This window comes from Ceratotherium simum, chromosome 40 (assembly GCF_057802395.1).
Source record: "Ceratotherium simum simum isolate JZ-2026a chromosome 40, ASM5780239v1, whole genome shotgun sequence".
NCBI lineage: Eukaryota > Metazoa > Chordata > Mammalia > Perissodactyla > Rhinocerotidae > Ceratotherium > Ceratotherium simum.
Genome location: NC_141939.1, coordinates 8860219 through 8932307, shown reverse-complemented (window position 1 = coordinate 8932307; position 72089 = coordinate 8860219). Strand labels below are relative to the sequence as shown.

Below are 72089 nucleotides of genomic sequence, written 5' to 3'. Positions count from 1 at the left end.
AGACTTGTATTTTTTTAAGTTTATCCTTGAAGGAGAGAAAGGAGCATGGATTCATATAGATGAACTATGCATGAGTTTATTTTTACAAAATAAGTAAAGTTTATTTTTACAAAAACACCAACAAGTAAATTTGGGTCAAGACAAAAAAAGACCCAAAAATACATTTTTAAAGAAAAGTCAACCCTGATGGTATAAAAAAAAAAAGCGCACTTGCAAATTAAAATACTTCCCAGTAGCAGCAAAATACCGTGACTTTGTGGCTTTAAGAATCTTTGGTGAATATCACAAGGACACGATTGGATTTTGTGTTTATTTTAGATTACATTTGTCTCAAGTTTAAGAAAAAAGTGTAGATTGTGTGACACGTCATTGCTCCAGAGTTGAGCACAGAGACAAGAATAATTGTGAGTGTGTGTGTGTCTGCTGGGGAGGAAGGAGAAGATGGGGAGGAGGGCAGAGAAGCCAAGGAATCACGCCTAACCAGCTGAATTAGCAACTGTGACCAATGGCTGCTTCCAGTTACCACTTTACAAGAAAAAGTGATTGTAGCACCTTTTTTTCTGAGAAAGGAAACTTTCTCAGAAGGGAAAGAAAGGTTTCTTGCTTTGTTATTGACTGCTCTCAGGAGATACACCGCTTGTGGTTTTGAAAGTCTGAATCGCCTGTCACTAAACCTACCTTACCACTCGCGCTGGTGAAATGAAGAGTTATTTCTTTAGTACTCATCAGTCAATGAGCGACTCTGCAAATGAGCACCCCCTACACGGCCGCGAGCTGTACCAGGCATGGCCTCATCCCTAAGGGCCTAGAACACAGACGGGGGAGGGAGGGGAGTCTCCCTTTCGTGGAGCATCTCACGCTCCAGACAAGCTTCTCACTTCACTTAATCTGCCCGTAGGAGACAATCAGAGAACAGCACCTTCCTGGGAGACTTTCTGCTGCTTGGTACAATTAAGCCAAAGGAAAGAGTAACAGTGTTGGGACAAAACAGAGCACCTTCATTCAGGAGATGATCTTGCCCTGTTCTAGGACAGTTACGTTAAACCTTCTGGTTTATTCTGCCCTATTTCCACAGGGCATATCAGAATCAGAGCCACACCTGGAGGAAACTCCCCAGGTGGTTCTGAGGCCCCTCCTACCCTCTCCACCTAGGGCAGGCTTTCTCGACCTCAGCACGATGGCATTTGTGCCTGGCAACTCTGTGTTGGGGGCGCTGTCGTCTGCATGGTAGGATGTTCAACAGCATCCCTGATCTCTACTTCTGTGACAAGCAATAGAACTAACGATAAACAGTGGAATTTTGAACAAAATAAGGTACATGGGGTCACATTAGAAAGGGCCTAGATGACCAGGATGAGAAATTGGGTTTTTTAAATGCAAGTGACATTCTTACTACTTTTGGACACCTTTTCATAGGCAGTGGGATATTAGCTTAGAGCAAAAATGGAAATTTTAGGAGAAGAATCTTAAGGGACAATTAAGAAGGCATAGACAATATTAAAGGGGAATAGAGTAACAGAAAAACAACTAGTTATGGTCCAATGAGCACCTTAAAGGTATAAATATGATATTTTGTTAGTGATCTCTACATAGAAAAGAGAAAATAGAAATTCAGGGAATAATTCTTTTTTCTTAAGAGTGGCTTTACCAGATGGACACCCAACCAAAAATTAAACTTGGGTATATATGCAGGGAATGGTCCTCTTAAATGAGAGAAGTTTCCACTATGACATAATGTAAGTGAGGGTAAGAAATCACTTGGGATTCCCTGAGAGGCCATCCTCACTTAGAAAGTCACGTCACCTGTGAATTGCTGACAGTGTCTTCCCTTAGAAGGGCAGGTGCAGGGAAAAGGAGGAAAGAGCAGCACTTGTCTTGGGGGGAGGGAAAGAGTGACCCCACATAGGAGAATGGGCTATGGCCAGAGAGGCCAGGGCAGATGGTGGCTCTCGCCTATGATGTGGCGTGTGCTAGAAGGACACCTGACTCAGTGCCCACCGTAGCTGCCAGGACAGTGAATGTGGCCTCTCCTGAAGCTTTGCTTATTTAGGTGGCACCTCACCTCCCTTTAACCCTCTCTCTGTCACTTCCACCAAGGAGACTGACCCAGCTGGTGGTCCCAGCCACCTTGTACTTAAAACAGAGCCCAAAGGGCTGATCTTCTGTAGCCAGACCTCCACCATCTCGTGCCGCTGAGGTGACAGCACCCTTACCAGTCCCCGAGCAGTGAGGGGCATGGGGTGACAGAGGTTAGGGGTGAGGGTCCCGTTCACATTTGCCCTCTGGCAACAGGTGTGCTAACTGCACTGTGAATGGTGTCCCCATTCTGCTCAGCTGAGGTAGTATTGTAGACTTAACAGTGGTGAGGCAAGTGGTTTGAGAACTTGCGGACCGGGCGCCAAAGTAGTAGAAGGAAAATGTTCATCTTGCTTCTAATGCAGTGCAATTACAACGCCATGTGCCAAGGGATTATTTAACATTATATTATGAATGGTAAAGAATACATTTTCTGGCCATGATACCCAGGAAAACTAAGTAAAATTCCCAGAAATGGCCCAAGCCACCACTTTAAATACCATCTTCAGCTAAAGAAAAAAGATGTTGGGGGTGGGGGGAGGCCAGTTGTGGGAGGTTATCAGAAAAAGCACAGTAATCAAGGGTGAGGGTGTTAGATTGAAGTCCCTGCTTTCGCATTGATGAGTTTCTTGTGATTTAGAGTCATCCTTCTCTTCCTGGTACAAAGAGGGAAACATACAAATGGAGATTTTCCCTATAAATGTAAATATCCCCTATGAAGAGTAACTTCTACTCTGTTTTCAGAGCTTCTCCTACATCTGCTGTTTCTTAAAAGTAATTATTTCAAAATATCCTTATGCCAAAGGGGCATATTGTGCGGGGGCATATTCTGTTCCCCTCTAATCCTTAAACCAGTTTATTGACCTCAACTCAAAATACCTTTTAAACACAAATTTGCTATATTACTAGGGATATTTATAGTTCTGTTCTTCAGTGAGATTTCAATAGTCTGTTTGAAAATAGGCATAAAGAAACTTAAAATACAGAGATTTTTTAAATGTCTTCATAAGGAAGCCGCCTGTTGAGATCTCTAAGGCAGAATGGTTCCCATAGCGGCCTTCACTAAATTTTCTTGTTTTATTGTTCAAAGTACTCTGTGACCCTGTCTGCTCTGCTTATCTCTAGCATCAGTCATCCAAATCTCTTCCTGACCTTTCTGATCTTCAACGGTTTCCTTTTGACCTCCCCCAGTGGATTCCTCGTGATTCTCCTTTCTCCTCTACAATATTTGCTTGTTGGTTTTATTTTTTGTTTTCGTTTTTTAAAGGAAGGCATCTTATTAATGAGACCAGCCAAGAGAGTGAAAAAAAAAAAATTAACTCTCTTGTTCAGAAATGACCACGAGTAAACAAACTTGCCTTTTTACATGTGAATTCACACATGGTAATGGTGGTAAGCAAATCAGGGCTTCCTGGCCAGAAGAAACAACACATATTATCAGCAGAATTTTTTTTATGTTTCTACAGTATATCTTGTATATCTTAGGCAGCAATGTCAAGAAAGAAAGAGAGAGAGAGAAAGAAATGAAAGAAAGAAGGGAGGGAAGGAAGGAAGGAAGGGAGGGAGGGAAGGAAGGAGGGAGGAAGGAAAGCAAATCTTGCACTGGTCACCATGCACTGGTAATTCTAGCTCAGGATCCCAGCTAAAATAAAAGGCACAATTCTTATAGCTGTCCCACAAGACCACTCCCATAAGTGTCCCTGCTTTGAACAACCAGAGCAAAACCCAGCACACCAGGTCACTAAAATAATCAGAATTTGACTCGTTATGGAAAGGTGTTGTTGCATAATGCCTTAGCTAAATCCATCTATGTGGTGTGATTTTAATAGTCTTTACATCAGGCATGGGAAAAAAAGAGAAAAAGAAAGAGGCCTCTCTTCTTATTTCCGCATATCAGGTATAAATAGGAAAACACTTAGGCATCCCAAGTGCCCCTGTTGGTACCAAGATGGTCTTCGCTCACGATCGGGCATCCATCCTCAGGCCAGACGAGGCGGAGAGGCATGTGATGCAATCATCCCCTGTACACCAAAGCGTGCCTGGGCTCAGCTCCCATTTTTGTGGCTGATTGGCTTGTTCGTATGAGAAAATTGTTGTGTCTTACAGTGTCATTTGAACAACCAGGTGTGCCAGTGGCAACCCCATTCCCCACCTGGGTGTGGTCTCCCTTACTCACCCACCGGGCGCCCAGAAGAGACCCGCTGATAACTAGCCTGTCTGCTCCAAGCTGCTACATTAGAAGGAGGGAACAGCCCTCATTCATTCACTTATTCCTAAGACTTGTGGGGAGAGAGGGGTAGTCAGAGAGGGGTAGGGAAACATGCCATTATTGGTTCAACTTCAATTTCATTTTATTGACTATCAAAAGCATTTATTTGGCTGGGTTACACCAAATAGAAACATAAAAAGTTGCATCTGAGCCATTTCATAATTAAAACCAAAATACACTCATCATAGGAGCCTCACCTAATATGGCTCTTTTATCTCTTTTCCAAGGGGTGAAACTTACAACGTTATTCTGAAGAAAAATTCGCATTGCTTATGGTTGATATCAATCGGAATGAAAATCTAAAGGGAAAGACTAAAATATTGAGGAGGCTTATATTTGTCAGAATTCGTTCAATTGCAAGAAACAGAAACCCAACTAAAGCAGAAATGAGGAAAATTTACCCCTGAACTTGAGAATTCCAAGGGAATTCAGGCACGACAGGATTCAGGGTCTCCAACAATATCATAGGGCTTGCTTGCTCTTTCTAGCTCTCTCTCCGGCTCTGATTGTGCTTATCTCTGTAGCTCTTTGTTTTCAGCATGATTCTTACTTAATTCTGACAATTTCTATGCTTGAGAGAAGAAAGATTGCTACTGGCAAACCTACTTCCAAGAGAGAAAGACAGAGACAGAGAGAAAGAAAATGAGAGAGGCAGCCGTTTTCTCCACTTACTCTGGCTGAAAAGAGTCTTTGAGGATTCTGGCTCACCCATCCTGGGTCACAAGGCTATCTTCAGACCGTGTGCAGACCATACCGTGTTAGGATTGACCAAGCCTGGGTTATGAACCATCGAATCCATGTGCGTGCATACAAGAAGAAGTTTCCTAATGGAATCCAAAGAAGGATAGGAAAATGTGTGGGTCAGACTCAAAGTGTAGTCTACCACAAACCTGTACTTTGTCTAGGAATCAGCTAAAATAGGAAGAAAACTATCACTTAGGGGTGTCATGGCATAGTGGATTTTGGAGTCAGCTAACCCTGGGTTCAAATACTATTGTGTATTTGGGAAAGGTGTTTCAAGTCTCTGAAGCTTGACTTATGCATCTGCAAAATGTACCGCAGAAGGGTGGTGTGAGGATCTGTCTGGTCAGTGCCTGGCACGCAGTAAATGCTCCGTGAAACGTTCATCTCCACAGTCATCAGAAGCACCACTTGAAGATACCGGGTTTAGTTCCCTGTGACGTGTTTGTGTTTGTACAAAACACCTATATTCATTCAACCGTGTCCTACTTTCTCCCGGTTACAAAGAATATACTCTGCCCCCAGTGTGGTACCCACTTACACCCTCTCCCCACAATAGCCCATCCTGGGTGTCAGTTCTTCGTTCCTTTCCTGTAACAAAGCTTCCATTCTAGATCTCCACTCCATCTCAGCTAGCCATCGCGTTGTAACACAGTCAACTAAATTTACCCCTGCACATGTGGGAACGAGGGACATCATTTTAAGAAACTACTCTTGGTGATATTGCATACACTTACTATTTTTTCATTTAATTCTAGAAATGTATGTATTAGTAGAATGATGGAGACTTTTTGGAGCCACATAGCGTTCTGGAATCCCTAAAATGTTATTAGGTAACTAACCAGCTATGTAGAAAGCCAGATCTAACTGAGACACAAGATCAAGTAACAGGTACCAAAGACCATCCAAGTCAATAACAAGTTTTTATTTGGGACATAGAATCAAAGGTATTTGGTGTTCAGTGACATGCTGTTCCCAAAAGCTTGAGCCCAGAATGGTATGTGATAATCAAAAGATCCTACGTGAGAGCTGGAGGTGAATAACATGAGGATAAACTCACAATTAAGATGACCCCTTGTTTTATTTCATTAACGTGGTATAGGAATTCAAGGGCCACACAGAATCAGATCAATTTCAATTTTTCTTAATTATGCTAAAATATATATGACGTAAAATTTACCATTTTTAAGTGTACTGTTCTGTGGCACTAAGTACATTCACATTATTGTGCAACCATCACCACCATCCACCTCCAGAACTTGTTCATCTTCCCCAATGGAAACTCTGTACCCATTCAAATTTGGTTTCATAATAAAATGTTTTATGCCTGTAAAAAAATACAGCGAATGATATCATGAACACACATGTACCTACCACTCAGCCTCCCCAAATTACAGTTTGTAACATTTGCTTCAGATCATCTCAGTCTCCTTGTTTTCTTTTTTAAGAAATGAAACAGTTATTGATGCAATTCACTGTCCCTTTCACTGTCTTCCACCTCTAAGGTAGCCACTATGTTCATCATTTTATAACTTCTGTGCATATCCAAAAATAATATGTGGTACTGTTTTGTATGTTATTATATTTTTACAATACATAACTAGTATAAATATTGTGTATATTCTTCTGAGACTTTTCATCAATAATACTTTGAAGTTTACTCATGTTAATACACCTAGCTTGAATTCATTCTTTTTAAACTGCAAATAATAGTTGATTGAGGGGATATACCATAGCCTATCTGTTCTCCTATCCGTGGATACACTTAGTTTGCTTCTAAATTTTCACTATTACAAACAGCACATCAGTAAGTATTCTTACACAGGTCTCCTTGTTCACATCTGCAAGAATTTCTTTAGGCCACACCTACAACAGCTGTGAACATCGTTTATTACGCCAGCTATTGTAAAATGCTCTCCACAGTGACTTTACCAACTTGCAGTATCATCAGCAGCGGAGGAGAGTTCCCCTCACCCCAGGACCTGAAACTTTGCTAATCTGCTGGGTATAAAACAATATATCATTGTTTGATGGCACTTCCCTCTGTGCTGGTGAGATGGAACTTTGCTGTTTGTCTGGATCATTTGGTTTCCTGACCTGTTTTGGTTTTCCTGTTTATATCATTTGCCCGTTTTTCTATTTGTCTTTTTTGTCTCCCTGATATTTAGAAGTTCTTTACATATTTCAGATATCTATCCTCTGTTGTTATGTGTATCTTGTTTCAGTCTGCAGCCGGGATTTTCAGGTTTTATATTGCCTTTGGAGAAAAAATTTTTCATCTTAGGATAGTTAAATTTATCAAGATGTCTCATTTAGAAGGCTTCCTCCTGATCAGTTTTTTTTTTTAGTATAAAAATAGGACTTTGAGGAATCCTTTATGAAAATCAGCTTTTCCTTTTGATGATATTATGAAGATTAATAACACCTTTTGTTGAGTATCTTCTGTCAGATAATTCACGTATATTAAATCTAATCTTCACAGCAACACTGTAATGTAAGTAATTTGTCCCCTGTTGCAGATGAGGAAACCAATGCTCGGTCCCGCTGAATGATTTGTCCAAGGTCACCAAACTGCTAAGTGATGACCCAGGAGGAGATCTGAGTCTAGTGCTTCTGTAACTGGAAGATTGGGTTCCTTTCGTTCACAGCCTTTCCACTCTGTCTCTTAAGAGGTGCTCCCCCCTCAGAGGCTGTTCCAGTTAACGTCAGGACCCCCACAAACCAGGGGCCTTTCCTCCATCCTCTCCATCTCTTTTCTTTCCCAAGGCTGATTCTTAGGTTGTAGGGTCAGAGCTGGGTGAACAGTGGGGAAGGAGGCTGTCTCGAGCTCTGTGCCTCACTGGGTGACACCCCAAAGAACGCCCGATCAAGGGCCTAACTCCCAGGTCACATAGCACCAACCGTGTTACCTTCTGTTCTTCCTCAACTGAAAAACTGTGAGAAAGGAAACCAAGCAAGATTTTTTTCCTGTCCCTGATTTTCAGTTGAGCCTGTGGCTGAGGAGAAATGTGCTTAGTTTCCCATAACCCAAGTGCAGACAGCTCCAGCAAAGGTCCGCAGAGAGGGACACTGCAGAGGAAGTGGTCCTACCCGCTCACCACACCAGCACCCCCACCCCACCCCAACAGACAACCACTCCGCATTGGAGAGAGGTCAGGGGTCGCCCTTGGAAGGAGGAGTGTTTGGTTCAGGAGAAGAGCCTATTTCCTCTCCACCCTCCTGAGGTGGGGGGACGGCGAGAGAACGGATCCTACAACTTGGAGTGCCAGCAAGAAAGAGGGACTAGATCTCAGCTCCTGCTGTGCGCCTGCTGGGCTGGTAGATTTAATGACCGCCCTGTGTCCCAGAACTAGAGGAAAGTGGACTTGAGAAGAGGCGGCTCAGAGGGCACTCCCATGTGTGCACACACCACCAGAGGGTCTGGTTTCCAAGAAGTAAGAAAGATGCATCCTGCGTGGACTTGCAGGCCTGAGAGCACACCACGGCAAGAAGCTGAGCTGAGAGCCTCAGGTACAAAAAATAAGATGGCTCAGACACGTGGGTGAGGCCCCTGCTGCATATGTCAGCCTGAAGGGATAGCCAGGTCTCTCCAGGACCACCACTGCCAGGGGGCTCTGCTTAGGTGTGAGCAGGGTGTCACCATCCAGCCACCTGAGGCCTGTGGGCAATCAGCTGGGACAGCTGTTGAGATGCCCTTGGGAGGAGACTGCCCCCATGTGCGGTCAAGGAGGTAGACGTTTTTCTTTTCCGTCTCTCACTGCTCCAACTAGGGCAGGAGAGAGGGAGCAAGAAGATGGGTGCATGACAGCACCCCACACCCACCTTCACTCCAGCCACTAGAGGCTCAGCTCCCGTCTCCCCTGAGAGGGGAAGAGGCGACAAAAAGCTTTGAACCAAATGATCGAAGGGATCATATGGACCGGAGCAGTGTCCTATAAACCCCAAATGACTCTTCCAAGCACTGAAAGTGACTACAAAGCTGTGAAATCTAGCCAGAATCTCATAAAGGGAGCTTCTCCCTGTGGGAAAGGGGCTCAGCACTGGGGAAAAGTCGTGTTTGTACCACCCTCGTTGGGCTCAATTGCCTGCCTCCACCTGTCCTCCACGCATGGCAACAGTCCTGTGGAACCGTTGGGATGATAAACAGAGATTTCACATTACACTTTTTCTACCTTGATGCACATCTCTAGAAAAGTCCACAGCAAAACACTTGCCCATCCAATCAGGTAAGAAGCCTAAGGTCATGTGTTGCGTCTTTAAGGGATCATTTTTTGGGGGTTTCTGAGGCAAGAAGGAGGAAGGTAGAATGAATGTGCCAGTCTGTTCTCAGCTGTGTGTTATTCGTCAGCCTACATTTTTATTGCTTTGTGTCAAATCTTTTCAGAAGCCCTTTGAAATGGAAGAAAATACCAGGCTGCCCCCTGCAGGACACCTGTAGCAATCGCAGGAGCTGCTTGGGAGGCCTGTGACCCCGTTGGGTTTATGGGTTTGTGACACCCCCGCTGCTCATCTGCAGGGAGTTGTTGTTGTTGTTTTGTGTGTGTGAGTAAGACCAGCCCTGAGTGAACATCCGATGCCAATCCTCCTCTTTTTGCTGAGGAAGATTGGCCCTGGGCTAACATCCGTGCCCATCTTCCTCTACTTTATATGTGGGACACCACCACAGCATGGCTTGATAAGCAGTACATAGGTCGGTGCCTTGCACCAGGCCTCAAAACCCAGGCCGCTGAAGCAGAGCGTGTGCACTTAACCACTACGCCACCGGGCTGGCCCCTGCAGGGAGTTTTAAAGTCCTGCTTGTCGCAAATGGCAAGATTTCAATTTTTTTACGGCTGAGTAATATTCCATGTATATATACCACATCTTCTTTATCCATTCATCCATCAATGGACACTTAGGTTGTTTCCATATCTTGGCTACCGTGAATAATGCTGCAATGAACATAGAGGTGCGTATCTTTTCAAATTCGTGTTTTCATATTCTTAGGATAAATCCCCAGCAGTGGAATAGCTGGGTCATATGGTAGTTCGAGTCTTAATTTTTTGAAGAATCTCCATACTGTTTTCCAGGAGGGACCTAGAGGGTATTATGCTAAGTGAACTAAGTCAGACAGAGAAAGACAAATACCGTATAATTTCACTCGTGTGTGGATTATAAGTAAATAAATAAATGAACAAACAAAATAAAACAAAAACAAACTCACAGATACTGAGAGCAGATTAGCAGTTACCGGAGGGAAAGTGGGTTGCGGGTGGGAGAAAGGGGTCAGGGGAGTCAATTGTGTGGTGATAGATGGTAACCAGACTTGTCGTGGTGAGCACTTTGTAGTGTATACAGATGCTGAATTATAATGCTGTACACCTGAAACTTATATAATAATAAAAATGAAGAAATGAAGTCCCATTCTTGTCACTGAAGTTAAACTAGTAGATAGCTCCCAGGAGAACCGGCGGGGTTCACAGTGTGGTGGCGGGTGGAACAGCTAACTGCCAGCAGTGATTTGGGGCGGGGTAGGGGCTGGGGCTGCTCTGGGGCTGACTGAGGAGGCACCAGCAGTCCTGAGGACAAGCCGTCCTTCTCCAGATTGCTCCGTCATCGGCAAAGCAGAGCCCTCCCTGCTCCAGCACCGCCAGCACCGCTCCCCCACAGGTGACCCAGGGACCCCCACACCCGCTCTCTGTATTCACTTGAGGCTGATTTCCCCCTGGTGACAACTGCCCCGAGTACTGAGAGGAAACCAGTCTAAATGATTTATTCTGCATACTCCCAAACAGCCTCCAAAACGGACGTGCCTAGTGGAGGGCCTAGCCTTGGGTTGAATTTAAACCAACCAGCTCAGCAGCCACCACAACCCTGTTCCAAGATTCCAGGCGGCCTCTGGCCACAGCTCTTTCCCCAGCTCAGGCCTAACGGCAGTGGGGAGCCAAACCATCAGCAGGGTGCCCTCAGTCAAAAACAGCTGGTGGCTGCAGCCTCTTCATTTATCGAGGTCACACTGCGGTCAGCCACATCCTCTTGTGACTATTGTTGCATTTAAAGTAAATATAGGGACCAGCCCGGTGGCATAGCAGTTAGGTTCTCGCACTCCGCTTCGTCAGCCCGGGGTTCACCAGTTCTGATCCTGGGCGCAGACCTACACACTGCTCATCAAGCCATGCTGAGACGGCGTCCCACATAGAGCAACTAGAAGGATGTACAACTGTGACATGCAACTATCTACTGGGGCTTTGGGGAGAAAAAAGAAAAAAAGGAGGAAGATTGGCAACAGATGTCAGCTCAGGGCCAAGCTTCCTGAAAAAATAAACAAATAAATAAATAAATGAAAATTAAAAAGATAAGAATATATAGATGATATAGATGCAGACACAGCTATGGGTACAGACATATAGATATATGACCTCCAATCCCTTTATTTTCTCTTCCATGACTTTTTGTTCTTACCTCTGTCTGCTCTGCATGCCCTCTGTCCACTCCACTCACCTTCGCTCCCCTTTCTTGTGCTTCCTCATCCATGCCCCAGCTTGTGCAGACCATCAGGGCAGAGACCTTGGTGTTTTGTTCATCTCTGTATCCACTCAGGAGGCCCATTTGCTGAACGAATGAGTGGCAGAAGACAACAGTAATTCTCCAAAAGGCCAGTGTGGAGCATTTGTCACAGCATCGCTAAATGGCTGCACGGTGCTCTCTCACGGCCTCCTGAAGTGTCTACAGAACAGGATCCTCACAGTGGGTTTGGAAGACAAAGGTGGGGCAGGTGTATGTGTAGGGGGAGAGTTTCCAGGAACCAGGCAAAACAAGTCTTGGATTCTCTGGCTCAGGCCACACCCTTGAGAGCTGGGACAGGGACAGCCCCAGGGAGGGCGCCCGCCCAAGGCAGGGCTGCCCACTCCGTCTCCTGGGAACTGCTTTTGGCAAAGTCATGAAGGGAGACCCGGCGGGGCAGCAACAAAACAGAAATATGCCACCCACAGGAGTAAATTCAAGCCCCAATCTCAGATTACAGGTACAAATAAAATCAGACCAGACTGTTCTTCCTTTGCTTGGAAGCCGTCGTGCAGATTCACTAGTCAGCCTTGGGCAGGGGGGAGACCATGAGCACATCTCACCCATGCTCCTGTGCGCCACACCCCGTTGGTCACGCATTCGGCAGACCTCTGCAGAGGGCCAGGAGGTGCCCACTGGGGGGCCCCCAACTCCAGACAAGACCACGGCTGTACCTCCTGGGGCACACACTGCCTAGTGTAAGGGTTTAGAGATGCCGACACTTTATTTTTACCCAGAATAAGATAGACAGAGCCTGTCTATCGTTCAGTCAGTCTTTTGTGGGGCTTTTCAAAAGAGCTGGTATTGCTTGAAACAGAAAAGTTGGAAAACAGAAGGAAATCGATTTTCAAGCACAGAGACCAGGAGTAAATTACCTCCTTTTGTCCACACACTCCCAATAAAGTATTTGGTTTTGTTGATTTATTCCAACAAACAGTTATTGAGTGCCTACTAAGAAGACCTAGAGCCTTCTCAAGGTCCCAAGCATCTCTTCTCAAGAATATCTGTGCGCCATCGACTGTGGTATGTGAAATGACGCCAGAGAGGGTGACATCAAAGCAGAGCCAGGAACACCCTAAAATTCCAAACTTCCTCTTAGTTTCAAGGGATCTCAACCTCCTCATGGGGAGCAGCTCCCCCTGCAGCCTGCCTGACTCAGTCCCTCCTTCCTCCCTCTTCCTCTCCTTAGTCTTCCCCACGGGGCCCTAAATACAACAGACCCCAACACACAACATCGGCTCTTTTGCCTTGGGTAGGGTGGGGGAGATAACACAGTCAGGTTCCGTCATTGCTGCTGCGTAAGTAACTTCCTCTACCAGCGTGGTTAGTGGGGAGGCTAGATGTTTCTCCCCTTCCGTTTGGAGCCCCGGGCTTTTCCTCATCCCTGTTTTATATACAGCCTATCAAGGTTTTAGGATGCACCCAACTGGATGGAGCAGTGGCAGAGCCTGAACACACTGGAGTGCCCCAGCCTGCGTGGTGAAGCCCTGTGTGAGACCATGCCCTGCTAGGAGTCACCGGCAGCCCAGTACGTACAATCCGACAGGTGCACAAGACAGGGAGACAGGCCTGGGAATTACACAGCCACACCCAGGATGGAGAAGTGTGTTACTGGGTCCTTCAAAACCAAAAACATCCCATCTCATCTTGTTGATCATTTTTTTTTTGAAATGTACAAAAACATATAAAACAGGAAATTTCCCATTGGCATCACCAAAATAAGAACTCAAACATGAGCGTGAAATTCTTCACTGGGACACCGTAGAAGACTTCACCTTCTGGCATCTCCAACCAACCTGAAGTGAGTCACAACTGGTTCCAGCTGTCTGGAGGGGAACTTGGAAGGATGTATCAGATGTCTTAACCTGGAAATTCTGTTTCCAGTCATTTATCCAAGGCAAGTCATCAGATGAATGCACCACATTTGCAAAAGTAACAAACTGGAAACAACTGAAACATCCATAAATCAAAGACTGGTTAAATAAATTATAATACATCCACCCAATGGAATGCTATGCAACCATTAAATGATGTGTGGTGACTACAGTTAATAATACTATCTTACATATTTGAATGTTGCTAAGAGAGTAGATCTTCAAAGTTCTCACCATAAGAAAAAAAAATTTATAACCATGTATGGTGACAGATGATAACTAGATTTATTGTGGTGATCATTTCACAATATATACAAATATCTAATCATGTACACCTGAAATTAATATAATGTTATATGTCAATTATACCTCAATCTAAAAAAGATACATTTCTATGTTTATTGATTTGTAATTATGTCCATGATGTATTGGTATGTTGATATGTTAGTAGTTTATTGAGGAACAATTAAGTGTGTGTTGCAAGATCAAATCTATGTAAGTATTCATATAATGCCAAAAAGCTGATAAATATTGTTTTTTTAATAATTTCCCGTTTTTATGAATTTTTCCAATGAGCAGAGAATCAGGAAAAGAAAAAGCTGTTTCTATTTTGAAAACAAAAGAAAACAAAATGCCTCCTTCCCTGGCTTCACCCCACTCTTCAGGGCATCAGTCTTTCTGTTTTCATAGGCAAAGCTACTCAAGTGTCGAGAGTTGGGTTTTTTAAAAAAAAATCTTCTTTTTAGCTACTTTATTTTTCAAACTTATTTGGGAGCAAATTTCAAACATATAGAGAAAATCGTATGATGGACCCCCACGAACCTCATTCTGGTTTCAGTATATCACCCCTAAAACACAAGGACTATGTTGGAAACATAACAATGCTACTCCTATCATACCAAAAAATGTAACAGTAATGCTGTAACAACATGAAACACCCAGCCAGTGATCAATTTCCCTAGGGCCATGTCTTATAACTGCGTTACCCCTGGAGGGTTAATCTCTAATCTCTTACATCCTTAATTTCTCCATTTTTAAAATGGAGAAAGTATACGATCATTGAGAGTATTAAATGAGATAATACACTTCAAGAGGTCAGCATAGAGTCCGGCACATTGTAAACGTCCTAAACATCGGATGCCTCTCTGACCCACTAGGTATTTGTATGAATTAGTCTATGTTTTGTAAATTTCCTGTTCATAGTCTTTGGCCCTTTTTTCAGTGGGCATTAAGAACATCAACCCTTATCTTTCACACTTTTGCCCATATTTTTTCAGTTTATTCTATGCTTTTTATTTTACTTATGATTATACAGTAAATTTGTCAATCTTTCCTTTGTTCTGATCCAATTCAATAGACATCTGTATTTTCCAGTGTTCTGCGTTTTCAAGGTCTTCTTGTTTAGTTCATGTAAACTTTGAGAATCACTCTGTAAATGAGCCTGATAATCTATTCTTTCATTAAAAGAGCAAAAATGTAATCACTTTCTAAAATCATGAGCTTATATTTTTTACGGAATCAGGTTTCTTAAGGTGGAACTGCTCTATAAATTAACTCAGTTATATAAGGTATACGTGGGCTTACCATATGCACAGTAATACCAACGACCAGTTTTTGTATAGGGCTTAAAGTGCTTTTCACATACCACATTTAATACTTACAACCTCCCTACCCAGGACGTATTTTTCTCACCTGGATTCTAGAAATGGAACATGTGGCTGATGGAACAGACTGATTAGACACCTTGAACCCAGGTTCTCTGCCTCCGAGGCCTGCTCTAGCCCCATGCCACGCCTCTCTCTCCTCACCTGCAAAGTAGAAATCCTTAGCTCACCTGCCTCATGGAGCTGGTAATGAATTAACACATGTAAACCATGTAGAAAAATATCTGAAATGTGTAAATGCTCTGTAAATGTTAGCTATCATCATCATTATCACTAAGGCAGTAAAAAAAATAATAAGTGCAAAATAATAATTACAGTAAAAATGACTATGGTAAAAATAATAATTATTACACTATAATTATATTAAGAGCCAATGTCCATTGAGGTCTTACTACGCGCCAATAAGCATTTCACTTGTTAGTTATCCTAAAATGTAGGTACTTTCATTAAGCCCTTTTTACAGATGAAGAAACTGAGACACAGAGTTTGCGACCTGCCTGAGGGTTTAAGAAATCACCAGTTCAGCAGGCGTACTCAATTAGTAGCTGGTGGCGCTGTGGCTGGAGTCCAGGAAGTCTGACGTCAGGGCCACCTTTTTTGGAACCACTAAGCTTAGACCCCTGTCTTGCGGGTACACAAGAAGTAGGGGCTCCTGGTTCCCACTCACCACTCTGGGACAGATTGCTGCAGTCTCAAGGGGGCACAGTGACCAACTTAGAAAATGGCACTAGCTCAACCTTTTCCACAGCCTAAGAAGAAGAAAGCTATTCTTGGCCTTAAGTTAGAGACCCCCGGGAGGCTGACGTGTGTACCCCTGCGTCCGTGCCTGTACGGATCCTTTCTCTGCCCAGGTAGGTTCCAGCCTCCGGCCACCGCGGGCGGAGACCCGCTCTGCGAGGGGCGAGAGGGAGAGCATCGCCCAGTGGCCAGCAGAGGGCGCAATGCGCCGTGCGGAGGCACCCCAGTCTCTATTTTTTGCAAAGTTAAGGCGTGAGCCTCAGTTTCTCCTGTCTCGTGAGAGGAAATGCCTTTCTCTTTCTCAAGGTTCTTCACCCACGGGGCTGCTTTCTTTTGTTTAATGTCATCCTTTTACATAAGCAGGAAATTATGTTCACTTAAAACTGCGGTTGGAAAGACCAGCTGCTCTGTGGTCACTTAAAATAACAGACAAAGCTAATTGACCCGGAAGTTAGATAAGAAGAGTCATAAGTGCTTGATAAATCCTTGTTGATTGAAGAGAGCAGAATATCATCATCGACCAGGTAACCAGCAGGCTGGAAAGCCGTGTTTTTCTAATTGGAGTCACATTAGTTGGTGAGCGACCAGCATTTTGAAAAATTGAACCAGATTAAAACAAAACAGAATAGAACAAATAACGTGGAACAGAACTTTTTTCCTTCTGTGTGTATGTGTATACTGAGTTGCAGTGTAAAATGTATTTAATCCTATAGTTTGCAGTTTAAAAAGTAGGAAAGCCGTTAGTAGCAGATGCCAGCATTTCAGCTAAAACCTGGGAGTCTAGGTTCCGCACCCCTGGTCTGTCTTGCACGTGGCTGTGTCTGGGATGGAGAGAGAATGATGGTGTGGTCTGCAGGCTGGCCACGTTTGATAGATGTATTGAAAAATCATCCAGCCCCTGCCCAAGGCTGGCTCCTTATAAATGTTTTTATCTTCCAGAAAGATGCTAACTGGAGTGGCGGTGGTGGTGGGGGTTGAGAGAAGAGCAAGTTAACCCTCTGATAACACGGAGGAGGGAGGGAAAGAGCGAGAAGTGAGGGTCAGAGGGTCTGTGGGACCACAACACCCAGCACGATGTGAACCTGAGGTCTCCGGGGCCCCCCGGGGTAGTTAAGGGACAACATGAAGAAATCAATAAAACAGTGGGTGCCAGGTACTCAGCCTGAGAAACAGTACGTCCACCGAGTAAGGAAAAAGAAAAAGCTATTGCACGTGATCCTCACATTTTTCTATAACTACAAGCACAGTTTTGGTTTTGCCCAATTTTTCAATTGACACCACTGCCAGCATAGTGTAATTAAAGTGTAAATGTTGAATTGTAACGCACTGGTTACATGGTTGTGGCAGAAATAGGTTTTTATTTTCTAGATTTGTAAAACATTTTTGTGATTTTCATACAGGCGCTAAACAAACAAGACTGTGATTTATTTTCAAAATTGAGAATGAAATTTATTTCAGGGACTTCTGATATTTCTGACAGTTACAGCTTAATTTTTCCTCGAGGACAGAGATGGGAAAGGGCGGCACCGGCTTCCTTGTAGGATTCAGCCCACCGGGGCCCATGGTGAAGCCCCCAGCTGTCACCCCATCCAGCTCTCCTCTATGACCGAGCTCCACTGGGTATCTAGAATCCCAGCCCCAGCCCCACGCTGCAGCCAGAAGTTGGTAGCGTGTGGGAAGGAGACAGAGCAAGCCACAGCATGCTCCAGCAAAACATTCTAGTGCGGCGTGTTTCCGCCGGGTGTGAGAGCGCGCTCCTGTCTCCCTGGATCCCATTCTGGGCCTGAAATCAGAAAAGATGTGCTGTCTCTTCTTCTGAGGCGGTGGAAGGTGGAGGCTAAGCAGCCTCCTGCTGAAGACAAGAAAATCTCCGTCTTGTCTCCAAACCATCTGATGCTACAGCCCTGTGGCTTCCACTCTCTTCTGTTATCCCTTCTCCTTCTGCACAATCCTTTGGGTCCTTGCGATGTCAGGTGTGCTCCTAGGAATTGGTCAAGGGTGGTTAGGCCAGAGCATCAAAGGTGGGAAGGTGGGTGGCAACTGTCATTGATGAGGGAGCCTCAGAGGAAAGGTGAGGGCAGGACGGGAGCCAGGACCACAAGGTCTCATTTCCCTTCCCAAGTGGAGACTGTGTCCCTCAGAGGACTAGGCTTTAACTCTATTAAGGCAAATGGCAGCATCCCTTAGCAGCTGCCTGGGTCTGGGAGGGGAGGGGGGGTAGCACACGGAGTTCCCTCCACCAGGGGCCCCAGAAGAGTGCCACTGGAGATGTGTGGCTCTGAGAGCCAGGCTCCCCCCCCACTGCCGCTTATTCCAGATGTCATGGATTTGTCATCTGTAGCATAGTCTCTATTCTAAAAGGGAAACCAGGGCGGAATTTTCCACTTTCTTAATTTTCCAGATACAGCCCTGGATAAATCAACCAGACAAGCATGTGTTGGTGGAAAGTTTATAAACATGAAGCAGGATTGAGAGCTGAGGAAAGGTCAACTGACCAGAACACAGCAGGAAGCCCTCTGAGTCACTGTGGGGTCCGGGCAGGGGTGGAAGGTACGGAGGGGCCGTGGACTCTAGTCCCCGTGGCCCACGTTGTTCAGACAGCTGCTTGTAGTGCTGTGGAATGTGCCAAGCACTTTCACATGCGTATCTGCATCTCAGTTGATCTTCTGGGAAAACACCAGACCTTCCTGGACCCTTTATTTGATGTGACTCAGTCTTCACCCAGGACTTTCTCACAGGCAGACTCACGGTATTTGAGGGGAGAGACCAAGGGAAGTGGGTTTTGTGGCTGACTCAGTCATTATAAGAAGGTGAACCAAAAGGTAACTGAGGGGCTCGACACCTGCACTTCATCTTTTCTCTGACCCGTTCACCTCTCATCCCAACTCCAGGTCAGTCCCTGGACCCTGAGGTTATCCCAGGAGGACTGGGGACAAGGCCCCATTCACCTCACCAAGCCCAGCTGGTGAAACATGAGAGAATTAGAGGTGGCCTTCAGCTTTCAGATAAACTGCCTTTTTGTCCATTATCCACTGACACCTAAAACTTCTTTCTTATGCAAATTTGGACATAAGTTCATCCTCTGACAAATGACTATCTTGAGCCTTCGCTTGCCAACCTACATTTCAGTAGCAAAGCCAGGCTGATTCATTTGTATTTTTACCACCTTTTATCCCCATTCTTTCATTAAAAACCAGTGGAAATTAAAAATGAAAGTGCTGAAATTAGTGATAATAAAATCGAGAATGAGATAAGAATCACTAAGTGTTCAGAATGGCAAATATTTAGTATGAGGTTTACACTTCTTGATCTTCAGCATCTTAATTATGTGTTCGATTGCTGAGATAAAATATTAAAGAACATGTACAAAACAGTGGAAATGCAAACTATAAGGACTGCACTGTGGGTACGATTGAGGAACCTCAGTGGTTAGGTGGGAGGAATTCTAGCAAATCTTCCCTCGAATCTCTGTTAGGACTCAGCCCATTCTCTGCGTGAGTCCTTAATGGTTTCTCCATCGCAGGTGAAGGGCTCTCTATACAAAGGCAGCTTCAAGCCCTTCTCTCCCACATCCCCAACCAAAGAGCGCCTCTGATCCCCTGCTGCAGCAATCCCGCAGGGCTGCGAGTGAAGCAGAGTCTTCGGGAAACCATCAAGTTTCATTTCAGGGGTGCTGGATGACGTGGGTGGCCAGAAGTGGACGAGCTCCAGGACCTGCACAGGTTGTTGGGGGTCATAGCCGCTGAGTGTCTGAGCGAGAGGAGAACGAGGTCTGAGAGGTGGCAGGACGGGCTGGAGGCTGGAGGAGGGGGACGCGGCGCCGTCCTCTGGAGGCCCAGGATGGGGACATAGTGCCGGCTGGGTGTCCCCATCTCAGGCACTTCCTTCACCCACTCGTCTGGCCTGCAGGCTTCGGGGAGAGTGAGTGCAGCCCAAGGTTACTCCCGACACCCACCTCCCGAGGGGAATCACTCAGAGCTCCTTCCGTACTTCTAGAAGTCAGTGTCCGGCTTTCTACAAGATCGCCCATTCAGTTCCAGCCAGCACTGGTGTCACAGGACTAAAGGGTCAGAACCACAGCGAGGTTGGAAGACCGCAGTGACTGGCCCGGCTCCGCTTGATAACAGAGTGTCTCTCGATCAGTCACTTCACTCTCCGGCCTCAGTTTCCTCCCTCGTAAATTAAATAGGAGGCCTGGACTAGAGTCCTTGTTTCCTAGTCTTTTCCCGTCGTGGCCCACACAGAACCGGATAGAGCACGCTGCGGTGAACAGGTGAGGCCCGAGGCTCTGGACACACTAGGAAGAGATTTCCCAAGAGTAGAGACCCTCAGAGACCTGTAAGGCATGTGTGGCAGGCCAGGTAGGGAGCTCCTGGCTGGATGACTGTTCAAATACCACTGGAATTCCGAGTCTGTGTTACTTCCCAAATAGGGTTTAGGAGGACCCAAAACAACCCACTTACCCAGGGTGTTTATCACTGGAGCTCTGTGTAGACTCCTGTAGAATTCTGAGACCACAGTTTATAAATCCAGAAACACAAGACCCTCTACGGCAGGGGTCCTCATCCCAGGGCCTATGGACCTGCTATAAAGTCCCATTGATGAACTTGAAAAATTCTGTCAACCTTCTGAAATTGTAGCCAAAATTTGGTGCAGATATACGTTTTTTTCTAGAGAGATATCCGTAGCTTTCCTCAAATTATCAAAGGGGAGCACTGTTTAAAAGGGCAGGGCTTACTGCTGTAGGACAAGTCTTATCCATCTTTGAAAACATGTGGCTATGTTTTCTAAATCCCAGATCAGAGCACGTGGTCTGATAATAGGAGAGTATAGTCAAACCTGGAAACACAGACACAGTGTCCAAATATGCGAAATGCCAGAACCCTTGAGACAAGAATCTATTATATAGGACATAAAACACATTATAATAACAAAGAAATTACAATTTGTTGATATAATTCATTAATATTATGGCATTAATAATACATGTTTACATACTTTTAAACAAAAAGAAACATAAGACACATATGGGAGGGAAGAAAGCTTTTTGACTTAAAAAAAAATCCAATTAATTCACCAACAGTGCTGGCCTCCCATAAGTCATTCGCAGAAAATACCTTTGCTTCTGCTGGGCTGGCTTTCTTTTTTCTGACAGCCTCAACTGGTGTCCCGTGGATGAAGTCATTCATTTACAAGTGGCTACTCGCTGGAGAAGACTCTCAAGTTTTCTAAAATTCACAAGTGTGCTGAGGGCCCCTTGGAGAAGACACAGCCCAGGATCTCACCCTCTCTCCCGACACTGGGGCTGCTCTGTCTCCCTTCACTCTCTGGAGAGAAGCTGGGAAGGAAGGGGGAGGCCGGGGGTATATTCCCAAATCAGAATGGGGGATTCCCCAAATCCTCACCAAGCCACAAGCCAGGGACCACCCACTCACTGTAGTCCAGATTTTACTGCCCAAGGGTCAGTCAAATGGCCAGAGACAGTGTCACCTGCTCTCAGGAGGCTATCTGGTGTGTCCACGTCCCATGAGCCAGGCACTGTAACACGAGCTCCACAAAAGACAGAGTGAAGGGCAGAGTGTCATTCGGATGTCCTAGAGCCACTGAGCCTTCTCCAGCGTCACAGACGATCTCCAGGTCTAACCCAGAGAAGAAAAGACCAGGGGAGGACGAGGGGGATGGAATGAGGAACACATTCAGTAGCCCTCATTTGCCTCTTGAGTATACCATGAGAAATAGCTTATTTTACTTAAACTGGCCAGTCCTCCATGAGGAATTATGATTCCCATGTTGGAGAGAGAAACCAAGACGCAAAGAAATTACAAACATCTGATTAGAAGGACCTTAATGAGCTTATCACTTCTGGTGGTCGTCCCTTGCCCCCATAATAAAATAGAGTATCTGGCCTCCCCTCACTGTGACCATAGCAGCCCACTTCTTAAGGCTCAGTATCATCCAACACAAAATGAGAGGGTTGGACTATATCTACGCTCCTTGAGGTAGAGTCTTTCAAAGTAGTGATGAGCGTTTACAGCTAATTTTTAGTATCAGAAATCTTTGTGACTTGTTAAGTCAGAAACTGACCAGTGATGAGAGCACACTGGCTAGCTGAAAATTACTTCATTTTACTTGGACTAGAATTATATCACCTCGGTGTAGCAACTGCATCTCTTATATGTAGCTCAGGATTCTGGCTGACACAGGCTAGCTGGTATATAAGTGAATTATTACTTATTTTGATTTGACAGATAAAGTCTTTCAAAGCATAGCACCCACTGGGAGGGTGATTGAAGGGCAATCCGGTGGCACCAGAGGTGGTCCCCACTGGTCTAGGTGATCTCTAAGTCACTTCCACTATCGATGCACTAAGACTGTGGTCACAGCTATTTATTTGCACTAGAGAGGCGAGAGGGGTTCAGAGACACAGCAAGTATTCCCTGAGGAACAGGGCCCTGTGGACACTGGTCAGGCATGAAAAAAGTGCCATTATCCTTGCCAGCCCTCCCCAAGCCCATGACTGCCCAGGGTCCCATCTCCAGCCCCAGGGGTGCCACACCATGTGCCAAACTTGAGCTCTACAATCTCCGTGACCCATTCCCCAGGGGCCCAAATGCTAAATCTACTCCGTGAGTGTTCAGTGAGTGTTCGTGAGTGTTCAGTGAGTGTTCGTGAGTGTTCAGTGAGTGTTCGTGAGTGTTCGTGAGTGTTCAGGGGGCCTTCTGTGGAGGTGATGTCTTTCTCTAAAGAAGCAGCTCTCATCAAAACAAGCAAACCAACACAGGCCCTCTCACAGGTACACAACGGCAAGCTTCACGCAGACATCCCAAATGGAATGCATCCTTGTCCAACTGTGAGCCACCCTGTGATGACAAACTCTCCATCATGGTGTGATGAACCCCACGCTGGCCTCCCACTTGCCAGCCGTGAGGTCACAGGGCGTGTGCTTCAGCAGCTGGACAGAAGAAGATGGTGGATACCTTTTGGGTGGCATGTGGTATCTCACTTTTTTCCAGAACTTGGTCTTTGCACACTGCGACTGCTCTGTGAAGTCCCCACTCCACTGGATGGCGCCATGCTTCTGTCTGATGTACTGAATTGACTCTGGCATGGCTGTATAGTCCTTGACTTTCTCCAGTTCAATTAGAATGACCTTCATCCCGTCCTGGATGAGAGCATTGTAGACTGCGATTTGTTCCTCCGACATGTTCTTTAATAGGTCAAGGCTCAGCGATTCGGGAACTATGATGATGATCAGTCTCCTGCACAGCTTAATGTTGTCATCGATGACATTGGCCACAGCTGGAAATAGAGAGAGAAGATGCAGAATATCTCATGATTAACACAGCCTGGATCTTCATGCTATTGAGAATATTAGAAATGGGTGCTCAGACGAAAAAGGGGACTTTAAAATAAACATGCTTAGTCAGGAATGGATTAAACAAAAGTTTTTAACGTTTAGCATCTCTGTGAAACCTTCCTGACTTTCCCTGAAAAACTGGTCCTCTGTGCTCATGAATCACATTTTTCGGTAGTTAGTTGTTGGTGTGTCACTCTCCTCAGCCCACGGGCTCCACCCATAGATGGTGACCTGCTCAGAACAAGGTTCTTATCATGCTTAACTTAGTATCCCACACTTAGCTGAAGGTCTGGTATATTTTCGATGATGAACACATTTTTAAAAAATAAATAGATTTTAAAAGTATAGGAAAAATGTAGTTAGCTCAAGTGTTTTATTAATCTTTATTTGTGTTTTATAGCTATTTAAATGACCGGGATTTATAGGACTAACTTGAAATCAAATAACAAATCCTCCTTGGGGAGGGGATGGGGCAGTTCTTGAAATATCCAGCTATAGATAAAAGTTGGTCTTTTTTAGAAATAAAGACCAAGTTTTATATCCTCCTTATTCTTAGAGTATAAAAATAAACTGCAGCCACCCCAAGAGCAGGTTCCTCTCTTTGGTTTATTTTTATATTTCTAGTGCCCAGAACATTTCCTAGCACATGGCAGGTGCTCAATAAATATCTGCTGAATTAGAGAATGAATCAATATTGATATGCTTATGAATACGGGCTCTTCCGCATGTTTGTGGCAAGCACTGATCAAATTTCCATTTCCTCCTGGAGGATGATTTCATGACTTGAAAGGTGTGGGCCAAGGCAGAGTTGTGGTCTCGCCATGGATATGAGCAGCCTACAGATCCAAAGTACTTAGAAACTTCTTTAAATGACTCAGAATAGGCCACTGCCAAATGCTAGTAATCTTGGTTTCCTGGTGACTAGAAAAGGATGTTTATTTCAAATTTCAGCCATTTGCAGTATATATATAAGCTCCATACTGGTCCCTGTTCAGGTTTTAGCTCATCTAATTCTCTTAGCTGAGGCAAGGAAGCATTCTCATCCCCATCTGACAGATGAGACAACTGAGGTTCAGAGACGTTAACGGCATTGCCCAGAGCCACACTACTCTTAAATGGGAGTAGTAAATAAACAACTTCTATTTAATTCAGGTAGGGGAGCATGGGGGGAAGGGGTTTGAGGTTTATAAAATTAGCTTTAAACATGAGCTGATTTACATATCCAAACTGACTGAAAATATTTGGCAGTTAGACTCAAGGACATGAGGGCAAATGACCACTTGTCTCCTTTCAGTCTCTCGGCCGAGGCTGTGGCATGGCCCCCTGTTCACGTGAATGGGTTAACCACGTCCTCCCTCCAAAGTGAGACTCACATTGTTTCACCCAGGAGTCCCAGTTATCCCTTTGCAGGAAGGAGCCTAATGAGAGAAGAGATCTGGGTCCTCATCTCCTGGGCTGGGGGGCTGACAGGGCCAGGAGGCTGTGGTAAAGCCTCCTGTGGTTTGGTGGGAAAGGCAAGTGGAGTCCCCACCATCTGTCAAGTGAAGGAAGGATCTAACCGACAGCACGGTGATTACAGCTAATAATGTTGTCTCCTAAACTCAAATGTTGCTAAGAGAGTGGATCTCGAATGTTCTCACCACAAAAAGAAATGGTAACATGTTCTCACCACAAAAAGAAATGGTAACTACGTTGAGGGTATGAAGGTGGTAGCTAATACTATGATGGTAATCATTTAGCAATTTATATGTATCAAACCAACACATTGTACACTTTAAACTTACACAACGTTGTGTGTCAACTATATCTCAGTAAAGCTGGAAAAAAACTGTAAGATAAATAAATAAATAAAAAAAGCGAAGGAAAGAAGAGATTCCTTTCTTTTTTATTCATTTGTTATTTTTATACCTCACTCAAAACATACCTTGTCCAGGAAATTCGTCCCTGCCAAATATAAACAACCTATATCCACACTGCCTCTCCAGCACCTCCGGCAGGATTTTCAACACCAGTGTGTCCACATCATGGCTCGGCCTTTCTCCTTGAGGCTTGGGGTATAAGACATAGGCGTCATACAGCTTCCCATCTGAAAAGGAAATGGGATGGCTTGTGAATGATTCCTACCCAACACTCTTATGTTAACAAAGTGAAAACCTGAGTTGCTACCATGATGTCCTTTTTGCTTGGGTTCAAGGACTTCAGAGAGCCCAGTCGGCCGACTCGGTGCCAAGCACCAACACGCTACGCATCTCATGTTCTTCATACTTACAATAATTCACTCCACTCTCTTCCTGCTTGCATGGTTTCTCAGAAGTTGGATGTAACTCTTATCTTTGTTTCTGTATAGATAAGGTGGTTTTTTTCCTCTGGTTTCTTTCAGGACTTTTTTCTTTACCTTTAATTTTCTGTGGGTGTAATATTTTTGGTATTTATCCTGCTGGTTGTTCCCTGAGCTTCCTGGATCTGTGGTTTGGTGTTTGACATTAATCTGGGGAAATTCTCATTCATTAGTGTTTCAAATATTTCTGTTCCTTTCTCCCTTTCTTCTCCTTCTGGTATTCCCATCACACGCTATGTGACACATTTTGTAGCTGTCCCACGGACCTTGGATATTTTGTTCTGTTGTGTTTTTTTGTTTTTTTTTTTTAGTCTTTATTCTCTTTGCTTTTCATTTTGGGACTTTCCACTGAGATATCCTTAGGCTCGGAGAATCTTTCCTCAGCCATGTCCAGTCTACTAATAAGCACACAAGAAGCATTCCTCATTTCTGTTACTGTGGCGTTGTTTTTTTTATTTCTAGCATTTGTTTTTGATTCTTTCTTAGGATCTCCATCTCTCTGCTTACACTGCCCATCTGTTCTTGCCTGCTGCCTACGGTATCCATTAGAGCCCTTGGCATATTAATCATAGTTGTTTTAAATTGCCAGTCTGATAATTCCAAATTCCCTGCCACGTCTGGTTCTGATGTTTGCTCCGCCTCTTCAAATTGTGTTTTTTGCCTTTTAATATGCCTTGTAATTAGTTCTTGACAGCCAGACATGAGGTACCAGCTAAAACGAGCTGCTGTTTAGTGATGCTGTGGCACGGGGAGGGGAAATTCTGCAAGCCCTGTGAGTAGGTCTCACATGGTGAACTTCACAAGTGCTTCTCAGTTTTTTCTACCCCCTTGGGGATGGCTCGAGTGGGCTATTGGGTATTTGCCTTCCCCCAGGTCAGTTAGACTCTGATAAAACCTTGGTGGGTGAGGCTTTCATTCACTAGTTTCTCCTGAGGGCAGGCCTGGTGAAGAAGAACAGAGTGTTCTTCCATATTTCAAAATGGTTCTTTTCCCCCCTCCCCCTGCCAGAAGCACAAAGGGATTTTTCTCCAATATTTACTGTCAGAACCTGATGAGGTTCCTGGTGGTAAAACTCACAGAAGTGTGGGGGCCCCCGTGACTGGGTTCCCCTGGAGTTTTAAGTCTCAGACTTGTCCACATTGAGCCTCCAGCAATTTGTCAATAACGGTTCAGATTTTCCTACCCCACAGGCTCTCATTCCCACAAATCGGCCCTGAGGGAGGGGTTCCCACCCCCATCGGTGGCACTGAGAAGTCGAATACAGCAGCATGCATCATCACCAGCATGAGCACTCCCTCATGGAACAACCACGAGTGACAGTCCCAGTGCTCACCAGCGTACAGACGAACAAGACACAAACCTAACTGTGCAGACCGGTCAGAGACTGAGAAATAAAAACAACATAAGGCCCTAAAAGATTATAAATGGCTGAATGAACAGAAGAAACAGAAAGAAAGGAAAATTCCCCATAGTCTGGGGTTATTGAAAAAAATGCACACAGGATGTGGGACAGCTCCCGGATTTTAAAGGGGGGGAGGGTTTAGGAAAACAATGAGGGGCTGGAAGTGGAGGGAAACAGGCCGTGAAGGGGAAGAGCTTGAGAAGGGCACGACAGGGGATGTTTATGCCCTACTCAGGGGCACAAGAATGAGTAAGGAGCTTTAGCAGGGCTCGGGGGCTTGAGTGGGCTTCTTATGCGAAAATGTGATTCTCCCACTCCGGGCTGTTTGGAAATTCAAAGCCAACCAAGTGGGAACTGGAGAGGGAAGCTACCCTTTTCTATTTCCTTTTCCTGGAAGTTTGTGTGATGGACAGACTTGAAGAGATGGGTGGTTCTAAGCCTAATGAAAGAAATCCTGTATTCTTCTAGTTTTTATCTAAACAATAGTCGTCAAAATGTGAACAGAACTTCAGAGTTTCCATGTAGCATTTTCTTGTTTCGTTGATTCTTTCATCAACCACTGCCAACCTTCAGGTCTCTGCTCGCCATTCCCAGCCATCCTGTGGAAGATGGTAACACACACACGTGCTCACACGCATGCACAGTCTTTCTCCGTCTCCCCACCCCCATCATAAAAAGAGGCCGTGTGAGGGGGGACTTTGCCCCTGTTACCCTCAGTGCCTGGAGCAGAACCTGGTGCAGAAGGGGGGTCTCCATCAGTTCTTGCCGAATGGAGCTTGATTTTACAGAGGCTCAAAGAGGTTGTCTCTATGTGGGGGACAGAGAAATTCTAGATCATGAACAGATTCAGCTTTTTAATAAATTAGGGTCATAGGGCAGGTACTAAAGGGATGACTAATTGTGTCTAGAGGTGGCAAAAACCTAACCCAGCTGAAACTCCATGTGGAATGTCTTAAATGTCACTTGTCTGGACTGCCACTCCGTAAGTGGATATTTTTCTGTTTAAAATTTAATGTCATACATTTAACTTTCTAAAGCCAGAGGACGGATATATATATATATATATATATATTTATAATAAAAAAAGACTTCATAAAGTCCTTATGTTTCTAAACTTTTTAGGAAGGAATTAAATTTTCCCCACTTAAAAATATGATAATATTTATCCCGTTATGATAAAGGGTTGGTTGGGTTGGTACTCTATTTACCACATGATGGAACCTCCCCAATAAACACAGTATTTCCTGGTCTCTAAACTACAGTGACCGTCCAGATTTATTGCCACCTCTGCCCCAGGCCCTGCGACTAGTGTCTCTCTTTTCTTAATCTGTTTCCCTTTTTTCCCACTGCCTCTGATTTAAAAAAAAGAAAACACATTTTTGCTAAGTGAATTCTCTCTTTTGGTAGAGTTTCACGTCCCCTGTTTTTCAGCGAGGCATCTAAGGATACAGGTACTCCTGGCTGTGCAGTGTGCCAACTCAAAGACAGAAGAGATTTGGGTAGCGAGAGAGAGAATCTCACACCTTTTAAAAACTCAAAATATAAAAATGCTCCCAATTTTTTGGTCTTTTTTTTTTTCTTTCTGACTAAGCTTTTGGGTAGAAATATGACTTGTTGCTGACTTATTCTCAAAATGCATGAATTCTCGTCTCTTTCAAATGACCAGTTCGTAATTTACCGACCAATAGAGCAGAACGTCAAGCTGTAGCCATTTTGCTTTTCGCTTCAGCGGCTGGTTTGAAGGGTCCTCTCGGGCAACTGCATGCCAGTACCTCATGGTTTTGCCACTCACAGTCTGCCGTGAGGGTCACATTTGTATCCTCAGGTTGTGAGTAGCGAGGCTGAGACCAATGAGGCTGCAGCCTGGATTCAAACCCAAGTCCCCCGCTCCCTCTGGTGTGGCTGAGACAGAACTGGGAGCAGGACACTTCACAAAGCTTATCCCTGATTAGTCCTGTGCATCTGTGTCAGATTCTATTTTCCAAAAATAGCCACAGCAATATTTCCTGTCCCACATGGTCTTCCAGAACTTTGCCACACCCCCACAAAGAGGTGGACTCCATCTCCACTCCCTTAAATTTGGATAGGACTCCATAGCTGCCTTGACAATTAGAACGTGGTAGAATTAATACTAGAAGTTCAGGGTCTGAGTCATAAAATAAAATGCTGCTTTTACCTGGCTCTGTTGCTCTTGAAACACTAGCCCTTGGAAGCCAAGCCAGTCACCATGCTGTGAGGAAGCCCAAAGTAGCCCACTCAGAGAGGCAGCCTGGAGAGGGCCCTGTGGAGACGAGTGGAGGCCAGCAGCCAACTGCCAACATCGACCGCCAGCCCCCAGCGGAGGCCCACACTGGAGCTGAGACAGTGCCCACCGTGCCCATCCACATTCCCGACTCACGGAATCCACAAGCAAAATAAATGGTTGTTTTATGTCACGAAGTTCTGAAGTAATTTGTTTCCCAGCCATCCAACAGCAATTACAGAAACAACAGGGAATAGCAACAAATAGCGATGAGTTGGACACCCCTTCCCTGTCTATTTCATCAAGAAAATTGCAAAAATGTAGACTGACTAGTGAGTTTTCTGAGGAAACTGGGCCCTACTGTAGGACTTGCACAGCCCACCTCCCCGTAACGGTGGGGTGACAGCTGATCCAGGCTATGACCAAGCTTTTCTCATTTTCTAAGGAGATTCAACCCTACTTCTGACCTTAAAGCATCTGCATGTGCCCTTATTGGCTGTTGGCAAAAATACAAAAATTTATTTGCATTTATTTATGAAAAAGTGCCTAAAGATTTTTCTAAATTCCCTACTTTCCTTCAATATAATATTGCTAAATTTTAAACCTGATCAAACTGGACCAGTGGAAATATTAGACTTAATTAGGCCTTTGTGTTAGTGCTTTCACCGAATTGCATGAGGTTTGGTGTTTTAGCCCTAATATGCATAGAACACACTAGAAGAAAAGTCACATCAAATCTGTTACATTTACCATGGGAATGTTGTTGCAGACAAGGTTCATTGCATCACACCCTTTAAAAATGAGGACTCCTTACAAAAAATTTTCCTGAGAAAGTTGTCCCAGAAAAGCCATGTGCTCTCATGAACAATTGAAAAGCTTTTGTGAAAAGCATGCAATGAATCTTGTAATTGCTTTTGCTCTTGCTTCTAAAGTGAGCTCACCTTTAAAAATTGTCCAAGATTTGTCATTCACTCTACCCCGGCTGTGTTTTACCTTTCTACCCCTTGTTCACTGTACCCGTTTTGTTTTTGTTTTAGTCGTTCTGCTCTACATATACATTCTCCACAAACCTATTTGGAATAAAGTGAGGCATATACACATCTCTCTAGTAGATTCGTAAACTGATCCTTATGTTTTGTACACACATGCACACCTGGCAGGAGAATTTTTAAATTAACTCCTATGACTTAATAGAGAATATACAGAACTCATGGACTTTAGCCAGACCTGTCGATGACTCTTAATAAAACTGTGAGTTATACACGTCTAATTATTAGTCATGTTATATAGCTTGACTAATCTAGTTGGAGTAAACAGCTTATCATAAGGACACGATGTCTGTCTCCTCCTCATTTGTCTTTGCAGCCCATCACTCCACGTGTTCCCAGATAACTCGGAAGATATCCTCAAAGGGCACAGGGCTGGAAAGAGCACGTGGGACTCATCTCCAGCTCATTGTTAAAGCCAACACTCAAAGGGGAATAGTTCTCATAGATTGAGCTGTAGAGAATTTAATCACGAAGTGCACACGTACTTTTCTGAATTAAAAAAAAAAAAAGCTCTGATCTCCAAATCCTCAGCCCACTGGTTACGAATTGGGCTGCAGCCCAGTCTCAGCAGAGGGGGGGGCTCCTGAGTCTCTCATCTGCTCAGCTCCCCCTGCTCAGGGTGAGTCACTGTGCCTTTTTTCTCTTCCTGCTAAACTTGACCTCACTGTCAGGCAGCTTCCCCACACACCCAGCACTCAAACTCCCCGGAGCCGCTGTGAGTCAGGGAGTGAGAAACCCACGGCCAGAGTTCCAGGATACCACCCAAGTCATGCAGACCCCTGTCAGTCAGCCGAGCCACTCACACCAGTGGTGGCGAATGAAGTCTCTTCTAGAACAGACGCAGGCAGGAGCACAGTCACAGGGGGGCTTATGTGGAGCCGCCTCTGTAGGGACCACAGCCCAAAACAGAAACACCACGTCTGATCTGACTGTCTGCAGCACTAAAGGAGCTTCGGGTTGCATTGCACACGCAAAGCCAGATTCCCACGACTGAATTTTGTCATCAAAAAAGACTTCATTGCTTTCTACGTTGCTCAAGCATTGCCAATTTGGAATTCTGAGCTTTAACTTAGAATAAAGTCCAAGTTAGGACATCTATGGACGATCAAACACGTGGACGACAACATGTACTGTGGTTGTTTTATGTGCAAAGCAGGCCCTTGTAATAAAGTCCTTCTCTGGAATGGGGACTCATGAAACGTGCTCAAACACCCACCTCCCCGCGACTTGGCTCTGCTTAACCCTGCGAGTCTCTGGGCTTGAAAGGCACACACTGGTGTGTGTCCACGCATGTGAGCTGCAGAGACGCCTCTTGGCCTTGTATTTATTTTTCCATCCAACTAGGGGACTTTAAAGTAGATTTATTATTTTTTCAAGGCCTTACTAGATCACATCATTCTGAGACAAAAAGAAAACAGTACAAAGAGTTAAACCACAGTGGTGGGAAATGCCTACTCCTGGGAGTTTCAGGATCACGCTGGGGCATTTCTGTGCTGAACGGTGCTGGCAGGACACGGGTTCCACAGACCAACGGAAACCCCGGGCACAGCAGCAGGGGCAGCTTGCTTTGACCTTCAGATGACAAAGGAGCCCCTTGTGGCCCCGGTCCCTGCTCAGTGCTTTCCTGGACTTCAACTCGGTTGCTCTCACAGCACTCTGTGAGGCTCTGATCATTTTCCCCTCCTTCCGTCCTTCCCTCCTTCCCTCCTTCCTTCTATGATAAAGTAGATTTACAATGGTTGTACAGGTGAGTGGATACCAATTGTGAGGCACTTTTCAGTGGTTACCCACACTTACCTTCTATGCTCCCAGTAGAATGGAAGGCGCTTCGATACCAAAGTACAATGTCGATCTTAAAAATGCTGTAGATGCACACAGCAGACACTGCTGCACCTGTCAAGGCGAGAAGCCCTCCTATCAAGTAAGCTCGAAAATCTGGAACTACAAATGAAGCAAAAGAAAAATAATAAAATAATAATAATAATAATAATACAAAGAGTCAATTATACACTTGACTTATACAGATCACATTACAAATGCCAAATGGAACTGTATTAGATATCAGTGAGGATATTGCTTAAATATTTCTTTACAGATAAATAATAGGTATGGGAGTAGACTAATCTGGTCTGGACCATGAATTTTAGGAAACAAAGTGCTCTTGGGAACCTGGGGAGGGTAATTCTGCAGAACCCTAGCGCCCAAAGGTAGAGGCAGCGTGGCTCCAATTGCATGAGGAGTGCTGTCAAAACCCTCATGGCCAGTCCTACTTAGCCAACACTAGCCTCTCCAGAGGTGGAGCCTGAGCACATTTACTGGGAAAGTTCCCCGGGTGGTTCTGTTGCACATTCTTAATTGTAATACTGTTATAACTGCTTTCCCAGTTACTCGAAATTGAGCAGCAGGACGCAAGTCATAAATAAAGAGCCATCAGTTGCCTCCCCTGGCAGCCATCTCTGCTGGCTCTACAAGACTGGCCGAGAGTCAGACTTCCCCTCATCCTCTCTCTGCCAACAGAGTCAGGGCTGGGTGCCTGTCAGAGACAGTCTCAGAAAGGGCGTTGACACCCTGTTCTGCTTTGTGAGCACATTGCAGAGCAATTATGGCAAAAGCAGTGGGCAAGAGATGATCAAGGAGTGGAACCAGTTCCTCTGGAACTCCAAGTCCCCGAAAACATGCTCCTACATATCCGAGAAGAGGAACAGCATTGCTTTCTCCCTCACCACAGCCCAAACCTGCGCTGCCAGAGAAGGAGCCTCTGGGAAGGACAGCATTAGAAAAGGGGAACCCATTCTTAGAACCCACCACACACACCACTTCCTTCATCGGCTCCCTCTGATCCTCCACCCCACTAGAAGGTGTTGGGGGCGCAGGAAGAAGGGGAAATTCTCTTTTCTTTGAATGCCCAGAGTACTTTCACTTTTTAAAATACCTATTGAAGAGCTTATCACAACCTGCCCTAGGCCACATCATGTTGCAAACATTTGGAGGCCAAAAACATGCCTGTGTACTACTGCATGCCTTTAAACACATGGCACAATAAAGGACGATAACTAAAAGCACATTCCATGCTGAAAAAATACCAGTCCAGTGATTAAGTCCCAGCACAGCCAAGTGGATCTGCTCTGCACGTTGGTGCCCAATCTGATCCTGACCACTTGTTTGAACCTCTAGCTTCTAACTATTAGATGGATTCTTCCTTCCCTCTCATTCTCCACCTCCCTTTGCCCTTTCCCGGCTCTTGGAGCAACAATGCCACCACTCCCTTTGGAAGGACCCATGTCTAGTAATCTTTAATGTATACTTCAGGGATCTTGGTATTGTAAACGGTCATGATAGAAGACCACGCCCACGCTGTTTATGAGACTCAAAAAGCCCCTGTAGACAGGAGTAATGGCCTGAAATTCTTGAGTTGATCATTCATTATATTCAGGAGTGTTGATACCCTCTGCTCTATAAATGAGCTAAAAGATGATGAAATTGGAAACAGAAAATCAGTGAATAAGTTCAAAGGGAGTATGAGCTTTGAAATTTGAATAAGTGGAAGACTCACTGATGAGCCACCAGGTGCCATGTTGAAGGTCCTGGTAAAGTTGGTATTCGCCCTTTGGGTCCATATGGCTACCACCATCCTGACACTGAGCTGGTAGCTGAGAACAAGTGATTAAAAGAAATTCACAGAAGAGTACACCCAATCTAAACAACTTTCTGGTGACTCTTCTTCAGACAAACCAAATAAGATTCAGCTCTGGAGGTGTCTTCAACAAAAATAAGGAAGTCAAGTAGAGAAGCTGGCCCCAAGGAAACCAACATGAGGCCCCAAGTAAACCAGCATGAGGCTTGGATGTAAGAGAGTAATGTTCCTAAGAAATTAGGGAAAACGAAACAGTGCACATGTCTAAAAATACACTGAATGTGAGGCATGAAATAAGTATTGATAGGAACAGAGATGAACTGAGCAAGCACAGGTTTCTCAACTGAGCCCAAGACTGCTTCCACCTGATGCAACCCAACAGGGTGCCCTGTGGGCCCAGACTGAGGAGAGGCGGTGCTGCGTCCTCACTCACAGTTTAGGCGGCTGGGACAGAGACACCCGGGCCTCCAGGTCACGGAAATGAGGTCGAGAATGAGCCCACCTCAGGACTGCAAGCGACTGTGGACACACCCCTGATCATCACTATTCAAAGGGGGGTGATGGACACTCATGAGGCCAGGAACTTGGCAGGGCGAAGGCACATTTGCTAGCTCCACACAGCAGCCACCGAACTAATGCTCTATGTTAAGTTATCAAAAAACATTTCCGGTAGGACTTGAGCTAGATGCATGCAAACATGGGTCTGACTGATCCTTAAGGGACACTGGCAAATTCGAGCCCTCTCTCATGCACGTAGCTAGACAAAAAAAAAAAAAGTTGATATTAATAGCATTAAAAAAAGAAGCTGTCTTGGTAAACCACAGGTCAACATCTTACAAAGTACTTCATCCACTTCCCCTGATATGTTAAGAATTTTAAAGTTGTTCTCCAGATTATGATTTCATCCTTCACTATCTATCCTCTGGCTCGACCACCTCCACCGGGTAATGCACACTCTCTGTACAGTGTTAAGAGTGTGATTTGTGTACACACATGGAGGTTGAAGCCCTCCTGCTCAAATATCAGAATTCCGCCTCTATAGATAATTTTACAAAGTCACATGACAAAAATATACATAAGCACTTTATCTTCATATCAAATTATTTCAAATAAACAATCTAAAAGCTGAAAATCACAAGCACCCGGTTATAAAAGTTCAACAATCAGGTTTAACAAAAGAAAACTTCTGTTTTCTAGAATTTCAATGCATAAAATCTCAAAGTATATTAATATGGCACTTTCAAAGTATACTGCAAAAAAGTCACAGCCTTACCCCAAGAACACTGTCAGATATTTCATCAGTTCCCTAGACCTCATATTGAGAGTATCTATTTAATACCACTCTGTTGCCTCACAGCGAGTATTTAATATCACTCCTCTTTCAAATGTGTTTCCTTGCCATCATTTTGAACACTCTGAGCAGTATACAACCCACTGGAACATTACCTGGGAGTTTTAACGTGAAGTATGCAGCAGACACTCCAGCATGGCACATGAAAGGATGGCCATAATCTTCCATTTTCACTTCTAAGAAGGTTATGTTCACTGTGTAAAAATTATGGTCCTGAAAAGAAATGTGGGATCTATAAAAGAAAAGAGCCAGTCATTAATACACGTGTCCTATTTTACCCAACATAAAGTCATGCGCTGTGTAACGACGTTTCGGTCAATGACACACCACATATCCGACAGAGGTCCCATAACATTAGTATCATATAGCCTAGGCGTGTGGTAGGCTATATCATCTAGGTTTGTGTAAAGACACTCTACGATGTCCACACGACAAATTGCCTAACGATGCCTTTCTCAGAATGTATCCCCGTCGTTAAGCGACACACGACTGTATTTTAGCTTTCATCTGGAGAATAAAGTTCTTTCCTCGAGAGCACTTCAGGCCATCGTTTTAACCCTAAGAACACTTCACTGAGTGGCTCAGTGAAGTGTGTGGATTGAGTAATTCCAAATTTGCATTTTCTTCTGGACAGTGATGAGGGTGTGGTTCTATTAATTACAGACATCATCCCTACCTCAAGGGTCTTCCCCTATTTTTCTCCACTTATCCTAACTTACTACCCTGTGAGGCCCAACACAAGTTCTTCTGCCTCTGACTTCATTAGTCTTGTTTGACATCACTCAGTTAGCTAATGATCATGCACTGTCTCCCCCAAGAGTCCCGTGCTGCTGCCCACTTTGCTGTTTAAGCGTTGAAGCCCTGTGGCTCATAATACACCTAAATAGGAATGAGACTGGTTTTACATAGTAGCTGAGAAAAGTTGATCTTGTTGCTTGACGGTCATACTTCATGTTCTGCCTCATCTCTCTAACGAGGACGTCGTGGGATTGACAACATGAGCATCTCAGACCTCTTTGAACCAGATGCTTGACCACACACAGCCCTGAGAAGATCTTTGAAAGACAAGCCAAAAGGATTGATGAGGAGGTGGTGAGAACCATCTAAAAAAAGCTGTACTCATACCAAAAAATTTAAATGGAGAAATCCGTGCTAGCTGTTAGGGAAGCCACAAAAACAAACCACCTACTCGATTCCTTCTTGGATTCGTTTGGAATCACTGTAGTAAATGTCCACCAAAGTGTCGTTGACTCTCCAACACCGTAGATTTGTATTCTCCCTCGTGTCTGTTATGTTGCAGTCTACAATAAGGGTGGAGCCTATAAAAATCAAATTTATAAATATTAAATGAAAATTTTACAAAAAACAAGCTGGTCAACAAATGCATGTTGCTTTTGAGCCTTGATATCTTTTGATTACCAGAAATACCCCCCTGAGGTCAAGGTTCATCAACTTTATTCTCTCCTGGGACAGAGATCACCGGGATAAGTGAGCTTCCAGGATGTCTGTTGTAAGGAGACACGCATCTGCTGCCAAACACCAGCAGCTTCCGACCAGCATCCTCCACAAGACCAGGGCCACAGATACACTTCTACTCTTAGGAACCTTAGCAAAGAACTTGACAAAGCACTTCACACACATTTTCTCCTTCAGAGTTTATATCTTCAAAACAACCCTATAAGGCAGAAGTGGGGAGGTGCTATTCTCCCCATCTTACAGGTGGGAACACTGAAGGTTAGATAGATGGAGTGACTTGCCCAACGTCCCACATTAGAGGAAGAAATGAGACGTAAACTCAGGTTTTCAAATTCCAAATCCAGTGATATTTCTACTTCACCAACTGTGACACCTACCCTTTCCCGGCTTTCCCTTATCCTGCCTCCACACATGCACAAATTATATTTAATAAATTTATATTTTCACTTTATTTTGCCCCAGGAGCCTAATAGATTCCATCTATTTACTACATTAAAAAAATTACCGTACTTCTAAACTGTCTACTTCAAGTTTCTTTGTTCTAGGTGGTATTAAGTTTTTTAAAAAGATTTTTGTGAAATATAACACATGTATAGTAAAAACTATAAAATATAAATGTAAGTTTCTGATATACTGTAAAGCAAATATTCACACCACCAAGAAAATAGTGTATTGCCAGAACCCCAAAAGCCCCCGTGTGCCCCTTCCCTACTTTATATTTTATCACTCTGACCTCTACTCCTTCTGTTTGTAACGCTCATCCATGCTGTCGCACGTGGCTATACTCCATTCAGACAAGAGAATACACTATTATTTATTTACTTCCTCTGCTGTTGCTATATATGGGTTTATGTTGTTTCCAGTATTTGCCAGGTGCCTAGGGCTGCTATGAACTCTCTCTGCACGGCTTCTGGGGCACACGTGTGCACATTTCACATATACATACCCGTGTACATGTTGGGTATGCATGTCTATCTACCAGTCAAATTGGTAGATCATAGATTGGCATCTCTTCTAAAGGTGAAGATATGCATAAACTGTTTGCTAAAGTGGTTGTACCCATTTACACTCCCCTCAGCAGTGTACGAGAGTTCCTGTTCCTTGATGTGCTCCACAATACGTGGTATTGTCAGTCTATTTTATTTTAGCCATCTTGATGTGTGTGTCCTGGTGGCACATTGTGAATTGAATTTGCATTTCCCTAGACGGCACCTGGCCGAACACCTTTTTATACTTTCATTGGCCACATAGACATCCTCTGTTGTAAGCTGTCTGTCCAAGTGGTGCGTCTTTCCTTCTACTAGATTGTCTTTTCCTTATGACTTTGGAGGAGTTCTTCACAGATTCCGGATATGTGGCCTTTGTCCACTTACTGCCAGTATCTTCTTCCAGTCTGTGGCTCGTCTTTTCATTCTTTTAATGTCTTTTAATAATCAGAAATTCTTATTTTTGATGTAGTCCTGCTTATCAATTTTTCCTTCAAGACTATTAACTTTCATGTCCTTATTTTTTTGCAGCTTTACTTACCCCAATCGTAAAGATGTTTTTCTAGAAATTTATTGTTTTGTCATATTTAGGTCTACAATGCACTCAAAATTATTTTTTACAAATGGTATGAGAAACGGGTCAAGTTGCCTTTTATTCTATATTACATCCAATTGTCCAGTACCGTTTATTGAAAAGATGGCACTTTCCCTACTTCTCTGTAGTGTCAACTTTGTCAAAATCAAGTGCCTCACATGTGTGGATCTGTTTCTGGGCCTTCAATTCTGTTCCACTGTCTATCCCTGTATCAGGACTAGACTGTCTAAATTACTGTAGCTTTTTAATAAATGTTGAAATCTGATAGCACAAGTCCTCCCATACACTTCTTCATTAAAAGTGTCTGGACTGGAGCTGGCCCTGTGGCGTAGCGGTTAAGTCCTCGCGCTCCACTGCTGGCGGCCAAGGTTCGGATCCCAGGCGCGCACCGATGCACTGCTTGTCAGGCCATGCTGTGGAGGCGTCCCATATAAAGTGGAGGAAGATGGGCACGGGTGTTAGCTCAGGGCCAGTCTTCCTCAGCAAAAAGAGGAGGATTGGTGTAGATGTTAGCTCAGGGCTGATCTTCCTCACAAAAAAAAAAAAAAAAAAAGCATCTTGACTATTACTCAACCTTTGCATTTTTCATACAATGTTATAATCAACTTATTAAATTCTACAAAAATTAGAATCTATTAGATTTTGACTGTCTTATTCCTCAAAACAAAGGAAAACTGTTCAATAGTTTAGTCTTGAGTGTGTTGTTTCTGTAGGTTTCTAAAAATAGATCTTTTTAAATCAGATTAAGGAAATTCCCTTCCATTCCTAGTTTTAAAAGAGTTTATTTTTTTTTAAGTTATGAATTCCTAGTTCAAGTTTTCTAAATGACATTTTAGTATCTATTGGGGTAAATGTATTAATCTTTCTCCTTTAGTTCAATAATGCAAAATAAAAGGAAGAATTATCTAATATGATAACTTTGCATTGGTTCATATAAGCCCAATTTAGTCCCAATGTAGCATCCTTCATGTATATTGTTACAATCAATTTGTTAATATTTTGCTTAGAATTTTTCCTCTGTGTTTATGAGTGAGATTGGCCTGAAATTTTCCTTTGTGATAACGTCCTTGTTGGGTTTGCGTGTCAAGGTTTTTCTGACCTAATAAAATGAGTTAAGGACTGTTTCCTCTTTTTCTACTCTCTGAAACAATTTGTTTAAAATCGATGTTATTTCTTTATTAAATGTTTTGTAGAATTCACCAGTAAAGCCAACTGGATCCAGAATTTTGTTTGGGAAAGATTTTAAATTTATTTAATAGTTATGACTATTCAGAATTCTATATCTTCTTGTGTCTGATCCTATGTGCTGATTTTTATAGAAATTTGCCCATTTAAAAAATTTTTCAAATTGTTTGACACTAAGTTTTTCAGAATATTCTTTTATGATTTTTTATTGCCTAAATGATCTATGGTGATGTCCCCTTTTTCCTTCAGGTTGGGTCATCTCTCTTTTCTTAATCAGTCACACAGGGATTTATCAATTTTATTCCATTTTTCAAAAAATCAACTTTTTTCTCTGTTAATCAATCACTCAGTTGTATGTTTATTTTCTATTTCACTGTTTTCTGCTCTTACTTTTCACATCATTTCTCTATTTTCCTTGGGTATATTTTGCTTCTCTTTTTCTGTCTTCCAGAGGGGACACTTAGCTCACAGATGTTTCAACCATTTCCTTTTCTAATTTAGGCTATGAAGTTTTCTCGAAGCAAATCTTTGCATCCCATCAATTTTGATATCATCTTTTCATTAACATTCACTTTCCAATTATTTTCTGATTTCTATTGTGATTTCTATTTTGATCTATGAGCTATTCAGAAGTTTTTGTATTTGATTGTATTCAAACCAATGTGGTTATTCTAGTTGTCTTTTTGTTATTTATTTCTAACTTGACTGTATTGTGGTCTGAGACGTGTTATATGATTTCAATCTGTTGGATTTTGTTGAGACTAACTCTATGGCCAATATATGGTCAATTTTATTAAACATAAACATTTCATTTGTGCTTAGAAAGAATGGATAATCTATAGTAGTTGGGCACAGGGCTACATATATGAACATTAGGCCATTTTTTAGGCACATTTTATTTATCATGATAGGGTGTTTTGTTTGCTTGTTCTATCAGCTACTGTGAAAACTGTGTCAACGTCTTCCATTATTATTGTGAATTTATCAATTTCTCCCTGTAATTCTCTCTCTCTCTGTGTCTATGGGTATTTTTATACTTTTAAGGTCATGTTATTATGTATCTATAGGTTACTAATTGAAATTTTCATCATTATGATGTATCTCAGTTTACCTCTAATAATGCTTTTTGCCTTAAGATCTATCTTGATATTGGTATAATCTTATAATTGGTATAATTGCTATAACATTACTTTGGTTAGTGTTTATATCATATATCATTTTCTATCTTTTTGTCTTCAAGCATTTTGTAAAGAGCACCGAGTTTTAATTTGCTATTTCAAATCCAGTAGGACAATCTTTTTATTTGGAGCATTTAGTCCGTTTTGTAATTGGTGATATTTGTGGGTTTAAATCAACTATCTCATATATTTTCTGTATGTTGCATTTGTCCTATATTTGTCTTTTCCTTCTTGCCTTCTTTTGGATTCCTTCTTTTGTATTCCTTCTTACCTTCTTTTTGATTACTTTTTGTTATTCCATATAACCCTATATTTTAAAAATTATTATTCTCTTAGGATTAACCTAGAAATAAAAACATGTATCCTTGGACTTATCAAAATCTGTTATTATTGATATTTTTATCCTTTTCAGAGCAATGTAAAGTCTTAGAATGCAATTCCATTTACCCTTCCCAGTATATAGGCAAATGTTGTTGTGAATTCTAATTTCATATATTTTTTAATTCCATAAACAATCATCATTATTCCTTCATGCAGTCAAGATTCACTTAGATTTACTCACATATTTACAGCATATTTGCTCCTTCACTCTCTCCTACATAGCTGATTTACCCTCTGGGAACACTTTCCTTCCACCTGAAGAACATTCTAACAGTTCCCTTAGTGTGGGACTGTGGTTGGCAAATTTTATCACTTTTAGTTTGTTATATTTTCACTAATTATAAAATTAGCAGGTTTTTTTTCAGTTCACAACCTCCACTGTTTCCGTTGAAAATCCAAACAGCAGTCTTACTGTCACACACAGAAGGCATTTTTTCTTTTTTCCCTAACATTTAAGCTATTTATCCTTTGTTTTTGGTTCTGTGCAGTTTCACTGTGGTATATCTAGACGTAGGTTTATTTTAATTTATCCTGCTGAGTTTCCTTAGCTTCCAGAGTCCTTGGACTAACGTCTTCTGTCAGTTTGAAACGTTCTCAGCATTCGTTCTTTTTTTTTTTTATTTTTTTTATTTTTTTCCCCCAAAGCCCCAGTAGATAGCTGTGTGTCATAGCTGCACATCCTTCTAGTTGCTGTATGTGGGACGCGGACTCAGCATGGCCGGAGAAGCGGTGCGTCGGTGCGAGCCCGGGATCCGAACCCGGGTCGCCAGCAGTGGAGCGCGCTCACTTAACCACCAAGCCACGGGGCCGGCCCAGCATTCGCTCTTAATAGTTCCATTTTCTCTTTTCTCTTTCTACTGGGGCTACAATTATATATACATTAGGTCTCTGTATCCTTTCTTTTAATCTCACTTCATATTTTGCATTCTTTTGTCTGTCTGTGCTTATTCTTACATATTTTCTCCTGACCTATATGTTAATTCATTAATTCTTTTTTTAAATATGTTTTATACACTATAAGTCCTTCATTGAAGTTTTGGTTTTGGTTTTTGTATTTACCAGTTCTAGAGTTTTTATTTGTTCTTCTTCAAATCTGATATGCTACTGCTTTATATTTTCCAGTTGTCTTTTGAAAATTTTGATCATGTCTTTTCCTTCCTTTAACATAGTAAGCACAATTAAAAAACAACACGTACTTGCTATTTCTATATCTGGCACACCCTGAGGATGTGTTTCTGTTTACCGTCTAAAAGTCTGGCACACCCTGAGGGTGTGTTTCTGTTTACCGTCTAAAAGTTACCAAGTCAAAAGTTACACGTTTGTGAAGGCTCTGAATACATACCGGCATTTCTCGCTACAAAGTTTAGACCAATCCATTCATTTCTTTATCTATTTTAACCATTTCTTGAGTATCTGCCATGTTCTAGGTATTGTTCTGAGCACTGGTGATACAGGAAAAAACAGACAAGTCTGCTCTTAAGGAGCGTAGACTCAAATAGAATTAGAGATACCAAAAAGAAGTTCAAAATCTGTGAGTTAGTGATAAGCGCTTTTGTGAAAAATAGAAGAAAGTTCAGGGGATGGAGTGTGATGGTGAGACTGAGGTGTGCTATTTTAACAAGTTGGCCAGCTGAGATGACATTCATTAGAGACCTGATGGAAGTGCGGAAGTAAACCATGAGGATATCTGGGAAGAGCATTCCAGGCAGAGGAAACAGCAAGTGCAAAGACCCTGAGGCTGAGGTGTGCTTGGCACGGTCAAGAACTAGCGAGCAGTCCCGTGTGATGAAAGCAGAGGGGCTGAAGGGGAAGGAGCAGTACGTGGGGTCCAAGCTCTCCTCCAGCACTGGCGATGGAGAAGCAGGGCACAGAGGGCCACACGGGGTGTGAGGATTGTGAATTTTATTTGGAGTGAGATGGGAAATGTTTAGACAGTTTTAAACACACGTATTTTTTTTTTTCTTGTGAGGAGGATCAGTCCTGAGCTAACATCCATGCTAATCCTCCTCTTTTTGCTGAGGAAGACCGGCTCTGAGCTAACATCTATTGCCAATCCTCCTCCTTTTTTTTTTCCCCCCCAAAGCCCCAGTAGATAGTTGTATGTCATAGTTGCACATCCTTCTAGTTGCTGTATGTGGGACGCGGCCTCAGCATGGCCGGAGAAGCGGTGCGTCAGTGCGCGCCTGGGATCCGAACCCGGGCCACCAGCAGCAGAGCGCTAACCGCTAAGCCACGGGGCCGGCCCTAAACACACGTATTTTAAAGAGATTGCTCATAGTCATTACCAGTCACGTATTAGAACACCCTTTATAGTACCCTTGCTAATATTTGACTATAAGAATATTATACACATTCTTAATCCTTACCAATTTCATAGATAAATATCATTGTTTAGTGTATATTTCCTTTATTGCAAATGAATATATTTTCATATTCTGTTACTATTTTCTTCTATGAATTATTTATTTGCCTTGTTTGGATTATTTATTTTCCTTGATTTGTTGGTATTTTTATATAGAAACGATATTACCTATTTTCTGTTATCTCTGATCCAAACATTCTCTCCTAGTTCATCATTCACATTTTAACTTTACCATTTCTCAGATATACAGACGTTTGCCTTTTTTATCCTAGTCCAATTTTTGGATCTTTTTTTATTTCTTCCACTGATTTTTTGTTGAAAAAGTACATGATTCCGAGGATAGACAAAAATTTATCTTTATTTTTTAATGAAACTTTTGTGGTTTTGTTTTTATATATATTTCTTTAATTCATTAAAAATGTATTTTTGTGTCTGATATGCGGTAGAGAATGAACTACATATTCTTCAAATTTAACAAGTTATACCAACATCACATATTATTTACTACAGCTCTCTTTCCCGAAACATTTTTAAATGCCACAAATCTCTTTTACTAAATTCCTGTGTATTCTGGCATCTGTTTATTGTTTTTTGTTATGTTGCTTTAATCTATTTGTATACAAATATCAGTATTTACTTATTGTAGCTTTATAATACATTTTTTTTTTTGATTTTATTTATTCATTTTTTTCCCCCCAAAGCCCCAGTAGATAGTTGCATGTCATAGGTTCACATCCTTCTAGTTGCTGTACGTGGGACTCGGCCTCGCGTTGGACGGAGAAGTGGTGCCTCGGGGCGCGCCCGGGATCCGAACCCGGGCCGCCCGCATCAGAGCGCGCGTACTTAACCGCTAAGCCACGGAGCCGGCCCTATAATACATTTTAATATTTACCAGAAAAGGTTTCTCTTTATTTCTTCTACTCAATTATTTATTTGCTAACTCGTTCCAGCATTTTTTGACATTGCATTTTAGAAATGCTTTGTCAAGTTTCAAGACATTCAGTGAAATTTAATTGGTATTATAATAAACTAATATATTAATCTGGGAGAAAATATGTTTTTGATATTGAGTGTTCTCATTTAGGAAAATGGTAAGGAATTTCATTAAAACGTGTATTCTTTTATGTCCTGGCTTAAAACGTTGCAATTTTTTTTATATAGGTAGGTCTTTCAAATTTCTTGTTCACTTTATTCCTTAATATTTTGCTATTTTTATTATAATTATGAATGTCATTTTCCCCAATTACATAATACATGATGAATTCATGCATGTAAAAATGCCGTTAGCTTTGAAAGTTTATTTTGTATTGGAATAACCTTACTGAACAATTGCCAGTGATTATAGTTTTTTTAGAGGATTGTCTTAAAATTTCTAGGTAGATATCCATAGATCATTTAAAATAATTGTATGTTTGTCTCCCTCTCCCAAGGCTTACGTCTCTTGTCTCTTAATTATCTCAACACATTGGCTAGGATTTTCAAAGACAGGAAGGGGAACAAAGTTAATCAAGAGAGTTAATCACAGGCCCACGTGTCTGTTCTAGGAGTTCATGAAACCCACTGGAGTATTCACAGGGTGAGAGAGATGGAGACAAGTGTCCTTTATTATGGGCATTATTATTTCCTTGAAAGTTTAAAGGCACTCTCCTCAAAATGTGTGGTCCAGAGCTCTTTAAACAGATTTCATCTCCTCCCCATTTGTTGCCTTATAAGCTTTCTCACTTCTGTCTTTTACATTTGAGTTTCTCTGCTTTTGGGGGATTGGATTTGCTGGAGGTTTCTCTGTCTTCTTTTTTTATTCTCCGTCCCCCAACCCTTCTGTCCAGAACCAACTCTAGGACTTATCAATTCTATTTTTTTTTTTTTATAAATTCACTATTTTTTACTTTTATCTTTGCTATTTCCTCCTATGAGGTTATTCAGTTGCTCTTTTTTATAGAGTTAAATGACTAGTTTACGGATTTTAATTATTTCTACACTTATTAATAATCATGATATTTAAAGGTATCAACTTGTTCAGAGTGCAGCATGAGTCTCATTCCATGAAGTTTGATATGTTCTCACTGCCATTATTTTCTCAATAGTCTGTAACTATGGCTTTGGATTAAATATAACCAAGAAAGCAAATAATTAGAAGATGAATTTGTTGTTGCTTAATTTTTAAAATTAGTGAATTTTATTTTCATGGGATTTATCATTGTTTTGACTTTAGTTGTAAATTTCTAGATTTACCTCATTGTGATTGGACCGTATAGTCTACAAAATTTCCTCTGTTGGGACTCTGAGTTTTTCATAGGTACTTATGAGTGTGATCTATTAAATACATTATTCTTATTATATAACCAGAATCTTTTAGATCCTTATTTGATTAGCAAATTTGTCGAATCCAGAGTGTGGTAAAATCTCTCACTATAACTGAAACAATTGTATTGTCTTATTGTATTGTCCTTGTATTTCTGAGAGTTTTAGCTTTATATATTTTGATTCACTGCTATTTGGCACATAAACATTTTTGAGAGGTGTAATTTTTATTAGTATAAAATGATTCAATTTGTCATTTAACTTTTTTGCATTGAAAGATATATTATCAGGTTGAAAGACTAATACTGCCAACCCGATTTCTTTGTGTTAAATTTTTGAAAGATATATCTTGCTTATATTTATTTTTAATCTTCTAGGTCATGTATTTTTAGGTCTATGTCTTTTGAGAAGAGCATGTAATTGGATGTTAATATTTGACTCAACCTTAGCATTTGTCTTTTAATAAGGACTTTTTTAAATTTACTTTTTTTCTCTTCAGAAAGTACTCAACATGTTTTTATTTTATTGGTGATTACCTTTAAATTTTAAAAAATAATTTGAGCCTCTTTTTCTCCACCTAGATCACAAACTGAGGTGATGTTTACTGATCCTCTTCTATGTAAAATAAGGACTATAAGATAACTTCCCCTAGCCTTTAATATACTTTCCAGTATGAGATAATATAATCCAGAATTCTTGATCAACATTATTTAATAGTGGTTGTATATAATGTATCTTCTCTTTCAGAAATTACTTTTACATTTTCATTGCTGTTGCATGAACAGATTTACAATAATCATTTAGGCCACAGTGCTCACTGCCAGACCTTTCAAACCACAACGTCCCCAGGCTTCAGCTCCCTTTATTTTTTATTTTGATGCCTCTCCTGATGACCTGGAGTCTATCCAAAGCTGGAAACTGAAATGTGTATGGGATTTGTGTTCATCCTTGAAATTCAAAAAATTCACTAGGATATGTGCACGTTTTGATTCCTGCCCCTAGTGATTTCAGTGGCTTCGATAACTTTACTCACCAAGTTGTACTTCAATTGAATTGTTTTTTGGATAAATGATTTTAGGGATTCTTCTTCCATTTCCAACTTTTTCTGCTAAGAAATCACACCCACATGAAATTGCATTAGAATCACACACGATACATTTCCAACTACTTGAATGCAATAATAGCGTAAAGAAAACATGACACAGAGCAGACCTTCAATAAACATTGCACAAGAGAAAACAGAACTCATGATGTGACGAAATATCATTCATTAGATGCAGAGAGAATTGCTAAGGGAAAAAACATAAAAGCTGGGCTATCAAGAGAGTTCACTTCACTATTATGTATTTAGTATAAATATAAACTGATGAGATTGTGCAATAAAATCTCATTACCTAATAATCCAAATACACTTCTTAATCAGTAGTTAAGCAAAGCCCTGGCCTATGTCCTCGATGGACAGAAATAATGACCCTAATGCTCTATCTTCAGTCCCACTCCTCCATCGTCCACTCCTGCTTTTCTGTATTCTTTACATCGTTTCCTCTTCTTCAGCTCTTGCATTCCTGCACCCCACTTGATAATCATCTCCCTTGTATTGAATCCCCACTCCTTAGTCTTTCTCCTCTTCTTCCCTTCCCCCTTTGTCCACCAAAACTTAGCAGTCACATTTAGTCCCACATTCCTCCTATATGTTTAGGGTGGGACATGGAAAAGTTAAAGAGGGGAGCTAGGAAAATGCAAAAACATGTCCTTTATGATGCCAATAATATTTGCACATTCTACAAACTATTCAAATTCAGGATGTCCCAAACAGAAGTCACCACCAGCTAGCTCATGTACCACCTTCCACTAGATCACACACGTCTAAAAGCTGGAAGTCATTCTAGGCAATAGCTTTCCTCTCACCCTCTTCAAATTATCAATCACCAAGTCAAACTAATGTTACCTCTTAACACTTCTCAGTCTGCGCCTCTTTCTCTGCTTCTAAACCCTCTATTTTCTATTCTCTCCTCTTTCTCCAGGCTCTCTCATTTACACCCACCTCTTCAATTCACATCTAAAGGCAATGAGTTTGAAAGCTGTATCTCCAGACCTTTCTCTAAGCTCCAGACCCACATAGGCCATGGCCAACTTGACATCTCCATTTGGGCATCTCAAAAGCACCAAGTATTCAGGTTGCCCATGACCAAATCCATGATCGCACTCCTAAATCCGGTTTTCCTCCAGAGTTATCTTATTTCATTAAATAATAGCACCATCCAGTCAGCTGCTTATGCCGAAAGGCCTAGCTTCCTTGACCTTGGCACACCCTTCACCCATATTCAATCCAACACTAAGACCTGTGGGTTTTACCTCCTAAAATGCCTCAACTCCATCCACATCTCTCCATCTTCAGTGCCACCATGTTGCCTGTGCCTACTGGATGTCTCACCTGCATTTCTGCACCTGCCTTCTAACTGCCGCTCCTTTCTGTGTAGGGATCATTCTGTGCATAGCAGCCACACGGAGCTTTCAGAAATGTAAGCCACACCATGTCCCTCTCCTGCTCTCAACCCCTCTGGCTGCTTACCATTGTTCTTAGAATAAAATCCATATTCCCTGCTTCGAATTGCATGTTCCTACCTAATCTTGGCCCCTGACTACTTCCCCAAGCTTATTACCTACCATGATCCTCACTTAGCATCACTCCAGCCAACCTGCCTACTTCCCATCCTTCAGCCATACCATGGTCTATCTTGTTATAGGGCCTTCACTTCCGCTGCTCCCTCACCCATTCCAGCACTCAGTTAATGCTTCGTGACCATCAGCATCACTATTATCGGGAAGCTTTCCCTGACCCACTGCCTTCTGAACAGACCCCTGTCTGTTTGATCTCATGCTTTCCTTTCCTTCACTGCATTAATCTCCTCGGTAGTTACACACCGCCCATTAGTAATTATCTGACTCACCTCTTCCTCTCCTCCCTGCTCAGGCTCCCTCAGAGCAGCGGTCACAGCTGCTTTCCTCACCATCATGTTCTCTCTGTCTGCCGCAGGACCTGGCCTTGTTAGCAGTCAGTAGAGTCACTGCCTGAAGAAGAAGAACCCCTTCCACCTCAAGCCAGCTTCAGATTATCAGCACTCTTCTGGATATTGCAGCCGCCGCCTACGTGCTCTCCAGGCCTCAAGACCCTCTTCAACTCCTGCTCAAATCATCTCAAGACTGATCTCACCCATCTCAAGTGCAGCCTCATCACTCTGCACTTGGCCCACCCAGAGGCTCTTCAGTGGCTGCATGGTACAGCCTGCATAGAACCGGCCCCCTCGGCCTTGTCCCTGGTTAACTCTGTGGCCTCAGCTCCCACCCCTCCTCACCGCATACTTATGCTCTAACAAGATTAGTTTTAGATCCAACATAAACTGTAATGGCAAACACTTCCATGCTTCCCCTTATACTGTTCTCTCTGCCCCTCCTCATTCTTTTTCACTTCTGTAAATCCTACTTGTCCTTCAAAATTCAGCTGAGAAGACATTTCCTCTTGGAAGCCTTCCAAGAATTTTCTTGCCACCCCTGTGGCTACTTCTAATTCTTTTCCTGCTCCCCCAGATGCTGTCTATAACTCTATCCTTACCACATAATGTTAAAATGATCCATTTATATCTCTATATCTCTCCACTACCACCAGGCTGAGAGCTTCTCAATAGAAGAAACTGTTTTTTATTTTTTTAATTATTAGGTTCTAACAATTTTTGGCATATAATAGATCATAAATAAATGTTTACTGCAGTGACATGAAGTATAGACTGTTGGACTCAGTGGTCTCTTGAAGTATTCTTCATTTTGCCTTTGAAATTTTGCCTTTTGAAGAATTCCCTCAGCCATCAATGTAAAACTAAAGCATGAGAGTAGTCAATCATTCAGTTAAGGAATAGATCTGCGCCTAGTCTAGGCCGGGCACTGGACGAGGTGTTGGGGATTCAACTGTGAACAAGACAAAGAAGGTGCTCACTTTTGGAGAGATACTCAGTTAGCATAAAACCCAAGAGCATAAAAATCATAAAATCTAACGCAATTAATTTTCCTAAGTAAAGGGTTCCGGGTAGGAAGCAGCAAACCACCCATGAACACATCCCCCAAGAGAGCCACACCCTAGAAATTGCTAAGTATCCCCTAGTATTATGAAGTCAGACAGAAACTAGAAACAAACATGAAGGTCCACGTCAAAGTAACATTCAGCTTTCAGTTTTTTCCATTTAGAGGAGTAAATATAGAAAGTAACTCTCTACTGAAGAAAAAGCAAAAGGCAACATAGCAAGAACTCCTTGTTGAATGTGTTTAGAAGAAAAAAAGGCTTGTCTGGGCACTAAAGCCTGAGTCCTGGCCCTGTTTCTGCCACTAACCAGCTTTCTAAGTCACTCCCCTCCTAGGACTCTATAAAACTAAGGGCGTGAGCTAAATTATTTTTAGGGTTTCTTCTACCCCTAAGATTCTGCTTTCAAATCTCCATGTCATATGTTCAAGAAAAGTGGCTGTTCTGGGCTGAAAACTGAAGCTCCGTGAGCATTAGGTTTCCAGGAACCAAGTCCAGAGACCTTGAACTCCGCAGCGCCTAAGGCAGGGGAGGCCAACGCTGGAACGGCCCACTGCAATAGTCACACCAGGGAAGAGTGAGGGAAATAAGGGTAATATTAATAATATCTGCCATCTCCTGAATACCTATACTTTCCCAGGCACCCCATAGTTACTCTATATACATGATCTCATTTAATTTTCATATATAAACCAAGAGTTTTGAATATTCTGTTTTTTCAGATGAGAAAACTAAACTGTTCATGCCCTTTTGCCTTACTCTTTCTACTCTTTGAGAGCCTGCTAACTTTCAGGAAGATCAAGATCAAGAATTACTTCTGCCCTAAGCCAGCCATCCCCGGCAAAGCCAAGAGGAAGTTGAGACAACGAACATGAGCATACTTACTGACATTTACAGTAATACTGTTTAAAACAGTGTACTGTTTCCCTGTGTGTGTCAGTCTGGCTTGACATGCATAGTTCCCTCTGTCCTCTGCTGAGACATTGTTCACCGAAAGCTTTATGCCCCAAGAAGCAAACCGCTCTCCTTCAATCTCTTTACAGTCCTAAATACAAAAAAAAAAATTCAATTCAAAGAGTATTTTGGGGTATCAGTTACATTCCTAGTTAGTGCCATCCTATGAACTATGGGGAAATACAAGAAACCCAGTGATCCCTAGACCTTAGGCAATTTATAATCTAACTGCAGACCATATACACACACACACACACAGATATATTCAGAAGACTTGATAAAGAATATTTTACAAGCTACAATGAGTGCTATAAATATTAAGTCTAATATGAGTTGAGAGGAGAGAGGCCTATGGCCTATGTAGTCTGGAAGGGAGACTTCATGGAGGAGGACTGGGGCTGGTCCATAAAGGAATTTGGTAGGAGCACGTGAACAGGCAGGAATGTCCTCCACCTACAGGGTCCCATCTATCTCAATGGACCACCATCTAATGGCACCAAGCCCCTTTGCCAAGACTGCAAGCCCAGGTGAATAATTATTGCTTCCACTGTGTTACAGGCCCAATTACACCTTCTCCACCAATCAGGGGTTGGACCTTCCAGAAGTCCAAAATAACTCTTCACCAACATTCTGTTTGACCTGAGCAATAATCAAAGTATGCCGGCCAAGCCTACAGGGAGCAGATGTGTAACTCCTTACGTCACCCTAGCTCACATGATGCTTCCACTGCATCCACACCAAACCAACTTGAAGACTGGTTAGTCTCAGGAATGCCTTTCTCACTTGTCATCCTCATCAACCACTCAAGAGAGTAAGCCTCACCATTCATCTGTCCTGTCATAAGCTCACATTCTCATGCTAACCACCACTTCTTCCATCTCACAGGCCCACTTCTGAACTCTCTCTCAAACACTTTCCCCTTTCTTCAGGAAGTTCCACTCTACAGAGTAACTTCTTGGACAACTGAGTCTATCTTATTCATTCAAACATTTAAGTTCCTGCTCTCTGCTAGCATTGTGAGAGGCCCTGCTCATGCAGAAATAAGATGTAGTCCCTGTCCTTGGAAAGTTCACAATCATTATAATAGAGAAGACAAACATATCAACCCCTAATTTATAAATAAAGATTTAATTGCCCAAGTTTTGAGCTCTCTCCTCGCTGAGTCAGCCACAGCTCAGCATCAGACCTCATTCTCCACCATTGGAACAGTGTTAATGGATTCATCTCAAAAGGTGGAACTCAGTAATGCCAGAATGAGCATTTGCTTATTTACAATGTGAACTACAACTTTCTAAAAGTCTTACATTATTTCTCTATAAACACCCTATATGGGAAACTAAAGGATAATTGGACAATTGCTTACCAAATAGAATGGGAATTACTACTACGAGCCAGATGAGTGAAGGCATCAGACTCTGACAATGTGATGTCGCCTTCTTTAGAGTAGGAATAAACAAAAAGCTGGAGTCCTTGGGCTATAGAAACCTCTTCCCTAGCCGGGGCTTGGATAGGCACAATCTCTGGGCCGCCCCTTCTTTGCTTCCATTGTTGACCAATCCCCTTTCTGATTGACTCATTCTTTTTTTCAACGTGTACAAACATTTAATCATATTAAAGTTTAGCCTTGCTAGCTTAAGAGCCATTCTGTCCTTTTACAATAAATAGAACCGCCTCTACTGTAACCCACTGGGGCATTATTTTAGAGTTTAAATTCTCGGAATGCTCTTATTTTTATTTAAAAATTCTTGGGTGATATCTCACTAAAAAGATTTAAAATTAAAATATTAACAATAATAACAGCCAATCTTTGAATGTGTTTTATATTTCAAGCACCAAGAAGAACACTCCTGGGCCAGCATTTACAATGGTTCCGAGCCATAAAATAGCCCAGAACATTCTGGCTAAGATGTCGTGGCTACAGGAGAGTGATGGAGATGAAACTGGTGAGGCCAACAGAGCCCAATCATAGAAAACCATGAAAAGGGAACGAACATCTGAAGCTTTCTGAGCAAGAGAATAAGATGATCATATTTTCTTTTGAGGATGATCTATCTGGTTGCTCTGTGGGAAAGGATTAAAGATGGGGCAATCCTAAAGACTAAGAAACAATTTAGGAAGTTATTTCCATAAACTAAGGCTAAGCAGAGCATGAAATAAGGCAGAAAGTAGGGATAGCAAGAAGGGAACAGAAAACAATGATTTTAAGCAGTTCCAATCCACAGAATTTGGTAACAAATCTGGAATATGGAAAGAAGACAGGACTTCTATGGTCTCAGCTTGGGTATGCAAAGGTGTTGTTAGATAAGGGAAAGAATGCAGAGAAAATACAGAAGAATGATCAGATTTGGGGGTAAGAAAAAAAGTGACTCTAAACGTGATGACTCTGGGGAGTTGGGGATGGGAATGTCTAAGTAGAATGTATATTAGGCTGTTGTACAAAGTATTTGGAGGTTGAGAGAACAGCCAAGGTGGGAGAAAGAGAATTGGGAGCCATCTGTATATGGATGGTCCTGAGCTACCCATTTGAGTGCAATCAAAGCAAGAACAGAAGATGACCATGGCTGAAATTGGAAACCCCAAAATCTAAGACCCAAACATAGAGGATGAGAATACAGTGATGATTACTAAGGAAGGGCTGGGGCGGGGGGAAACAGAGACAAAGAAGGAGTAAATCTCAGAAGGAAGAGAAAAGGGAGTTCTTAGTTGATGGGAATTTCCAGTAGTGACGGATGCCACGAAGAGAACTTGTTAAAGATCTCAAGGAGATCTGGGCCAGAACCACACTGCAGAACTAGCTCACATGATAGCTGCTACTTCTACCACAGTCATGTCAGTGGGAATCAAGACTTTGAAATACACCACCTGCAAGTAAGAGACCAGGAGTAACCAGTTATGCAACTATATGGTGTGAAATCATGCCACATCTGGTAGAGCCACACCAACAAATAAATCGGAAGACATCTGCACTGCTTCTCAGCTCCCATAAACCTAGTGACTGGACCTGGAACACCACTGCAGAAAATTTCCACGTCCGTGCTGTCTTGTAGAAAAAGCAGGAAGATCCACCATCTTCACTTTGGCCTTTCAGTGAAGCCAGGTGGAGAAACTAAATCAGATCCAGAATCTTAGCTACAAGCAACTCTAGAAAACATAGGGTGTGTTTTTCATTGTTTTGTTCGTATTTTTTAGCTTTATAGCCTCTATAGTTTAAAGAGGCCCATCATGGATAATGACTGTCTACCCACCATATCTGTCCTATTTTTCTACCCAAACTTTCTATCCATCCAACCCATTTTTCTATATTAACTTGAATCAGTCCCCTTAACCCTCTATTTTCTCCTAATTTCCAGTTTCCTTCAGGTCTCATTTCCTTTCCTATCCAACCTAGCCTCATGTGGTCATTACTTTAATCACCCCTCTTCCAATTCCCCACCTCTGTAGCCCTTACGCATCCTGCAAAACTCCCATCCTGAGTCGATCCTGCCATCCCTCTCCTACAACCAGATGAGCACCAGAGGAGATAATCACATAAACATGGGTATTGGCACCACTACCAATTCATGGTCTTCTCCTTAGAAATTCTTTGCATCTCCTTCAACTCTTTCTCCCACCTATTACCTATGTTGCTCTTTCCAATTTTCCACAAAACATCTCCTTCCAATTAACAGGGAAAATAGGGGCCATCAAGAATGAGTCCCTTCCTCTTAATCTCCTCTTCCTTTTCCCTCATTCTATCAGTGCTACTTCACACTGTTAAATGACCCCCATTTCTTCACTAAATTTCTAAAGTAGGCTAAATGATCAACATGCCACCATTCTTAAGCCCTTCCAATTTACTCACTACAATGCCTTCATGAGGACTTTACTAGAATGTAAAGTTGATCAAGTCATTATCCCAATGGTGTGATTAGCTGTTAAAATACTGTAAGTGGAGAAAAGGCTAGGTGTAGGTTAACACACAAGGTCTTCTACTTTCTAGCATCACCTTACCCCACTCTTCCATGTAGCCTAAACTCTGACCAATGCCCCCAACCACAATTCTCTTTCTCACTTAATCCCTTTGCACATGCTATTTCCTCGAATTACCATCCTTCCTTCCCTTCCCCACCAGCTTAACTGCTATTCATTCTTTAAGCAGAGCTCAGCAGTCACCTCCTCCGGGAAGCATTTCCTCAGACATTCCCAGTGTCTGATCTAATTTTGCCTTCTTTATGTTCACCTCACACTATAATAAAATTTTTAGTTCACTCGTCTGCCTCCTCTGGTAAATTATAACTTTTTTGAAGGCAGAGTCTCTCTTTCATCATTACATCCCCAGTGCCTGGCACAGCACCAGGCAGATAATAGGCTCTAAATATTTGGAGAATTGATCCCAACCATCTCATTTCACAGATGAAAACACTGAGGCCCAGAGAGTGACCCAAGACCTGAGAACTACTAGCGGTAAAACAAAGCCATAACTGAGGTCACTGCATCTGAGCAGGTGGGACAGTTTCAGAATCATCCCTTCTCCTTGGATGCCTCTTGTCTCTTAGCCTCCTCCTATCTTCTCAAGCTGAGTGGTTATTTTAAAAATAAAGATGCGTGAGCCCCACCCATGGATAACCTGATTCAGTTGGTAGAGAAAGAGGCCAAGCATCTGCTTTTTCAAAAAGTCCATAAGATAAAATCTGATGCGCACTTAGGATTGATAATTGCAGCTGTGAGTCCATCTCCAAGACTTAACAGAAATTGAAATTTATATTAAATGATGATAAATGATTATAACACTTCCTACGTTGCTAATAATCACCCAGTTCCTCAAAGTCTGATCATACTGGAACAGGAGAGAAGAGGTTTTATCCTCAGGCTAGCAATCTTAAGGCTTGGAAAGCCCTCTGAAATCTTGTAGTCTAAACCCTCATTTTATAAGTGAGAAAACAGACTCAACACATCTGTAACTTGACACTGAGGTGATGGCAGAGTTGATTCTAAAAATCCACCTCTCTACAAATGTCAAGTGCTTTCACGTCTATTTCTAGAACAGGTCCAGGTCAGGAGGAAAAAAAATGGCAGAAGAGTCCTACTGTCAAGACTCTAAAAAGTCATGAGAAAAGGGCAAAGAGGTGATCATAGCAAGGCTGCAAGGTGGAAGACAGGAGTCTTGAGGAATAGAGTCTAAAGAAGCCACATAGAGGAATGTGAAACACTATATCCTGAGAAGCCCAGAGATGGACTTGAAAAATGGGTGATGCCACAGTCAAAGCCAACTGAGATGGAGCAGACTGTGGCATGGCAATCGATACTCTCTGAAAGGAATAGGAATATTGTTACTAATTAAATTGTAGTCAGAGCCAATGCTAATGAGGAAAATGAGATAGAGCAGGCAAAGTGCTTATTATATGCCCTGACACACAGCAGGTATTAAACGAATATTTGTCACTGTAATTTTTTTCATTGGCCCAATAGTTGATAAGAAACATGAAAAATATTGGGAGATAGAAAGAACTTGGAGGCCATTCATCTACTCAGTACATATTTACTGAATATTTCCTAAGTGCCAGGTACTATCTTTGCAAGTGGAGAAGGCACAGGTGGTAGCTATACAGTCTATAAAGATGTCTTTGAAAAGTTCATCAAGATGAACAAAAGTTCATCAAGATGAACTTTTCATTAATGGAACACAAGGTGTATAGAACTAACTATCCTAAATGATTCTGAAAGTGATGCCTGATAGACTGAAAAAACAGTACTTTTAACAGAGTTACGGGCTTAGGGGACAAAAGTTAGAGTCAGGACCTGCCAATGAGGAACAGCCCCGGTGAACTCTCAGGCCTTTAGTTGGGATCTTAAATGGCCACAGAGTTTGGTGGAACCACTAAAAGAACAGCCCCAAGAGAGATTGAATCAATCCTAGTTTCCAATTTTTTTTTGATCACCAAATGAATTAAAGTAATCAAGTACACTTGACTACTCAGAAGTATTATGGTATACAGAGCCTCAAGTGAGCTCTACATTTTTCATATTCAATATCTGGCACTCAAGCAAAAATAACCAATCCTGTGAGAAGATAAGACAATGTGATCTAAACCTAAGAGAAATGGCAGACACACAGGGAAACCAAGTAATGGAATTATCAGACACGGACTCTATAGTAACTGTGTTTAATTTGGTCAAGAAATTTAAACATAAGCTTGAGAAATTCAACAATGTATATAAACTATAAAAAAGAACAAATAAAAATTATAGGATTGAAAACTGTAATAACTAAAACTAAGGAACAAACTTATGAGCTTAATAGATAAAATAGTGAATTGGAAAACAGGTCAGAACAAAACATCCCACCAAAACACACACACACAAAATAATTGAAAATAAGAGATATAGGAAGTATGGTTTTTCAAAAAAGACTAAATGCAGGGCTGGGCCCATGGCCTAGTAGTTAAGTTCGGCACGTTCCACCTCAGCAGCCCAGGTTTAGTCCCCGGGTGTGGATCTACACCACTGGCCAGAGGCCATGCTGTGGCAGTGACCCACATACAAAATAGAGGAAGACTGGCACAGATGTTAGCTCAGGGACACTCTTCCTCAAGCAAAAGAATTAATTAATTAATTTGTTAATTAACTAGTTAATTAACTAGTTAATTAACGAATTAATTTATCCTTTTGGAATCCCAAAAGAAGATGAAAAAGAAAATAAGGTAAAAGCAATGTTGGAAGAACTAATGACTGAGAAAATAATAATGATGGGGGAAAAAAGGACAACAAGCCACAATTTCAAAAAGCACATGCGGAATAGATGAGAAATCCATAATTCCATAAGTCAAAACTCACCATAGTAAAACTACTAAAATCCAAAGACAAGGAAAGAATTTTAAAAGTATTCAGAAAAAAAGACCTATTACCTTGAAAAGAACAAAAGAGCTCTTTTCAAAATCATAAGAGAGATGATCCTGTTCATATCTCATGAGAAATAATGGAATCCATAAGACAATGGCATAGTATGTTCAAAGAACTGAAAGAAAATAAACTCCAACCCATCAAAAATATCTTACAAAAATTAAGATGAAATAAAGGCTTTTTCAGACAAACAAAATGAGATAATTCATAATAAGAAAATTCATACTAAGGGAATTTTTGATGGATATTGGTTAGACAGAATAAATTATTCCAGACAGATGCTCAAAGATACAGGATGGAATGAAGAGCAAGGCAAAGGTTAGATATGTGAATAAATGTAAAAGAATATTGACCGAGAATAATAATAATGTCTTACGGTGTCCAAAATATACAAATCTATAACTATAATAGCAAGTAAGCCAAAAGATTGTTAGAGTTAAAGAATTCTAAGATTCTTACTTTGTTTAAGTGTTAAAAGTACTAATTTGTATTAGACTTTAATAAGTCAAAGATAAATGTTATGTCTAAAGCAACCAGTAAGATAATTGTTTAAAATGCATACTATTAAGTTAACAGAAGAAAAATAATAAATAAATAATTAATTCAAAATAAGGGAAAAAAAGAAAGGAAAGAATTTAGAACAGGCATGATAAATAGAAAATGGAAAATAAACCTAAAAATATCAATAATCACATTAAATACAAATTGACTAAATGCTCCAAGTGAAGAATAAAAACTGACAGCCTAAAATTTTTTAAATCCAAATATATGCTACTTATAAAGGACATATCCTAAAATGTAAAAATACAAAGAGGTTGAAAGTAAAAGATAGAGAAAAAGATTCAGCACGCAGGCACCTACCACAAGAAAACTAACATAGCTGTATTAGTACCAAAGAAACGTAAACTTTACGGCAAAAAGCCTTGAGATGTAAAGATGAGTGCTTTATTATACCAAAAGATTCGATTCAACAACAAGACAAGAATTTTAGATATTTTTGTAACTAATAATATAATCTCAAAAATATAATACAAACATTGATAGACTCAAAAGAAGAAACAGAAAAAATGCACAGTCACCCTGGGTTATTTTAACATATTTTTCTAAGTAACGCAAAGAAAAAGGGGAGGGGGGTAGATATGTAGACTTGAATAATACAACTAACAAATGCATATTGCAATATTTACATTCTTTTGAATATATGTGGGGCATTTATAAAAGTTGAACATATGCTGGGCTTTATGGCCAAATATCAAAGTATTTAAATCATATAGAGTGTATTCTTTGTCACAGTGCAATTAAGCTTAATGTCACACAGAGAAAAGTAACAAAAAAAAAACTATTATATTTGCAAACTAAGCAATCCTTCAAAATAATCCAGAGTTCAAAGAAGAAATAACATCAGAAATCAGAAAATATTTTGAACTGAATGATGAGAATATACATATCAAAACCTATAGAAAGCAACTAAAACTGATACAGGGAAATTATAACTTTAAATGCATATACTGGAAAGGAAGAAAGGCTTATAATTAATGATCAAAGAATCCATCTCATAACGTTAGTAACATAACAGCAGATTAAAACCGAGGAAAACAAACTAGATGAGAGCAGAAATTAATGAAACAGAAAACAAACTAATGAAAGACAGGATTAACAAAGCCAGCATTTGAAAAGACGGATCCAGTTGATAAACCCCTGGCAAGAGTAATCAACAAAAAAAGAGAGAAAATGGAAATATACGACACCAGAAGTAAAAGAGGAAACATCACTACAAATCCCACCAACATTAAAAAGATAAGAGAATATTTTGAACAACTTTATCTCAATAATTTAAAAATTATATAGATCAAATGGAGATTTCTAAACACGCACAATGTGCTAAATCTGCCACAAGAAGAAATAGGGAATCCAAGTAATCCTATAATTATTAAGGACATTGAATCTTTAATTTGAAAACCTTCCCTCAACGTAAGTTCCAGTCTCAGATAACTTCACTACTAAACTCTAAAAGCATGTAAAGGAAGAAATAAAACAAATCTTAAACATTTCTAGAAAAAAGAAAAGTATTACTTTGCAAGTTATTTTATAAGGTCAGCATATCCTTCATGTAAAGGAGGAAACAAAACAAATCTTACACATTTCTAGAAAAAAGAAAAGTATTACTTTGCATTTTATAAGGTCAGCATATCCTTCATACCAAAATCGGACAAGGACAAAGCAAGAAACAAAAATTACAGACTAATCTCTCATGATACAGTTGAAAAAAATCCTAGACAAAACATTAGCAAACCAAATCTGGCGATATATAAAAAGGGTTACACATCAATGCGGTTTATTCCAGGAATGCAAAGTTGGTGTAACATTCAAAAATCAATCCTTGTTATTCATAACATTAACAGAATTAAAAAGAAAAGTCTTATGGTAAGTAAAAAATGAATTTGATAATATTTAACATCAATTCATATCAAAAATCCAAGCAAACTAGGGAAACTTCCTTAATCTGATAAAAGTCATTTATTAAAATTCTAGGGGGCCAGCCCCATTGCATAGCAGTTAAGTTCTCGAGCTCTGCTTGGGGGCAGCCCTGGGTTTGCTAGTTCGGATCCTGGGCTCGGACCTACACACCGCTCATCAAGCCATGCTGAGGCAGTCCCACACAGAGCAACTAGAAGGATGTACAACTAGCCTATGCTCCTCTATGCCAAAGACTATGTCTTGTATGTTATCATCTGCCAGTATAATCAAGAAAAGAGAACGTTTGAGGGTGAAAACACAAGGTGCAGAAAGATGAGTATAGGTGCCCTGTTTGCATAAACAAGGAAGGGCTAGGATACAGTTTTGTTTGCTTGTATAGCATATGCAAGGATAGGGCAAAGTATGCAAGGAACCAATAATGGTAGCCACACGTTAGGGAAGGTGTGATGGGTCCAGGGCAAATCCGGATCAGGAGTGCAAGGAGACTTTCCGGGGGTGACTTCTTATGCTTTGTGACTATTGGGTCATGTGCATGTACTACCCATTCAAACAAACAAACTAATTAATTAATCTGTTAGAAAAAGAGAATAACCAAGGATAGTCTGAAATATAAAGATAATTGGGGGGAGGTGGTGGATACAAATAATAAAATATTACAAAGCTATCATAATCATAAATTAAAAATAAATAATTAGCAAGGCAAAATTATCAATAGCAATTAGCTAACAAATCTATCTTAGGTACACAAATCTCTTTACCAACTCTGCCTTAAAAGATACAACTTAAACTACAAAAACAAGTGGGTTTTAAAGAAAAGGAAGATAAATATCAGTAGGAAAATTATTTTTTTACCTTGTACCACTTTATTGAATCCAAAACACAACTCTTCGGGAAGTTCAGATGACATGTAAGACTGTCATCTTTTCCAACATGTAATATCTGTTGGTACTCGTCTAATGAATACGGTCGACTGTTTCTGGAAGCACCGCACCAATATTTTTTAAACACAGTGAGGTTTACGTGTATTCTGTGACAGGTGTCTGTATTGCTGTAAGAAAACGGCAGATTGAAACCTCATAAACAATAACAAAATCAAACGATTCCGTACATATTCCAATATTTCCAAACCATTTTTAAGGTACTATGCAAACTCTCTGCCTCAAACAAGACAATATGCATCTCAGAAACCATTCATTAGAAAAGGAAAAAATATTTATATAGTAGAAACACTGGACAACATCTTAATGAAGTGATCAAAATGCACACCAAGGAGGGGCAAATAGACGCCATGCACCGCTGAGAGTGTTGTCTGACGAGGACACACACCACTTATGTAGTATTCCAGCTATGAAGGGTCAGCCTGAGCCTACCCATGAAGAAATACTGGCAAATTCAAATTAAGGGACAGAATATAAAATATTGCCCGTACTCCTCAAAAATGTCAATGTCATGAAAAACAGACCAAGAACCTGTTCCAGATGAAAAGAGATTAAAAACGCATGACATGGGCCGGCCCATGGGGCAGCGGTTATGTGCGCGCTCTCCGCTGCAGCAGCCTGGGTTTGCAGGTTTGGATCCTAGGCACACACCGACACACCGCTTGTCAAGCCATGCTGTGGTGGCATCCCATATAAAGTAGAGAAAGATGGGCACGGATGGCAGCCCAGGGCCAGTCTTCCTCAGCAAAAAGAGGAGGATTGGCGACAGATGTTAACTCAGGGCTAATCTTCCTCACACACACACAAAAAAAACGCATGACAACCAAATGCAGTGCATGATCTTGGATTGGATCTTGTACGGGAAAGGGAAAAAAAAAAGTATAAAGGTCATCATTGAGATGATTGATAAAATTAGAATATGGATTGTTAGAATATGGATTATGTATTAGATCAAAGCATTGTGTGACAGTTAAATTTCCTGAATGTGATAATTATACTGTGATTATGTAATAGAATCTTCTTGCCGATAGGAAATGCACACTGAAATATTAAGGGGTAAAGGGACATGATGCATACAATCAAGTAATTTGGAAAAAATTGTTTAGAAAAAAATATTGTGTAATATACATACACGTGGAGAGAGAGAAAGAATGCTAACGTAAATGTGGCAAAGTGTTAAGTAATAGGGAATCTAGATAAAGGGTAGATGGGAGTTCTTTACACTATTCTTGCAAATTTTATGTGAATTTGAAATTATTTCAAAGTAAAAATACACAGTTTGACTAAATATGTATCATATCTGTATGTTAAAGATTTGTGAGAATTCATGTTCATTTTCTTCCATGACAGACAATCTATGTCTACTTTCTATGAAAGGTTATTTTACCCCATTTCATAGCTCCCAGAGTTAAATATTTTAAATCCAGCCTAGACGTGCAGACGAATGTGTGTGACATACGATCTCCACCTCTAGTTAATTCATAATTAGAGTCAACGGGAGAGTAGGCCTCCACGGACGTCCAAAGCTTCATCTACATGGTGAGCGAAACTGTGGAAAGGGCAGGCAGACAGAGCTAATGGCCACTTTCACTTGTGATCCCCTGAGTAATTTTGTACCTTGAGTCAATCTGACAGACAGAAAAGTGGACTCTGCCAGGGGCCATGGTGGGACACAGAAAGGGACCGGAAAATACGACGGCAACAAAACAAGAGAGAGAGAAGGCAACTACATCTCTGGACCTACGTCATACAGGATCTCAGCTAACCTTCACTGCAACCCTCCCAGGCCGGTATGACTCCCATTTTACAGCTAAGAAAACCAAGGCTCAAATAATTTAAGATCATGCACGTTAGTAATGGAGGGTAACAAAATTGGGTCCACAGATGTGTTTTATTTAGGCCATACACATAAAGCTTATTGAAAAGTCACACACACACACATTCTAATTTCCAGGTTTGCTTGAAAAATTGGCAAAACAGACTTGAGCCGAATAGACTGCTGCCTTTGGTGGGTCATGTGCTTTCTGTTCACCACAGTCCCCACCAGGCTCAATTGTCTCCCACCAGACCTGCGTCACTCATTTCCATTACTTCCTAGCATAGGGCTTAGCATGGGGTCTGGAACACACTCGATTCTCGGTCACTGTTCAATTCCTACAGCAGATTCCTTACGAAAAGGTGCCCGAAGGAGGCTTATTGCTATCTGCATGTGCCACCCGTCACAAAACTTTTGGCATTCCAAGAAAGAAGGCAGCAATAATGTTGGGATAAACAGGTTTCATAAGCTGGTCTGGTTTGTGGCACCATTTCAATGAGAAAAGATGCATTTCCTTTTTCAACAACTGATTTACAAATCTGTTCTGTTTTAAAATGTGTTCACTGGAAACTGTCTTGTGACAATATAAAACTATAGTTTATTCTTCTCATTAAGTTTTCTGTGTTTATTAAGGATTTATTAAGAATGTCCCTAAAAGAATTATGTATAATTATACTATACTATATATGTACATATACATGAAAAAAAAGAGAGTTACTTTTATTTTAAATGAGGAACTTACTTGATAACACACTGGTAGATCCCAGAGTCCTCCCACGCCAGGGGGAGAAACAAAATCCAGTTTTGGTCCTGGTGAATTCTAGACTGCGTGTTTTTAGATACTGGGATATTGCTAGGATATTTGTACCATGTTACATATACTTTCCCAGATGTTAGCGGAGGGTATGTGCAATTGAAAGCAAAAGGCTGGCCTACTGCAGGCGTCTCGTCTTGCACACTAATGATGTCGCATTCATCTAGGGAAAGAAAGGAAAAAATCACCGTGAGAGAGAACTCTAGGGTTCTTTATGATTAGTTTTAACAAATGCCTCTTTAATTTTCCAGCCAATTTGAAATTTTGAGAGTTTTCTCAGTGTGGGAGTTTCCTAAAAACAGCCTGCTGATTTGCAAGCATAACGGGAAGTCCTTCAAATGTGTCCACAGGACAGAAAGCACTCAGTGCCCCCTTCACAATCCCCTTCCCTGTTTGGAATGATCTTCTCTCCCCTCTATTCCAAGACCCTTAGTTCTTGCATCCTCCTCCTTCAGAGTAAACGTTCCAGTTCTGAGCCTTCCTCGTCCTGTTTTCTTTCTCCTCTGCCGCCCAGCTATGTCACTCCCTCTTGCATAAAAGGTATAAGTATCTCATCCCAAAAAGGATTGTTAAAAACTCTGCTCACTGTAAACTTCGCTTCTACCAAATTGCTTAGTTTTTCTTGGAAGACATTTGTTCTGCTGATGGTTTCTTTGCTTTTACCCTGGGTCATAAAATGACCCTTTGTCATATAAAATAGTATTATATCCATCTGAGCATTTTAACTCAAGTCTTGACTTGCGAAATTTGCCTAACTCCTCTCCCTCTCGAAGTCGCCTCAGAGCTCAGGATGTCCTCGGGGCTGGGCATCAGACACTTGGAACTGAAACTTGCCGTTTCCCCATTCTTCGGAACTCTGCCTGGCCCACCGGGAAAGTTCGATCAGCGCGGCTCGGGGTCTCACGTGATCCCCCAGGAGGTCGGCTCCGGGACCTCCCACAGCGCCGCAGAGGCACGTGGGGGAGGGCGGCCTCTGAGACCCGAGGACAAAGCGAACGTACCTGCTCTGATAACAGGTAGAAGAGCGATGGACACGCCGCAGAGCAGCAAGGACAGCATCCCCACGTCGGGCTACGAGGAGGAAAGAAGACGGTGGGAGGGGAGGGCGCACGGCCGGGCGGAGCGCGCCGTCTCCCGGGCGCAGGGCGCCGCCTTCTGCGGCCTCTGAATCTCAGAGATCCCGGCCTCGGCCACTGACCATCCCTTCTTCATGGAGAGCCCTCCAACTTTGGCCCCATATTTATCCGGACGTGCCCCCACAGACTGCTCCCTCCGCTACCCCGTTCTTACTCTCAGCGCCCGACCTCCAGAATCCAGGGTGGAGGGGGATGAGTGGGAGAGGTGGGAGGCGCGTTGGGGGAAGTCGGGGTAGGGTGGCTGCAGGAGTGAGGTCCCCTCCTCTGGGGACGCCGTGACATCCCCTTCTGCCATCTGACAGTGAGGCAGGGTCAGCGTCCTGAGCCCGGTGGGAGGGTCAGGGCCCGTTCCAAGCCCTTTGCCCCCCATCGCAGCCCACCTCAGCCCGCGCCCCAAGTCCCCGTCGTGGCGCCCCGGGTCCCCACCGTGCGCCGCGCGTAGCCGGCCCTGCGCGTCCTTGGCCACAGGATCCACCGGGGCCGGCAGTCTAAACGGAAACCCGCAACACGGGCCCCCTGGGGAGAAGCCAGCTCAGGCCTACCTGGCAAAGGTGGGCAGGAAAGAGGGGGGAGGACTGAGCGCCGCCGGACGGAGTCGGCTCTACACCTTCGCCCAGAGACGGAGTGCTCCCCCAGGGTCGCCCCGCCGGTCCGGGGCCACCTGGGAGTCCCGATCTCTGGCCTCCCGGCCGCGCACATTCTTGCTACCGCTTCCCTCCACACCTTTCCTACCGACGGCGCCCCACCTGCCCCGGGCTCAGCCGCAGACTCCCGGCCGTGTCTACCTGCCTGACGGGATTGGACCCTGCAGGGTCTCGTGGCGAAGGGAAAATCTGACAGCAGGGTCTGAACCCTGTCGCGGCATTTCCATACCAGGCTGTTTCCTCGCCACCGTGGGCGGGGCAGGCCGACCTCCCCCGGTGGGAGCGTAGGAAGGAACGTGGCCTCACACTAGGAAGTGGGTATGAAGGGTTTTTGTCTGATTTTCTGGAAGCTAACGAGTCTTTCAGCATCAGGAATATCTGCTTAAATCCATTCCAAATTGTCCCTGTAAATGAATTATTCGTTCTTTTCCAAACCCCATTTGAGCAGTTAGTACACGCCTGGTGTTGGCGGATATAGAACACCACAAAGGTGGAAGCCCTCCCAAATGGCTCCTAAGGAATCCCTTTCATCTGCCTGAGTCGTGCTTGTAAAGCAGACATGCCTCGGTGATCCTCAGATACCTGAAGCAGGAACCGTGCTCCTGTCTGAAACTTCCGAATAGCATATCAACAGGACCTGTTGCTCTGGCCATCAGGAAACACCCCAGAGATATCCCTCAGGGCACTGAGACAGAAAAATATATAAAATGTAATCTCCATTCAACAGATTCCGGGCCAAGCTATTTCTGGTGGTCTTTTTGGATTAGAGACAGTGAGACAGAAGCTACCACAGGAGCAGGGAGAGGAACGCAGTAAGGGCATTACCAGCAAAGCTTTTCTGTGATAGCTTGGAGGCCAGTGGTCTGATAATTTCTACACTCCTCAAGATTACTGAGGATTCCAAAGTGCTTTTGTTTATGTGGGCTGTGTCTGTCAATATTTACTACATATATTGAAATTAAAAGGGAGAGTGTTTTTAACATTTGTTTTCTTATCCATTTTAGATGAGTTTACAACAAACTCATTACCTGTTAACATAAATATCATACATTTTTTGAAAAATAACTATACTTCCCCAAACAAACAGACTTATTGAGAAAAGTGATATTGTTCTGCATACCACTACATACCACACTTCGTGTTTGGAAATCTCTTTAATGACTGACTAAATAGAAGACAGTTGGATGCTCACATCTGTGTCTGCTTCCTTTCTCTTATGATGTAACGTGTCATGTAGCCTCTGAAAAAGTCTACTAAACACTGGGGAGAGAATGAGAATAAAAAAGACATATGAGGTCTTAATAGCATTATAAAAATAGCTTTGATTTCAGGGATCTTTTTAAAGGATCCTGGGGATCCCTCAGGCTCTCATGCTTTGAGGACCCGTTTGTTAAGCTATAAGTGGAGATCTTTATGACTCCCCCCTAACATGAGCATTGAATGAGGTTCCTCTGCACCTATGCATTTTGCAAGGCTTGTGGCCCACCCAAAACAAAGCAAAGGTGTTACTATAGAAAATGTAAGTGACTCACACACAGAACTATTGTCGGAAGCAGTGTTAAAAGCTATCTCTAAACCTTTTTATTTTTGTTGTCTTTTTCACGTTCTCCCTTATGAACAGAAGGATTTATGTCCTATTCTATTTTTTGTAGTTTGAGGATCACCATGTGTGCCAAGTCCAATCAGTATAGATGCCCAAAGCTTGTGAACTGAAGCGGGGCGGCCCCGGCCCCTGCAGCGCCTCCCCCTTACTGGACATTCCTGATGTTCACTTTGCTAGTGAGAATATGGACCTGACACTGACACTCCCGGGGATGGTTTCCACACCAAATGTGTTTCCTGATGCGTGGAGAATAAACCACTGGCTCGAAGGCAGAACTTGATTTGAGGATTGTAAAGTTTGTGATTAAAAACAACAGAAACCTGGGGCCGGCCCCATGGCTTAGCGGTTGAGTGTGTGCGCTCTGTTGCTGGCGGCCAGGGTTTGGACCCCGGGCGCGCACCGACGCACCGCTTCTCCGGCCATGCTGAGGCCGCGTCCCACATACAGCAACTAGAAGGATGTGCAGCTATGACATACAACTATCTACTGGGGATTTGGGGAGAAAAAAAAGGAGGAGGATAGGCAATAGATGTTAGCTCAGAGCCAGTCTTCCTCAGCAAAAAGAGGAGGATTGGCACGGATGTTAGCTCAGGGCTGATCTTCCTCACAAAAAAAAAAAAAAAAAGTTTACTGCAGGGTCTAGATTACCTTGAAAAATCAGACAACCTGGATAGCATTTATGCTGAAACTTCCTGAATTCAATCACTTTATTTTTCCTATCTGATTTTCACTTTTTGAATTTTCTTTTTAAATGTGCATCATGCAATAGTTAACAGCTAACTAATTCAAAACAAGTCATAAGTCATGTAAGCAAGACCTAGCCTCAGAAATAATAATTACCTAGTTTCCTGTATGCATCTTTTCCACGCCCCAAACTCACTATCCTAAGCTTAGTGCTTGTGATTCTGTGTGTGTGTGTGTGTGTGTGTGTGTCTGTATTCCTTAAGCAATATAAAGTATTCTTGTGGAGGACTTTTTAGTCTCTATATAAAAAATACTATACTGCATACTTATGTAATTTGCTTTTTTTCACTCAATGTTATATTTGTGAGATTCAAATATTTTGAGAAGTGTAGTTCTATTTCTTTCAAGGCCACTACTGTACAGTATTCCATCATATGAATATACCCCAATTTATGTATCCATCTCCTTCAAACATTTAGGTTTTTTCAAATTTATATTTTTCTCTTAAAAATAATGCTGTGGTGAAGATTTTTGTAATATCCTCTTGTGTGGGTTTTGAGAAGTTGCCTAGTGAGTGAAATTTCAGGATCATTGGATAGATGTATCTTCTACTGTATTAGAAAATCTCAAATTTTCTCTACATTAGTATCATTTAGCAGATAAGAGTTTCATTGCTTCATGTTCTTGCTAATATTTGGTGATGTCAGACTTTTACACTTTGCCAGTTTGGGCAGTCCAATGATGTAAAAGCTATCTTGTGATTTTATTTTACGTTTCCCTAATTACTAGTAAGATGAGACATCTCTGCCTATGCTCATTGGCCATTCGTGTGTGCTCTGTGTGAAATTCCTTCTCATTTGTGTTGCCCTTTCACCCACCTGGTTGTGAGTCTTGCTCTCATTGACTGGTAGAGAACTCATTAAACTCTACTGCTGATGTCTCACGTGGTTACCTTCAAAGGGGGACACACCTGTATCTCACTGTCCTCTCCCTGACAGGGAGTCAAACCCCAGCAGCACCCCTTATCTAGAAGACAGGTCTGCTTAGACCTGCTTTTCAGAGGTGACGTTTGTAAAACCTCCTTAGCAGAGTGCGTGACAGTAACAGATACTTGATGAGCACAGACTCCTTTAGCATCCTCCTCCCACCAACCCCTCCTTGCCAGTCTTTCCCAATTGCAGATATTTTTGCAATGGGAATACTCTTAGGAGTTTATGTCATTAGTCACAAGCCGTAGGTAATGGACTCTTTCCATTGGTTTAGGGTTTTTATGAAGTGAAGCAACTTCCTCTACAGGTTCATTACCTCATCTTGAGAGCAGGTGTAAAGCAACGATCTGTGTATGATGTAGGCATTGCTGAATTCCTGGTTGAATTTTATCTTCAATCTATTTGATCCTCAGACCAGGATGTGATGCATATTCAGAATGTATATTTAATAATAATGCACAGTAGCTTTTATTTGTTCTAACTAAATATCTGATGATTTCTCACTGAATGTAACCTGCAGATGAAGTTTCCCAGTGAGAGTGAAGCAGAAATATGTTCACATGTCACAGTCAAATGTTCCAAAACCCAGTATTAGGCTGGGGTGGGGGGGTTGAGGCTCTACTAAAATCTTTATACCTTTAGGGCTCTTAAATTCTCACATTTTTCCTCTCCTGGAGACTTGAGAATCTATACCAGCAATCCTGTGACAGACGTTTGTTGCAGGAATAAAGTGAATTTCTGGAGATGGAAGAAGCAGCAGGGGTGACAGAAGGGTGACGCTAAAAGCATTTGGTTTCCTGAGGTCCTAGACCTAATCTCTCCTTTAAGTCCCATCCATCGGTTCATTGACTCACTCATCTGATATTTATACAGTTCCTGCTATGTGCCAGGTGACACAGTCTAGCGTCTAGTGTGTGGCGTGGGGGACAAGAGATGTGGGGAAAAACACTGAATAAGAAAATATATGGGGGCCGGCCCTGTGGCGTAGTGCTTAAGTGCGTGCGCTCCGCTGCTGGCGGCCCGGGTTTGGATCCCGGGCGCGCACCAATGCACCACTTGTCAGGCCATGCCGTGGCGGCGTCCCATATAAAGTGGAGGAAGATGGGCACAGATGTTAGCTCAGGGCCAGTCTTCATCAGCAAAAAGAGGAGGATTGGCATGGATGTTAGCTCAGGGCTGATCTTCCTCACAAAAAAAAAAAGAAAAAGAAAATATAAGAGATGCTTTCAGGTTGGTGAGACCCATGAAGGATATGAAATATGATGAAGTGATAGGGTGTGGGGAAGGCTTCACTAAAGAGGTGACAGTAGGGGGCTTGCCCGGTGGTATAGTGGTTATGTTCGTGCACGCTACTTCAGCAGCCCGGGGTTGGCAGCTCGGGGTTCACGGGTTTGGATCCTAGGCGCGGATCTACACACTGCTCATCAAGCCATGCTGTGGAGGCATCCCACATACAAAATAGAGGAAGATGGGCACAGATGTTAGCTCAAGGCCAGTCTTCCTCAACAACAACAACAACAAAAAGAGCTGACAGTATAGCTGAGGTCTGGGTAATGACAAGGAGCCCACCAGGTAGACATCTGGTGAAGAGCTGTCCTCATAGAAGGAACAGCTAGAATGAAATCTCCAAAGGAGGAAGGAGTTTGGAAATTTCAAGATAACAGAAATGAAGTCAGTGTGACCAGAATCGAGTGAATGAGCTGGGGCGAGGAGTAAATGAAGTCAAAGGGCAGGTGGGAATTAGACCAGCCAGGGGCCTGTAGGCAATAAAAAGAAGGTTGGATTTTATTCTAGGTAAAATTAAAAGATTTAAAGTAGAAAAAAGATAAAAACCTACCAAAATGGCTAAAACTACAAAGACTGCCAATACCAAGTGTTGACGAGGGTGTGGAACAAGTGGAGCTGCTGTGCACTTCAGATGAGAGAACACACTGGTGCCACCATTTAGGAAAACTGTGTGGTGGGATCTACTAAAGCTCACTCAGCAAATCCACTTGGAGGCACGTACCAAATGGAAATACACACATATGTCCACCAAAAGAGACATTTGCCGGAATATTCATGGCAGTAGTATTCATAATAGTCAAAAACTGGAAATTACACAAATGCCCATCAACAATAGAAAATATAAAACAGGGAGATTGAGAGTCAAGATGGCGGCGTAGGCAGACTCGGAACTCACCTCCTCCCGTGGACACAGCCAATTTACAACTACTCGTGGAAAAATTACCCCTGAGACAGAACTGAAAACTGGATGAGAGGAACTCCTGCAACAACGGACAATCCTAACTGAGGTGGAAGAGGCAGAGACTCCCTTCTGGAGAGGAAACGCCGCCTTCACAAGCCGCCAGCTACACGGCCGCCGGGAGCAGCTCACAGGTCCACAGCCTCCCTGGAGGCGCGGGGCCCTGAGCCGGGGAGCGCCCCCGCTGTGGGCATTTTGTGGACCCAGCACAATCGAGATGAGTGGCATAATATCTGACTGTGCCTGCTACTAAAACACTGGGGAGCACCCCCAGAAAACCCGGTTCACAAAGAAACTAAAACTGGCTCTTAAAGGGCCCGCGCGCAAACTCACCCATTTCAGGAAGCACCCTAAAATCACCAGAAAGAAAGGTGCACAGTGCTTTGGTGAAAAGAGACTCACCTAATAGGCCCTGAGTGCATCTCCGTGAGGGGTGAGACCTCTTCAGGGACTGGGACATTGGCGGCAGCCATTGTTGTGGCCTGGTGTGGGCGTGCTGACACAGACACCATTGGAGTTCTCCCTGAGGCCTGCTAGCCCAGGGTCTGCCCCACCCGCTAGAGCACCGATTTAATCCAGCTCAGCCAGGGCAGGCAGCCCACCCTAGAGACTGGCCCCACCCAACAACAAGCCCTCAGGCAACGTGTGGGCCTGCATAGATTGGTGACTGGATTCTCTGCAGCCTGGCAACTGAGCCAACTTGAGCAGGGCAGGGTGTGCACAAGGAGCGGGTGGAGAGTGTGGGGCGGTGGCAGAGTGTGTGGGGCTCCCGCCGTGGAGAGACTGGGTCCGCTTGGGGAGGTCGGGGCACTCACACAGGGCAGGACTGTGTTGACTGTGTGTGTGGACCTGTGGGCAGCAGGGCTTCTCAGCCGCAGAAGACTTGTGCTTCTCAAAGACCCACATAGGAGGTTTGCTCCACCTTCCAAAGCCTGAAACAATTGGGTGCTCCTGTGCCTGAGGCCAGCCCCACCCAGCTGCAATCCTCAGAGAGCTGACAAGAGACCTAATAGGCTAGAGGCTTACAGCAATTGTAAGGCCCTGAGCCTAACAACCTGCCACGCTGGGGGCCTACTCACTTAAAAGAAATACTGC

The 72089-nt window shown here is 42.5% G+C and overlaps 1 protein-coding gene across 4 annotated transcripts; it reads right to left on the bottom strand.

Annotated features, from left to right (window-relative positions):
• Positions 1-20798: 20798 nt before the first annotated feature.
• Positions 20799-71517, bottom strand: IL36R (interleukin 36 receptor). 4 transcript variants are annotated; one of them, XM_087426299.1, is made up of 11 exons: positions 71397-71517; positions 64695-64764; positions 63622-63856; positions 60978-61173; positions 50700-50859; positions 46776-46850; positions 36468-36597; positions 35374-35510; positions 32091-32234; positions 25187-25348; positions 20799-23204 (listed from the first exon to the last, which is right to left on the bottom strand). In XM_087426299.1, the coding sequence occupies exons 2-11, from the start codon at positions 64750-64752 to the stop codon at positions 22786-22788; spliced, it is 1716 nt and encodes a 571-aa protein (XP_087282425.1). In that variant the 5' UTR covers positions 64753-64764; positions 71397-71517; the 3' UTR covers positions 20799-22785. The 4 variants fall into 4 exon arrangements, with proteins under 4 accessions (XP_087282425.1, XP_087282423.1, XP_087282426.1 ...); XM_087426297.1 differs by lacking the exon at positions 71397-71517 and adding an exon at positions 65372-66076; XM_087426300.1 differs by lacking the exon at positions 71397-71517 and adding an exon at positions 65372-66076 and having other exon boundaries at positions 46776-46847.
• Positions 71518-72089: the final 572 nt, after the last annotated feature.

Excerpts from the sequence above, each read along its gene's own strand:
- IL36R (XM_087426299.1), bottom strand. The coding sequence starts at position 64,752 with ATGCTGTCCTTGCTGCTCTGCGGCGTGTCCATCGCTCTTCTACCTGTT. Across the intron at positions 63,857-64,694 it reads TCTACCTGTTATCAGAGCAG|ATGAATGCGACATCATTAGT; the intron begins GTACGTTCGCTT and ends TTCTTTCCCTAG. Across the intron at positions 36,598-46,775 it reads TTCAATTGAAGTACAACTTG|GCTCCACCCTTATTGTAGAC; the intron begins GTGAGTAAAGTT and ends TGATTTTTATAG.